This window comes from Schistocerca gregaria, unplaced genomic scaffold (genome assembly GCF_023897955.1).
Source record: "Schistocerca gregaria isolate iqSchGreg1 unplaced genomic scaffold, iqSchGreg1.2 ptg000491l, whole genome shotgun sequence".
NCBI classification, from domain to species: Eukaryota; Metazoa; Arthropoda; class Insecta; order Orthoptera; family Acrididae; genus Schistocerca; species Schistocerca gregaria.
This window is the reverse complement of record NW_026061898.1, coordinates 1,301,019-1,373,107: the sequence shown is the minus strand read 5'-3', so window position 1 is coordinate 1,373,107 and position 72,089 is coordinate 1,301,019.

The following is a 72,089-nucleotide window of genomic DNA, read 5'->3' as shown; positions in this document are numbered from 1 at the left end:
CTCTACATGTACCCTTTTTAGGATGTGGTCGTTATTGCGATGGTATATTTTAATCTGCCGCTGTTCCAGAATGCTCGCTCACGGTGCAGCTCCGTACTGCCAGCGATATCCAATAAAATGCTGGAAATTCTAAAATAAAATGGGTAATGTCCGGTGCGAACTTTGCAGTAATTGTGACAAACAGATTTTACTAGATAAATATATTTTAACAGAAACAATTAAAATCTTTACACACCGTTTACAATCCCAGCTACAAATGGCGTCGATCATCGACTTATGACAAATGAAGACTACGTAAGAGCCTAATGCAACGTTACGGGTTCCTCTCCCATTCAGTCTGTGCAGAAGGCAAGCGATTCTACTACAATATATTGCCAATTTATATCTTACCTAATTTTTGTACAGTCTTTGTCGTTTTTGATAACATATCCTTTCTTCTGTAGCGGTTTTCACATCCTCCGCCACAGATAGTATTTAACAGTCTTTGAATAATCATTTATAATAGCAAAATTCATAATTATCTTTTAAATGTCCTTTTGAAATACAATTAACAGAAATACATATAAATTATTTGTTGCAATGAACATTATACATCGAAATGTTCTTTTAACTTTCACTTTGGATGCATGCTGCCAGAGAACGTTACACCACGAAAGCAGAGACTGCTCATGAGGGGACCGTGAGCAGAATAGGAATGCCTTGGTGGGACCACCACAGTTGGAGAAAATCGAACCCGCTGATCCACAACATAATCCACTTAACGACAATGAGTGGCGGGAACTCTCGCGACAGAATGGTGCGGAACAGGACGGATCTCTGAGCAAGGTAAGTGCGAATGTTCTACACGTGGAAAAATCCAGCACACGGGACGATTTGTTACAGGAGGCTGCAGGCAGTAAGGTTTCAGCTTTTATGCCAGATATCACCACCTCTATTAGAGTATCAGTACCCAGAACGCACTTGATCTGCATCTGCCTGTGTTCTATTACATGTGAGGCAGTGTTTCGTAACTATGTGTGGCTACAGAGGCAGCGTGCAATATTTCTGCAAGGGACTTCTATCGACTTTTTGAGTACACGCCACACGGAGATGATGCTCTGTACTGGGTGAAACGAGGTCCTACACGATGCTACGACGTGCTCCGTGACTTTTGCTACTTCAGTGTATAAATGTACCGGATGTCTCTCTTAAAAGTCTTCAGGCACATTTCTTCTGGTTTTTCAGTAGATATTTTAAATGTGTAGATGCAGTCAGTCCAAACGTGTACTGGTTATCACGTCGACGAAAGCTTAGGTTTGTTTCGGTTACACGCGAAATGCTGTTTGAAGCGGAATTTTATATTCTCATTCGTTAGAGCGGCCCGAGATTAGTCCAGCTTGGTATTCGTTTTAGCGATACGTATTAGCAGGAAAACTGGAAAACGGAGAGTGGCGGTAGCTATCAATTTGGGCCAGGGCCTTGTTGTCGCTGTTAGAGTATCGGTTATTCTTAGAGTTTTCCCGCTCCTGTTAATACAAATGGATGAAGCGAATGACGTTGTAGACTAGTTTGTGGCCCGTCCATCCGAATGGGTACGTGAAATTCCGCTTTGAAAATAAATTATTTTTTTTTTTTTTTAACGGGGAACAAACCGACGCTTTGCGGCGACAGTGGCACATCATGACAGGCGTAATGAACAGTATTAATTTCGACTGACTCCACCTACACATTCCAAACACGAAATCGAAAATATCTGTCGGAACACCAGAGCAAATGCGCCTCAAGACTCTTGGGTGGAATACCTACACAGGATATTGGAGAAATAGTGGCAAATATTTTGATAGGTGATACCAACCACAAGAACAAGAAAAAAAAACCTTGAACGTGGGTCTGGAAATGCATACTTTGTGAGATCTCTACACTTGTCCATAGTGGCTGAAGACGTTCGGGTGTGAATATGTCCGCCTGACACACAAGGTAGATATTAAATAAACAAGTGATGTATGGCCACAGGTGCTGCCCCCATGATCCGTGAACCGAGCGAGGTGACGCAGTGGCTTGCACACTGCACTCGCATTCGGGAGGACGACGGTTCAATCCCGCGTCCGTCCATCCTGATTTAGGTTTTCCGTGGTTTCCCTAAATCACTCCAGGCAAATGCCGGGATGGTTCCTTTGAAAGGGCACGGCCGACTTTCTTCCCCGATCTTCCCTAATCCGATGAGACCGATGACCTCACTGTCAGCTCTCCTTCCCCAAACAACCGAACCCCAACCCATGATCCGTCAATAGCGTTCACTACTGTACGTGTCTTTCCGTATTGACGTACTCCAGTGTACACAAGTCTGAGCACTGGGTAATCTACAGGCAGTTGTGTTGCATGTACTATAGTTTTAGCGTTGTTAGTGTGTGTTATTTTGTAGTAAATTGCTTTTAACAATAAGTATGTATCGCATTTATTTATTCAGAGTATGGCATTTAAGTACATTTCAGAATTGCATCACGTTATTCTATATTACATGCTTTCACAGACAAACATCTAGTCCCTGTAAGTCATATCGCAATGTTTACTGTCACTGTGATATTTGTACTGCACTGTGCACGAATGGGTTGGTAAATTTTCCATTTCTCTTCTGCTTGTTAACAATGGAAGCGTACTACTCATAAAGTGACATGACGGATATAATTATCTCCTATGGGTTAGCAATTGGAAATAGCCCGTAAGCACGTTCCCACTACGCAGAAAAATACCCACGTTGCAGAGTACCATGCGATAAGTTGTTGACCCAAAGTTTTCTGCTTCTTAAGGACACGGATTTTCTAGCTTCCAAAAGACGAATAGTGGACCGAATGAGTCAGTTCACACACCTCAGATGCAGGAAGACATACCAGATTTGCTGGACGAAAGACGTGCAACAGCAGTGTGGGGATTTGGCGATTGACACCAACAGAAGGCATAAGTCATCCTGTTGTCCGGCTGGTACTGCTTGAGCTATTGCTGTATCCGTAACACCTTCAACACATCGAGGCACTAATGCCAGAGGACCACGATAGCCTATCATAGTTGTGTCACTGGCCCATACAGAAGCGTGCTGCAGGTCCACTGTTTTCGACGAAGAATTTATTTCTCTGATCGTGTGCGGTTCACAAAGGGTCGTGCTGTGAACTTCCATACACAGCACGTGTGGCCTTACGAAAACCCCTATGCTGCTGTACAAAGAGTACATCAACCTCATTTCTCCGTCAACTAATGGATAGACATTCTTGGTGATAAGTTACTAGGGCCATATATCCTACTCCAAACATTTAATGGAGCTCATTATCGTCAACTTCTTGTTAACATTTTGCTTACCTTGTCTGAGGAGGTACCACATCAGTAAAGACTACCGATGTGGTTTATGCATTATGTCACATTTCATCTGCAATGTGTGTGAATATCGGATGCTGACGCTTCATGTCTTTTGGAATGGTTGGGGCGGAGGGGGCACACCTTGGTCCCCTGTTCCCTCGACTTCAGTCCTCTGTAGTTTTGGTTATGGGAACAGTTCAAGGCGTTAGTCTTGCAGTACCACATGTATGTGAAATTAGAAATCGTTACCAGAGTCGGAGACTATTTAGACTCTGACAAATCCCTTTAGATACAGTTTTGATATACATAATACAATGGAAATATGCTACTTGAAATTTGGCCTTTACATGAGGTCCTAAGGTGAACAATTTGTATAAAATTACTTAATAACTGTATTTTAAAAACAATTAATAATGCAAATCAAATGAAAGGAACACTAAATTCTTTAAATGAAATTCAAGTAAAAAATGAACTGGTGATTTATTGCAAAAAGTCTTCTTCGTACACAAGAAAACCAATAGACTAACTGTCTATCATGTTAGACTAATACTGACAATCAGCAAAAGCATAATGTCCAGGGAAGGATAATGTGTTCACGCTGCACATTCCCTCCACGATGTTGAGGCGGAATAAATAAAAAAATTAAATTTCTTGGTTTTTTGTAAAGAGGAAAAATTGTGGACATGGAATTGTAACTTCAGAATTTTTGAAAGGCCTTTCTCTTTTTACGGGCCGCATTGACCAGCTTGAATGCGGACAAATTCAGTGCTGCGTGAAATATGCCTGTAATATAATTTACCATTCCGATTAATTACATTTTTGAATTCTACGTCACTGTTGATTTAATCAGAGTTCTCACCTTAGACGTAGAATTAGTCCTTCTGCCACAATATTAATTCATTAGTCGCCCTCGATGTTCTTCTCTTTGTTGACCGTGTGTACCTTCCTAAGTCGGCATCGGTTCACTTCACGAAGACGGTGGAAACCAAGGAAATACAATGCTACGTCACTTTAAAAAATAGTGAGAAGTATCGAAGTGTTACGAAAATTATTTATTCACAAGACAACAAGACTTGCTCTGCTCGTCGCACAAATCATGATTACTAACAACATGGCTGCCTTTCCGCACAGTCCGAAATTACGTCCGTCCTCCACAAGGCAACAATCGAAAGTGTCTCTCAGCTCCTTCTTGGAGTATGAAACAAAAGAGAATCCAATTTGAACATTACAGAGATTATATTCTACATCCCTCTCAATTTGATCTTTGGCGCAGCCTTTGAGGTGTTGTATGTCTCTGCGTCGGAATGTGTCATTACAATGTGAATAAACCCTACGAATCTGAATTTTACTATGTAGTGGTTCCTTGTCGGGACTAAAATGAAAAGAACCTCTCTTCGTATCCGGAATCTTACGGTACTGCTGTGGTGTACAACTATAAAATGGTAATCTCCCAGGCAAATTGGTGCCGCTACAATGTTCTCACCAATCACTAGCCATCTCGATCTACATCCACATCTACATCGATACTCTGCTAATTACGTTGAAGTGCCTGGCAGAGGGTTCTTCGAACCACCTTCAAAATTCTCTATTCTCCAAATGTCGTATAGCGCGCGGAAATAACAAACACCTACATCTTTTTCGTACGAGCTCTTCAAATGGTTCAAATGGCTCTAAGCTCTATGGGACTTGACATCTGAGGTCATCAGTCCCCTAGACTTAGAATTACTTAAACATTAACGAACCTAACCACACACACACATCCATGCCCGCGGCAGGATTCGAACCTGCGACCGTAGCAGAAGCGCCGTTCCAGACCGAAGCGCCTAGAACCGGTTGGCCACAGCGACCGGCTGTACGAGCTCTGACTTTCCTTATTTTATCATAGTGATCGTTTCTTCCTATCTAGATCGGCGTCAACAAAATTTTTTCGCATTCACAGGAGAAAGCTGGTGACCGGAATTTCGTGAGAAGATTGCTCCGCAACGAAAAATGCCTTTGTTTTAATAATCTCCATCACAAATCCTCCATCATTTCAGTGACACTCTCCCCCCTATTTCGCGTTGATGCAAAACATGCTACCATCTTTGCACTTTTTCGATGTACCTGCTAATAAAACGCAGTGTTGGGTCAGCCTTCCCCACATGATTTTCTGTGTGTTCCTTACAATTTAAGTTGTTCATAATTGTAATTACTAGGTATTTAGTTGAATGTATGGCCTTTAGATTTGACTGATTTATCGTGTGACGGAAGTTTAACGGATTACTCTTAGCACTCATGTGGATGACCTCACACTTTTCGTTATTTATGGTCGTTGCAATTTGTTTGCCGGCCGGTTTGGCCGTGCAGTTCTAGGCGCTACAGTCTGGAACCACGTGACAGCTACGATCGCAGGTTCGAATCCTGCCTCGGGCATGGATATGTGTGATGTCCGTAAGATAGTTAGGTTTAAGTAGTTCTAAGTTCTAGGGGACTGATGACCACAGATGTTAAGTCCCATAGTGCTTTCTTTGCAATGTGTTTTGATCTTCTGATGACTTTATTAGTCATCTGCAAACAACCTAAGCGACTGCTCAGATTGTCTCGCAAATCGTTTATACGGATAAGGAACAGCAAAGGGCCTGTAACACTAAGATGTGTGCGTCAACACGAGATCTGCGCCCCCATGGAACTTGTGGACCGAGTTAAGTTGTCAGGACGACTTCCCAGTGCGGAACACCAGAATGATCGCCCCCCCACCCCCCACCCCCTTCAGCGATCGAGCACGAGAAGTCTCCTCTACCCAAGAGTGTTCGATCATCCACATCCAACTCCTCAGTTTGGGCCGTCATGGCAACAAGCATGTCAGGTAAAACGTTATGTACTTCTGTCCAATGACAGCAGTCGAATCAGAGCCTTGTATAAACAACTCAGAATTTCCAACAAGCCAAGCAAACGCCGCTGGAACCCCACCAGGTCAGGTTCACACAGCAGCAGGCCGCTCCTCGTCAAGAACTGGTCAGTTCTCTCCAGATGTTACGGGGTAAGACACTGAGCGTCAAATTCTGAGCTTCCTGGTGTCGTGACTCGTGACGTCACTATGTGTGCCACTGGATGTCAGACTCGGAAAAACTTTCTTCTTCAAGGCGTGAAAATGACTGTAATGCGTGAGTTATTGCCGGATTTGTTATGCGCTCTGTATGTGCTTTCACCCTGCTCAGACAGCAGCTGGTATAGATTTTACGCTTGTGAGGGTATATATACGTTGTTATGTGGCTAGCGGAGCTTGTGGACTGGCCCTGTTCGATTTCCTTTACGTACATTTATGTAATTCGAAAATCTGTGCCCAGACATCAGTTTACTAAAACAACATGACAATTTTAAAAAACGCAAAAATGTTAATTCTAAAAAAAGGGAGATATTTTTCCGGCTCAGTTAAATACAAATCTATTCGTAAGTATTTGAGTTTCATATTGAAACAGTGTCGAGGTTAGAACCTCATATTCAGCATTTTTTTTAATTGTATGAATATTGTATTTTTTTGTCAACTGGAAATACTGAATTATAATATTCTAATGAAAATACGATTTTATTTGAGTCAAATCAAATAAATTAAAATTTGATTCAGACATGTGAAATGACTTGTCTATACTAATAAAACTCCCAGAAAGAATATCACTCTGCAGCAGAGAGTGCGCTGCGATGAAACGTCCTCTCAGAACTAGAATAATCTGCCAGAAGGTTCCATCAGTAATACTGGTGCGCTTTATATGTTCGCTTCTCCATGTAATGGAGAAAAAAGAATTACTCGACATTCACAGTGACTAGAGTATGTACAAAAAGGGCAATCAATACACATTTGCAGTTGACCAGCAGATCGTTCTGCACATACAGTCTATCCTTTTGAATTTTTAAGTACTAGAATCTATTTCTGTGAAGGATGCTTATCACGATATTTATTTGCTCTTTCACTTTATTCACATGAACTCTGAGAGTTTTATGTGGCTATATTATTTTGTTTCTGCAAACATAATTCGTTCCACCAAAATAGCTGGAAATCCCACAGCAGATCAGTTCCAGTCATTCCACGAGTAAGGAGGTACACGGCTCGTCTTGTCTGTAATTCAACCATGCCTAGACGGTCAATACCGTATTCTATCGCGTCCGCATTGTTACTTCGTGCCAAGAAGGTCTCTCAAGAAGGGAGGGGTCAGGCGTCTCGGAGTGAACCAAAGCTATGTTGTTCGGGTATGGAGGAGATACACAGAGAGAGAGGAAATGCCTCGTTCAGACCGTCCAAGGACTACTACGGCAGTGGATGACCGTATCCTACGGATTATGGCTCGGAGGAACTCTGACAGCAACCCCACCATGTTGAATAATGCTCTTTGTGCAGCACAGGACGTCTTGTTACGAATAAAACTTTGCGCTACAGGCTGCATGATGCGCAACTTCACTTCCGACGTCCATGGCGAAGTCGATCTTTGCAACCACGACATTTTGCAGCTCGGTACAGGTGGGCCCAACAACACGCAGAATGGACCGCTGAGGATTGGCATCACGTTCTGTCCACCGATGAGTGTCGCATGTGCCTTCAACCAGACAATCGTCGGAGGAAGATGAATGCCTCAAGATACACTGTCCAGCGAGTGCAGCAAGGTGGAGGTTCCCTTCTCTTTTGGGATGGCATTATGGAGGGCGGACGTACGCCGCTGGTTGTCATGGAATGCGCCGTAACGGCTGTACGATACGTGAATACCACCTTCCGACCGATAGTACAACCATGTCGGCAGCATATTGGCGAGGCATTCGTCTTCATGGACGACAGTTCGCGCCCCCATCGTGCACATCCTGTGAATGACTTCCTTCAGGATAACGACATCGCTCGACTAGGGTGGCCAGCACCTTCTCCAGACATGAACGCTATAGAACATGTCTGGGATAGATTGAAAAGTGCTGTTTGTGGAAGACGTGACGCACCAACCACTCTCAGTGATCTACGCCCAATCGCCGTTGAGAAGTGGGACAATCTTGACCAACAGTGCCTTGATGAACTTATGGCTAAAATGCCACTACGAATACAGGCACGAATCAATGCAATAGGACGTGCTACTGGCTATTAGAGGGAGAGGTGTGTACAGCAATGTTGACCACCACCTCCGAAGGTGTCCCTGTATGGTGGTACAAGATGCAATGCCTGACTTTCATTAGCAATAAAAAGGGTGCAAAGGATATTCATGTTGATCTCAATTCCAATTTTGTGTACAGGTTCCGGAGCTCTTGGAGCCGAGGTGATGCGAAACTTTTTTGATGTATGTACATTTTTACTTTGTCTGTACAGAACTGTATACACTGTTAGCGTAAATAGCGCTAGGGAGGTGCATTATAGATTCAGTAAGCGTACAATACTTCAAAACTCGTTTACTACCTCATTTTCCGCAATTTGATCTTACGTTCTTGCCTCAGTGTCAGAGGTACAACAACAGAGTTTGCGCTTGGCTGTCATCCATTCGTATGTTCCGCTACATTTTTGGAGAGAAACCCGGTTGCCGCACAGTCGCGGCGTTGGCCTCCCCCCCCCCCTCTCTCTCTCTCTCTCTCTCTCTCTCTCTCTCTCTCTCTCTCTCTCTCTCTCTCTCTCTCTCTCCGTCTCTGGTGCCGACTCGCTGAGTGTGACACCTAGCGGCAGCACTGGGTACCTTTGGCGCGACGTCGCGAGTCACAATCCCAGAAAGCTAAGGAATTAACGCCGGGTCTTGAGACTCAGACCTGCTAGCCGCCAGTAGCGCACGCAACACCAAAGATCCCACCCTCCTCCAAACGGCGCGTGACCCCTGCGGGCCCCTATGTAGCTGCCCTGCCGGACTTATAACCGGGGACTCAATGCTCTGAGCGGTGAGCAGGCTGTCCCTCCCTTATTCCCATTGTTGTGTGCCTCGGATGTTCTACAACTCTTGGGGAAACGAACTCCGAGGTTCCCACGAATTCTCTCAGCTGAAGTGATGTATGTTAAGACACACAACCTCTGGAATTTTTATCAGGCACAATAGTGAAAATCAAGTATATTAATGAGAGTTTAATAAAGTGATGAGAATCGTGTTCCAGCATTTCTCCGTCATAAGGAGCGGATGGTGTTAGTTTATCAATGGATGGAGCAACCCAGATTGCTTGTAACATTTCAGCCGACGCCACGCCGGTCAATGATACCCAGACACTACAGGATCGCGTCTTCGACGCAACAACGAGCAAGCGTATTTCGGTTAGTGCGTGATCTCTTAAGCTGAGGATCAGAGCGATACATTGCCATTGGAGGAACGTCACGTTGAGCACCTCATATGAGAAATGTCATTAACGGATATCAGGATGGACGGCTCCTATGGACAAGTGTGCAGATCACAGAAAGTATGCGTTTCCCGATCCACGTTATAACATCCCAGCTTCCTCAACCAAATTATAACGTCCCAGGACTTTCTGCACCAAATTATAACTTTTCAGCTCCTCAACACCAAGTTAAAACGTTGCATTAGGAGGCGTCTGCTTCGTGAAAAAGGTCTTGAGTTCATATTGACGACAACAAGTAATTCTTCATTACAGACGTTTATTTACAAGCAGAACTGACAGACTTCACAGACTCAACAACTGACTCTCCGAGCTAACCGCACTGCATATCCGAACTGGCAACTGACAACTCCTAGGTGTATTAATATCTTTCCAAACAATGAGAGTCTTTGATAATGTTTTGTTTACAATACGATAGCAATTCACGACTTAAAACTAAATTAGACATCACAGAATTTTAGTACAGATTAAAGTAAGTAAAAGGATCAGTACATATAAATTCTTACAAGAATAATTTCCAAATAGATTTTATAACATTTTTCTACCAGCTTCTGGATAACCTTCACCAGATTTGTACCGGTGTTTCCAGAAATATCTTGACATTTGATTCTGGATATTTCTTGAGTGATTTAGAACAACTATTTATATGTAAAATGATTTAAATCGTGTTTCAGAACGTAAATAAATCTTTTTAGCAATATTTCTTGATACAAATCGTCTTTCGAAATCAGGTTATGAAACGGTTTTCACAAGTTTTCGTATTTTTGCTATCATAATATAGAATTTCTCCATTGAAAGTTCTAGAAGTGTGCATTATACGTTCATTTACAGACTTTCTCTTTAGCTGGTGAGTTTTTAAAAGTATCTTGTCCATATTATACGAAATAATTTAGCTCAAAACTGATAATTTATACTATTAATCAGAACTACAGCAAACAGTGAGTCTTTCTTTTACAAAATGAAATATAATTACAAAATTGAATGAAAATAGGTTACTACCACTAATATATATTTACATTAATTCTATTTTTGTTCTTTCTGTTCAAAATGTCCTAATATTGACACAGTACAATATTTAAACATCACCAAAGTTTCCCTTTACATTTTGCATATCTGTATCGACATCCCCTAAAAGTCTACAGTATCGAATACTTCAATATGTCCCAATATGTCCTGTAATGTTACACAACCCCCCCATCAGCACTTCCACGTGAAACACGGAAGGGTTGATGTCCTTACATTACAAAACAGAAAAGTTTTACACATATCTTTGGTGTCTTCTTTCTTGAAGACCGGTGATCTTCTTTCTTGAAGGTCGGTGATCTTCTTCCTTAAATGTCGGTGTACCTCAATGCCGCACACTGTATTTCAGTCTCATCTTCACAGTCCGTATGGTTTCCATATACACTGCATGCTATCACAGGCTGCAATAGCACAGTCCGCTATGAATATACAGCACACAGTGGTCAAACCCAGTTAAACATTAGCAAAAGCATTTAATAGTTTGTGCACCGGTTTTTAAGGACACAGAAATTTGAATTCTCTAAAGTCTAATTACTCAAGAAAATTTACTCTAAATAATTTCTTAAAGCTAAGAGAGGATAGACTGACAGGTGGAGAAAATTGATTATACAGGATCACAGAATAAGTGTGAGATGCAATGCCAGAATACGAACATGAAATATGACAATTGCATAGCTAGGGGACCTAGTGCTCGCCAAACACTTAGCACACAAAGAATGTATGCTCCCCTGAGGAATCAGATAAATACAACATAACAAAGTATACAAAAATATCCTGGTAAGATTACATATAAAAGTCTATAGACATCTATTATCTAAAATACTTTTTACATTTTTTTAGACAATTTCAGTTCGATCACGTTTCGTAGGCCAAACAGTCTGCCAGAATTTGGATAGACTAGACGGTAAGCATTCGGATGAGGATTGTCCTGAATCTTGAAAGGTCCAATGTATATGTCAAAAAACTTTTTTAATTCACCACTGATGGCTTTAGACTTCTCTTGTGTTTCAACAAGGACCAAGTCTTCAATTTTAAATTGAGTAGGCTTCAATCTTTTGTCATGTCTACATTTCCTCTTATCACCTTGAGATTTCATGGTCTTTCTCACTATTTCCTCTCTCTCTTGAGTACTTCATGGTTTGCAGACTGGAAAATCAATGAAATCACTAATTGGATGTGGTGGTTTGCTATTATACTGTATTTCATACGGCGAAAACACTAATGCTGTAGGCTGTTCACAACATCTTCGAATTTCTCAACATAGTCAATCCAACTAGCATGATCAGTATTGCAGTAGGTTCTAAAGAATCGCCCAATTTCCCTCATGTATCTCTCCGGATGGTTTCCTGACAGATGATAAGCTGAAATAAGAATGTGACTTATATTTTCATCTTCAACAAAATCTTTCCATACTCCAGAAGTAAATTGAGTCCCATTGTCTGATAAGATTTTCTGAGGTTTTCCAACCCTGCCAAAATAGTCTCCTCTGATTTTTGAAATAATGCTCTTACTGTTTGCCTTGCGAAGAGGGTATGACTTAATGAATTTTGAAAAAAACATCAACCATAACAAAAATGTAGCAATAGCCTCCTCTGGTCTTTGGTAATGGTCCATATAAGTCGACAGCGACAAACTCGTGTTGTTCTTTCGGTAAGATGTTTTGAATCAATCCTCGACAAGTTTGGTTGGATACTTTTACTCTTTGGCACCTGTCACAACCCGTTAAAATTTTTCTAACCCTCCTGGCTATGTTGTTAAAGTAAACATTTTCTTGGATTTTCTGGATACACTTTTGAATCCCACAATGACCAAAACTTTCATGAATGTACTTGATGAGTACATTGATGTACTATTCAGGCCAACATAATTTCCATACATCGCTATCTACACTGTTTCTCTTGAATAGAATCCCTTTGTAGATTTTGTAATAATCTCCCACTTTTTCATGTCCCTTTTTCCCTAATTAACTTTTGACCAGTTTACAGTTCTCATCGTGTTTCTGATTCTGTTGGATGTCATTACAAATGTCTCTGATTTCTTGTTCATTGTCCACCCCTCTTAAATACATAATTTTGAATTCTTTTTCACATTCCCCACTGTCATCTTCAAAGTCAGCCCCCACAGGTAGGCTAGATAAAGCATCAGCAACTACATTATCGGGTCCTCTAAGATATTTGATTGAGTAATTAAATTGTTGTAACAAGAGTGCCCACCTGGTAATCCTTCCATGATGCAACCTACATTCTTCAATATAAATTAATGCCTTATGGTCTGTGTAGACAACTACCTGGTTTCCCAATAAACAATTTCTGAATTTAGAAAATGCCCAGTAAATGGCCAAAAGCTCTTTCTCGGTAACAGTGTATTGCCTCTCATGTTTTTTCAAGGTTCGACTAGCAAAAGCAGTAGACCTGTGTTCTATTTTCCCATTTATATTTACTTCTTGGAAAAGGTGAGCACCTAGGCCATAATCACTACTATCTGCCATAATGCAAAAAGGTAAACTTAAATCAGGACGGTACAAAATTTTACTGTTACATAACTGTGTTTTTATTTCTTCAAAAGCAGCTTCACATTCCTGATCCCAAACCCACATTGCGTTTTTCTTCAGCAATCTGTTAAGACTTGGAGCATTTAGAGCTTGGGTACTAATGAACTTTCTGTAGTAACCGCACATCCCGAAAATTGACTTGAGTTGTTTCTTGGTTTTTGGAATTGGGAATTTTGCAATTGCCTTGAGTTTTTCAGGATCTGGCAAAATACCTTCCTCAGAAATACTGTGCCCCAGAAACTTCAATTTTTTCATACCAAACTTACATTTAGATAATTTAAGTGACATTCCCCCTTTCCTTAATCTATTGCAAACCTCCCTCAAAGTATTAACATGTTCTTCCCAAGTTTCTCCAGTGATCAAAATGTCATCTACATACACAGTTAATTTTGATAAAAGATCTTTTCCCAAAACAAAGTCAATTGCTCTAATGAATTCGGCTACTGAGACATTCAGCCCAAATGGTACCACACAATACTGGTAACATCTTCCCCCATACAAAAAGGCAGTATACTTTTTGGAATCATTTTCTAATTCTACTTGGTGAAATCCTGGTGTGAGATCTAAACTGGTCATGTATTTCATTCTTTCAAATTTATGAAGTAGTTCGTCTATATTCTCGAGATGATCGGTCTCTCTTTCCACATACTTATTTAGGTGTCTTGAATCTAGTACAAGCCTGACACTGCCATCACGTTTTGCAACCACTACCAAAGGATTATTGTATTGGCTCTTACTTCTCTCAATGATGCCCCACTCTTCCATCTTTTGAAGTTCCTTTTCTACATCTTTTCTCTTTGCAATGGGTACACTATAAGGTTTTATAAAGAATGGCTCATGTGGTTTTAACCTGAGTTTACATTGGTAATTCTTTACTCTGCCAGGTCTATCATCAAAAACATCACAGTAATTCCACAATAATCTCTCTAACTCTACCTTCTGTTCTTGGTTCAAATTATCTGATTCCCGTAATTTTTCTTGAAGTATATCCCCATATTCTCCATCATCATAATCCTCAGTAATTTCCTCTACACAATAACCACTGTCTTTAGAAAATGTAACGTCCCTAATTTCAATTCCCTTATGAGCACAGTTTTGAACCGACATGTCAGTACTGGAACATACTCTCGTCTTAGGATCAACAAAGGTAAACAAACTCTTTTCCCAATCAAATGCTGCATTAGCTTTTAATATCCAGTCCATACCCAACAGTACATTCTCATTTAGGTCACTTATTACAGGACATCCTTGAGTAAACTGTACATCATTTATACTGAAGGACAACAACATCTTTCTATTAACAATTTTGCTCAGTTTGCCAGTAATGCCTCTAATTTTTATTCCAACAACTGGTAATTCTACAAAGTCAGGATCATGGTTAATTATATCTCTTAATTTGCTTGAAATGGCACTAATTGGACTCCATGTGTCAATCAAACAATATCCTTCCCAACCTGCAGCTTTAATTTTTATGTATGGACAACCCATAGTGGTGTTTTCCCTTTCTTCCTGTTCTTCATACAAAAGATCTTCTGCTATCTCATCATACCTCTGTTCCATATTTAGGTTTTCTTTATTAGGCAATACTTTCTTCAAACTTCTAGGTCTACTGTAATTTACTGGAATGTCTGGATTACTATTTAACTCACTCACATCCTGACTAGTACCCCGTTTGATGATTTCATTAGGCTTAAAAGCAGAAACTGGTTCACAAATTTCCCTTAATTTGATCTTAACATCATTGTCATCACTGTAATCTTTAAATTTGTCCCAAACAAATTTCAAAATAATCACAGATGCATCAGCACAATCAACCCCCCTGTCTCCCGATGTATTACTAAGCTGAACTGGCACAATCTGATTCTCATGTGGAATGTAGTTAGAGTTCCTGGCACAACTATTCTCAACACTATTGCTTATAACATCCTCCTTAAACTCAACATAAACTATTCCATCCAATTCACCATCAAAATCTTCTAGTACATAATCACCATTAGCCTTAACATCAACATTATCATCATCATTGCCTGAGCTTACACTACAAACACTACTAGTATCACCAACATTACTCACAACACCATCTTCACCAACCACATCCACATGAATATCAGACTTTCCAGAAACTTCAGTATGAACATCATTATGACAACTTACATCTAAAACATCACCACACATAAGTTTGTACAATCCAAAATTATCAAAGTTATCCTTACCTCTCATTTCAGCATTAGGTGCTTCTTCTTGATTATATAAATTTGCAATTATATCATCTTCTAGGCCTACTTCATCAACGGTAGCCTGGTTCCTATTACAGTTGTTTCTAGTATTTTCTCTGATGACATTCCAAAATTTCCTGTCAAATTTAATTTTTTCATTACCTCTATCTACAGATCGATCATAGCATACTGTCTATACCGGTTAGGTCTCTGATTATAGTGCTGTCTGTTCCGGGTGAAATTAGCCTGATTTTGAAAATTCCTTGCCCCAAACTGACAGACTCGCAGTGGAGCATTTAGTCGTTTAAAGGCCTATGTCTGTCGTTTACCTGCCTCGGGTTACCTTCTCTCATGTCATTACCCCAGGACCTGTTTCGATTTTCCCATTCTCTGTTTGAATTAAAGTGCTGATCATTCCTACCAAAATTTCTTCTGTCATTGCTATTATAATTATCCCTGTTGTTGTTAAAGTTTCTTCGTTCACTATTACTGTTATTATTTGCACGGTTCGGTTCCCACCCTCTGTGTGATGAACCTACAAAGTCGTTGAATGTGTTGTTTTGTTCAAAGGCTCTATCAAGTTTGTCCACATATTTCAAGAATTGTTCTATGGACTCATCTGGACCATATACTAAACCCCATTGTACTCTTTTCGGAAGTCTCCGGTTTAGAGCATCAATCTGAGTTAGCTCATCAAATGGCTTATCCAGATGCACTAATTTTTGCAACTGTTTCTCACAATAGGCTTTCATTGACCCATCAGATTCTCTGTAACTAGGACCATTCAAGAATTCACTTTTGATTCGAGCTTGCTCAGTTTCAGACCAAAATTTGGTTAGAAAACATTTTTCGAAATCTTCAAAGGACATTTCCGCATAACAATTCTGATTGGCCCACGAAAGCGCCTCACCATCAAGTAATTTCTTTACAAATTTTATCTTAACACTATCTGTCATTATGGACGTGAACTGCTCCTTGCAGAATTGCATGAAGTCTTTTGGGTGTATATTCTTGTCACCGGGATAAGTTTTAATTGGAAAATTTCCCCATATCCCATTACAACTATTACTAAAACCTTTTTGAAACATAGTTTCTTATATTTCTACAAATTTTCTGTCTGCAGTTTTTTCGACATTACCTACTCTACTACAAATTTCTGTGACCTTTTTGTCCGTATCAGATTCCGTATCAGATTTGAAAGATTCAATTTCGTTTTCAAAAAATCGTTTTGTCTGGTCAAATTCATTTCTCAATTGAGAATTTTCCTCATTTACAAAATCAACAACTTTTTTAAGTTTTGACTGGTTATTTGAAATTTCGTTACTTAAATCAGTTTCAAGGACAGAAATTTTGAACTCAACCGTGTCCACACGACAACTAACTTCTTTTTGGTTTGACTCAAAAGTAATTCGCCATTCTTCGAGAACCTGATTAGTGTGAGCAATCTGTTCTGTATTTGAGTTTATTTCTGATTTTAAATCACACACAGTCTTCGAAATCGACCTGTCCATCTGTTGTTGTGTCTGTTCAATTTGTTGACGTAATTCGGCACGAGAATCGTCCATCTTCGAGTTTAACTCTGAAAACATTTGTTTTAACATTTCCAACATTCCTACACTGTCAGAAGCTCTTTCCCTAATAGGTGTACTCGCTACACCGCTGTCAATACTGAAATCTGCGTCTTTTTCCATTATTTTAGGAAGCAGTTACTTATCTTAGTGTCCGTCGGCGGTCGTTGGTGTCCGTGTTTTGCGAAATTTCTTCAATTCCAGGATGGTTTCACTCGGTTGATTCACTTCTCTTCTTGTGACCCCAGAATCGACGTATTTACTTCTTGTGATCCCAGAAGAGACGTATTTTATTTTGAAGAATCACTGGGTGGCCGTCAAATCGTCTGCTTCCTCCACCAAATTAAAATATCCCAGCTCCAGCGCCTCCACCAAATTATGACATCCCAGCTTCCTCAACAAATTATAACGTCCCAGGACTTTCTGCACCAAATTATAACATTTCAGCTCCTCAACACCAAGTTAAAACGTTGCATTAGGAGGTGTCTGCTTCGTGCAAAAGGTCTTGAGTTCATACTGACGACAACAAGTAATTCTTCGTTACAGACGTTTATATACAAACAGAACTGACAGACTTCACAGACTCAACAACTGACTCTCCGAGCTAACCGCACTGCATATCCGAACTGGCAACTGATAACTCCTAGGTGTATTAATATCTTTCCAAACAATGAGAGTCTTTGCAATGTTTTGTTTAGAACACGATAGCAATTCACGACTTAAAACTAAATTAGACATCACAGAATTTTAGTACAGATTAAAGTAAGTAAGAGGATCAGTACATATAAATTCTTACAAGCATAATTTCCAAATAGATTTTATAACATTTTTCTACCAGCTTCTGGATAACCTTCACCAGATTTGTACCGGTGTTTCCAGAAATATCTTGACATTTGATTCTGGATATTTCTTGAGTGATTTAGAACAACTATTTATATGTAAAATGATTTAAATCGTGTTTCAAAACGTAAATAAATCTTTTTAGCAATATTTCTTGATACAAATCGTCTTTCGAAATCAGGTTATGAAACGGTTTTCACAAGTTTTCGTATTTTTGCTATCATAATATAGAATTTCTCCATTGAAAGTTCTAGACGTGTGCATTATACGTTCATTTACAGACTTTCTCTTTAGCTGGTGAGTTTTTAAAAGTATCTTGTCCATATTATACGAAATAATTTAGCTCAAAACTGATAATTTATACTATTAATCAGAACTACAGCAAACAGTGAGTCTTTCTTTTACAAAATGAAATATAATTACAAAATTGAATGAAAATAGGTTACTACCACTAATATATATTTACATTAATTCTATTTTTGTTCTTTCTGTTCAAAATGTCCTAATATTGACACAGTACAATATTTAAACATCACCAAAGTTTCCCTTTACATTTTGTATATCTGTATCGACATCCCCTAAAAGTCTACAGTATCGAATACTTCAATATGTCCCAATATGTCCTGTAATGTTACAACGTGTAATGGATTTTTTTTTTCTTGTTTTGGTGGACAGTCCCACCTCTCGAAATATTCGACACTTTACACTACAGGTTGAAAGAAGAGTGACGAACATAAGATGCCTTCAATATTTATTAACGTTGTGGGTGGTTCTCTTGATTTATGCTAACTTTTTTCCACCCTACGCCTAGATCTGGTTTTGTTCCCTGCATATAAAATTATATGCAAGCGTTTCTATCGCACCAGAAAGGATGGAGGAGGTTTGATGTAAGATCTATTCGTGGTTTCTCCCTTATCGAAATGGTTTCCCATAAGAATCCAAGCTACATCGTTAGCCTCGTGGCTATTGAGGTTGATCCTCAAAAAAACGTAGTACTAATAGTTCAATCCAGAACGGTTTAGGTAGCCTAATGGTAGTTGGGTATAGCTGTGTGGTTGGTATCCGAACAGACATCCGAAGTAGTGTGGCGGTAATGCTTCAATCTGTCCGAAAAACAGTTCCAGCTTTATAAATGTAGCCAGAAGTGTATCGTGGATAATGGAGTTGATCATGAAGACCGATTAAAGTATTTTCCTAATATATTTTGTTGCCCTTATTTTATAAAACCATTCGGTGGCTTTCTAAGAGGTACTTTGTGTTAGGAGTACGAAACGTAAATAAAATTACATTTTCACACGTTTTACTTCAGGCAGAATGAGGTAATAAAGCCAGTCGATACCTATCGTATAGTGCAACGACATAGTTGCTTACTGGCTGAGTATTTTTCAAGAGATCCTCTCACACAGACTGGTAATTTACACTGTTTTTAAGAGACACTCCGAGTGCGCCGTATCAGTCACTCTTTAACCTGTTACGTAAGGCGATTCGTTCCTGCTGTTATCTTTTGCGTGTATTCAGTCCCACAACCAATAACCGTGCATTCGGGCGGTAATCAGTTATCGGTGCGTTATTGTAGTCTAAAAACTGAATCCGTTATAGTAACTCTTTTGTTTACTCACTCGGGGTCCCACCGTTTTGTACACAACTGAGGTGAGAAGTAGTTGTGACGTTCTCTACGGCGACATCAAAAACCCATTCTGAGGTGGTGCCGTCGAAAGCGTAAACCGAAGCAATCGGTCTGGATTCGAATACATCTTTCGAAAGCGAGTACAAAAGAATATTATCACAGGACTTTACAAACAGGTTTTTCAGAAATACCTACCAGTTCACTTACTTAAATTATTTAATATTGCAACGCGTTTCGAGCTATCACCTCTTTATCAGGCAAAATATGACAAAACAAAAAACATTCAAACAGAATGGACATAGACCTTAATGCAAGTATTTTTTCAGTCTTGTCGTTTGTTGTGGCTTTCCTGCAGAGAAAGTCAAATAGAAGCCGTATGAGAGCGCGTTTACTTCGTTTTCTTGTCTGTAGATGAATACTGGAGCACTCCGTTCATCAGAAAAGGCTGCCGTCTTGTGGCCACTGTGGCTTTAAATTGTAAGCACACCACGTAGCTCACTAGGAAAACATGAATAACTGATCTGGCTACTTCAGTATTATGGGCTTAATTTGTATTATTAGTTCACTTTTCTCGGACATGAGCAGACATCCACAAGTAGCAAATAATGTGACCGTGGCTTCCAAGTTAAGGTTCTTCGGTTAATCACAAGGCGTCTATTTCGGTAATAATCTTGCTGGCATTTCGATGATCTTTCTTGGGATTTCTTCATGATTCATTACATTCTTGCACGTGCTACCTTTTTATAGTTTTATGCACAGTGAGATATAATATCTAGCGATTTTAAAAAGCGAGTGAATCAAGCTGCGTCGGATAGAGGTGGAGGGGATAGCTTCAGTTACGTTTGACGCGAAATAGCATTTAGTCATAATGGAGCGTACACTGTCAAAGCATTTTTATCAAAACGGTAGTTCGTACCAGCTAGCACGTCGTGCAATCCGCAACCACTTCAGCGTTAATCGAAATTGGCCGCTGCACCTGCCTGGGCGATTAAAATGTGGCTGGGGAACATTGAGGAGACGGCGCCAACTGGGAGACCAAAAACTGTGCGCTCGCCTGAAAAACATCGAACGTGTACGCCAAATGAAACGCGTATAGCACGTGTGATTTGACACGACACTACAGCGCGACACGCACGTGCCGCACGAGTCGAGCGGCTGCAGTGCATATTGCGACACGTACACCGTACTTAGCACGCGCCGACTGGCGACGCTCTGCGCTGACAGAACCGTAGGGCGCGCACCTTTTTATCTTTCTCTAATAATTTACAGAAACTATTCACTGAAAATATTTGATTTTTTTCCGTACTTGTGGCTTTACGTGTGAACTTCTTGGCCAAGTGCCTATCATCTGGCTAATAGTCATGCTTACTGTGATCTACACATTTTAGTAAGTCACTACGCAAAACTCAAAAAGTTTGCAATGAAAAATAGAGGGCGCTATGATTTTGCGTTTGGTGCGTATTACACCATATGTTTATGAGTATGAAATTCAGCTAACATATAAAATTTTTGTTTAGACTTAGGAGGAGGTCTCCATCTGTCTTCGATTTCGAGAAAATGGATCCCATGTAGAGCATTCACTCCCAATCTTACGCCACGGGAATGAAATATTCCTACATCACTGGTATTTCCTAAACCGCTCGAGACATCGAAACAAGATTTTGGTGAATGATGACACAAGGAAGAGAGTACTTTGCCACGCCGGCCGGTGTGGCCAAGTGGTTCTAGGCGCTTCAGTCTGGAACCGCGCGACCGCTACGATCGCAGGTTCGAATCCTGCCTCGGGCATGGATGTGTGTCATGCCCCTAGGTTAGTTAGGTTTAAGTAGTTCTAAGTTCTATGGGACTGATGACCTCAGATTTTAAGTCCCATAGTGTTCAGAGCCATTTGAACCATACTTTGCCACGTCGTAAACACACTGAGCTTTCTTATCTATCACGGTATATCAGTAGTTACACTTCCCTATTTATTTTTTTTTTCATTCCACTGTCTATTTTTTTTAGAGTTATCGACAGCTAGTGAGACAAGAGTGTCCTAATATGAAAGTAAACATGAAATTTCTTCTCTTATGTTGCCACAAACCGTCACAATGAGTTTTTTGGTAAGATATTCGGCTCTCTGGTCGCCAATTACTTGTTTAATAAGACAGATTTCTAAAACAGTGTGTCACAATAACTGGTGCAAAAATGAGTTTATCCAAATCATATTGTGTTTTGGCAAAAGAAGTGCTCTCAAACCCTTCAACAAGAGAAGTGTGGCCGTTACTCGCAAATGGTATTGCATCTTCGAATGAGAAGAGGTTAACAGCTCACACGAAAATAAATCGCTAATTCTGTTGGAATTTTTGTTGAATCCCACAACCCATTTTATTTTTAACACCAGCGACTGAAATGGAAACTTACCAAAGGAGTTTTATTCCTTTTCTTTATCTGAGCAATAGCAAAGTAATGAAGAGCGTGGTCTTCAGGCGGGATACCACGCACACTACTGATGACGGTTCCTCACCAACGCCTTGCCAAACTGACAGTCCGTGGTTCGCGAATAAAATAGTTGTTACTGAGAAAAGTAAACAACTGATACGTGGCACAACACAATGGCCAGTGTATCGTCAGCAGCTGGGAATAAATCGCGCGACAGGATTGCGGAAGCCAGCAAGTGTGCTTTGTGAGAGGAAGAGTTCACATCGTTCCGAAAACATTGTCACCATTACATTTCTACATATCACCACACTCTTTCAGGGTATTCCTACTTTTATAATAGTACCGACCACTAATTCCTTTGTGTAGCCTGTTGTGTAATTAGTTTATTAATGCTGATAGCGTGTATGCAACCACTGAAATACTTTTCCTCGTCACGACGAGCCGATTAAAACATCGTTATTTACGAGGGCTTCTCGACTATTTCGGGCTTGCAATGGAAATGTCACGTCCACATGTACGAATTATAACGTCTCTTATTAGACCCATATCCACATGATGATATGAAGTACGTAAGTTTTACTATCTCGGACGCTTTTTACCAGGAGCGCAAAGGGGTCATACCTGTGGAAATTATGCCTTTCCGACTTTTTGTAATGGATCGCAGAGATACTTCAGCATAAGAGGCAGCAAGTAGGTAACCTTGTTTTACTTTCCTGTCTTGCTTCTAGATGACACGATTTTATAATATTCCTTACTTCCTTATTCACTACCCTCACGGTAAATCGTCTGTCCCTTCTTACGTTCTGAAAAAATTGTGGAGGCAGACGATATACTTTCAGTGGCTAATGGCTCACCGGTTATTGAACTGTGCATTGGGTTTTTTGACAAAGAATAAACAAAACAAAAGAACTGTACATATGTATGTAAATGAAAACTATTACGTGCTAACGAAAATGGACGGAGCGCTTAAACAGCGAAAAAAAGAACACTGCTCAGTGATAGAAATCTTCAGTTTACATTACAGGCCGTACTCTTCGGATGGACAATACTTCCACTGCCCGTATGCGCCATGCCGAAGTGAGTATATGGCAGAACTGCCCTCCCGCTCCCCGCCTCACACATCCGTCAGTACCCGCGTGACGCGCGGCGCGAGAAACTGCGCCGCTACCACAAAGCCGCGCGACCTGGCGCAGGCGCGTGTCGCGTCCCAGTCGCGTCGCGTCGCAGTTTGCGCGGTCACATTTGAACCTGTGAAGTTGCAAAAGCGCGCGCTGCGCTGCGCCTAGCCTTTAGAGTTGCCATTGAGAGACACACTCGTCGCTCAGTTCGCCGGCACAGCGCTACACTTGGGATTTCAAAGAGAACGGTAGGAAGGATTTTACCCCAGGATTTGCACTTTCACCCCTACAAAATCTAAACGGTACAGGTCCTTAAGGGAATAGATTATGTGATCCGCAGCCGCTTCTGATTAAAAGTTTTGGTCATGATTATTCGGGACCAGGACATTGTAAACCGTTTGTGGATGAGGGATGAAGCTCACTTCCGTCTCTCCAGTTATGTGAACAAGCAGAACTTTCGATTTTTCAGTGACGTTAATACTAGAGAACTGCATCAGCAACCACTGCACTGGGCAAAAGTTACTGTGTGGTTCGTAATGTCTTAAATTAGGGATCATAAGGCCAAACGATTTTTAAGTTGTAACAGTGACTTCGCAGAGATACGCTAGTAAGCATGAATATTGTCAGTCGTTTGTTTCCAAAGATATGGCCTCCCGAAATGGGTACATTGCATGGCCCTCTCGTTCACTGGACGTCACATGTTTGTGACTTTTTCTTTGGGGTTATCTGAAGCGGAAAGTTTAGCAAGATAACCCACCTCGAACAACTGAAGCCCTGAAAGAGTGGATGCGACAGGAAGTGTGATGAGCCAGTACAAGGTCTGGCTGGAGGAATGCGTGCTTCTAAGCGGACGCCATAATAAGACAGTTATCTTGAAAAAGTAACTGAGGAGGAGGAGGACATTAGTGTTTAACGTCCCGTCGACAACGAGGTCATTAGAGACGGAGCGCCAGCTCGGGTGAGGGAAGTATGGAGAAGGAAATCGGCCGTGCCCTTCAAAGGAACCATCCCGACATTTGCCTGAAGCGATTTAGGGAAATCACGGAAAACCTAAATCAGGACGGCCGGAGACAGGATTGAACCGTCGTCCTCCCGAATGCGAGTCCAGTGTGCTAACCACTGCGCCACCTCGCTCGGTGAAAAAGTAACTGACGTTTTTCTGTTACAGAAAACACTTTTTCGTATATTTTAAGATTATGAAATAGAAAAAGTGTCTTTATTTAACAGCTTTTCAAAAATCGCTCTTTATTATGCCTCACCCTGTAGTTGAAACTTTCTTCTTCATTTAGCTCAGGAGGCCCTCAGCTTTAAAAGAATTTATTGTGTCGTAAACACAGTACTATTTCAATATGCTATACGAGCTTATTTTAGGAAAGACACACGGGAAATATATAGTGGTAAATGCGAAAAACAAATACAGAACTAGTTCTCTCACAAATGTTATGACTACTCTTATTTTTTATTTGGGGGACTTACGAAATCTGAATATTTTCGTAGTCTCCATGAAATAGCTGTGTTAATCTTAGATAACGGTGGGTGTGATTAACGTCTCTGACTGGTGGTGTGGAACTGTCTCAAGTGAAGGACAGAAGGAATTGGGTTATTCAGATACACACAGTAGACGATTGTAACTGCACTGTTTACGTGGAAAGAACCCACACATATTACAAAAAATTGATGTATGTACGTATGTGGCACATCTCCCCCTAGACCACTGGACTGATATGGACCAAAGTTTGTGCACATACCCCTTACTGACAGGTAACAATCATAATTCAGGAGGTGCGGCATCATAAACGATGAGATGCATGAAAATCAGCCGCACCATGCCTGATGTTGAAATTTGCTTCTGTACTACTAACTCTATTCGTAACAAATTTCACAGACATTCGCAGCGAAAGGCACATACAAAACTATATCATGATGCTACACATGATTCGGGAGATCCGACGTCATGAACACCAAGATGTGTGAAGAACTGCCGGAGTGTGCCTAATGTTTATATTTATCCTTGCTGCTCACTCTGTTAGCAACATATTTTGCTGACGGTATCGACATACGCCGCTGAATGCGCCTACATGAATGCATCGTTTTAGGACACTTTACTGCCGAGCCACTCGTGCAGTCGAGTAAAGTGACTCCAGGCAGCGCTTTTGGCAGCTTTCAACTATGAGGCGCAAACGGTTGTAGGCCTCGCCACAGAGGCGTGCAGATACTCGAAGCAGCTGTGCCAAGCGCATCATCCCACGCCGAGCCTACTGGCAGGTGTGCGTGCAAGGTTCCTCGTTGTGGAAAACTAGCAAAGTGAACACCCCGACCGACAGTGCCGGCTGTCAGCTAGTGTACAATAAAAACATTATGACAGGTGACAGACTTACGTCATTCAACAGTCTCTGGTCAATGAATTAGTTCTTTCTTATGATCTTAATGAATTATTGTCAATGTAAACAACAAGACACCAACAGAGATAGTGATAAATGGTTCAAATGGCTCTGAGTACTATGGGACTTAACATCTGAGGTCATCAGTCCCCTAGACCTAGGGTAGTTATGTTTAAGTAGTTCTAAGGACAGCACACACATCCATGCCCGAGGCAGGATTCGAACCTGCGACCGTAGCAGCAGCGCGGTTCCGGACTGAAGCGCCTAGAAACGATCGGCCACAACGGCCGGCAAAAGCGATAAATGAGGTATTAGTGAAAGATACTGGCTTATTAACATGGCTTGCTTCAAAGTTTCAGAAAATGTAACTGATTCGAATATTTGACTAACGTAAAGCCTACCAAAATCGGCTGTATAGTTACGTTCATAGTCTGCATATAACTTTGCGGTGCACGGCCGTTGACCCTGATAACAAAGTGCGAGTGCACCGCCCTCGTGGATAACATTGCGCCCCCTAGAGTGTGCAGCTGGAACACTGATAGAGGCAGAACATTCCCATTCGTCTGGTGCGCTCTCAAGTGTCATTGATACCTTCTCTGACAATGATCTCTTACCTTCGCCATCAAAATGGCCTACCTCACTGGGAACGCATTTCTGGCCATATATCCGCATGACCTTTTTTGCTCCTTTTGCTGTGGAAGCTGTGATCTCTGTATCTTGAAACAATACAAACCAAGGTAAAATCGAAATCACTATCTCTCGCCAATAAATAAACGATCTCTATAATCATACAACACGAGCGAATTGTGTTAAGTAACTGATCGTTCATTTTGGCCGCTGTGCACAACGCAAATACCGTCTCCTTGCGATGAACAGCTTACGAATACAAGAGGCTATATTTATTATTTGCGGGTCGCCTTCCCCTCAAAAACAGGAGGACAGTAAGTGACCTTGAAATTCGGCGACGTTCCTGGGTGCATTACGTGCTTCCACTTCTGGCCATATCAGGGTACGACGAGAATTCTCCATATAATCGTTCCGATGCGCTCACGTGTTATGTTTTGGAGAGGCATACCGTTGGTTGGGCAAATTGATCATGGTACACTCGCAGGTCAGCGGCATTGTGACACTGCATTCGTTTCCCATGCGTATCTTTTCAGGCTGTATGCGACCCTCACTGTACTTTTAAGGACGACAATGCGTGATCGCATCGAAAGCACTGGTGTAGGAGGTCTTTGAATGAGTGCATGTTCGGCAAACTTAAACCCCGTGGGCCACGTCGTTATGCATTGGGGATGCATACCGCATCTCGCCTACATAGTCCAGCGACCATCCAGAGTTTTCAGTCAAACTTGTTGAGGAATGGAACGCTCTACCACATTTCCTTACCAACCTCGTGCCCAGCTTGGGAGCTGGTTACAGAGCACGCACAGCTGTGTTTGGTGATCACATGCTTTATGGAGAACACGTTCCGCCTTTTGCAATGTGACTACTGTCTTTGAACAAAAACGTCAGTTATGTTCGTATCATTGCATGTTTCTTTGTTACCATCTGTACCATGCAGCAGCAATTATTTCTATTTTGCTTGACAGTGACACAACATGTGAAAGTTACTTTGGCCCGGAGTTTCGCAAAGCACTATAATCGAAAACGAAAAAGGTCTGTCGGGGTCTATTGGGGTGAAGTGAGACCACGGGGGCTGATTCCATACCACTGTGGCGGCTGCTTTATTGTATGAAGGACAGAATTTAGTTGAAAGTACTTGATCTTCATTTCTCGAGTATATGCTGAAGATTAAAGTTAATCGCATGTGAACCGGTACTTTCAGAGACTAAAATAAAGAGCTCCTGCAAACGCTATTTACTATTCTAAAGAAATGTGACTGGGATCCTAGAATACGAAACTGACTACAACTGTATGTAAGCAATATCTGTTTCTGGTGCTCCATTTATGACAATATGAGAATAGGGGGGGGGGGGGGGGGGCATAGGATAGTGTACCTACAAACACATCTTCTTTCTTGGTCGGTGTTTCAGTTAGTCACCGATTTTAGAACTATATGAAGCAACGCGTACTAGAGGACGCGGTAAGTAGTTCCTGGCATTTTCGACTGCTGCTGTTGTGGGGCCTGAGGTTTTGTTTTCTGCAGGGTTTGCAAATATAACGAGTTCTACATATTTAGTGTTGTGTAATATATTAAAGATATTTGGAGGATACTGTCTGTTCTATGGTTAAAGAATTTTGTGGTGAATAAAATATTGTTTAATTTTGACTAGTTACATAACGTGTGGATGAATAAGTTATAGTTCGTGGGTCACAAACCATCTCGTACCTTCAAACGGAAGACCTTGCACCATGGAGTATATGAGATTTGCAAAAGAAGTATGTTTATGTAATGTATTAACGAAGTTACCAGTCTCGAAAAGGGAAATTTGTGATAGCTGCAACAGCTTCTATTTCAGATCGTTGTTAACTTCTAACTGGTTTTTGATAAAACGATTGATTTCGCTTGCTGATTATTCTTGTGTAGTAGAGTAATAACGTAAGACATTTCTCATAGAGAAATACACTACTGACAAAATTTTTTCTCGATTGCAGCGATTTGAACTGATATTTGTACATAGGAACATGACCATGTTGTATCTTGGAACAGTCTCTCATTTGTCAAAAATCTTACTTTTCCGGAGTAGTTGTAATTTCAGAAAGAAAGTGCACCACTCCTAAAGTGAATGCTGTCATTTCAAAATAGAATAACAAAATGGAGTAAAGGTCTATTAAAGTGTGAAAGTCTGAAGTGTGTTCCACGGTAAAACACTTTTCGCTAATAATTGTCAAAACTAAGAACAGACACAAAACGCTGTCCAAGCATATAAACGATCGATAGTCGAACAAAAAATCTGAATGCCAGGTGTTCGGACAAACTTCTAGGACTTGTAGAAGGGAGACAGGAAAGAATATTTTGAGTACAAACCCATGCCCAGGAATGTACCGTTTCAGTTCTACAATGGTTTCAACTTCGATTTTTAACTCATCCACTTCTGTTTGAGGGATTAAATTACGCATAAGGCAATACAAAACAATTCGAAATGAAACATAACGGAACACCTGTTTATCACTTAAGCACATTTGTTTGTGTTAAGACTCCTCGCCCTGTCCATCTGTCACCATATCGTTTGTTCAGATGTCTGCGAACTGCACGATACAAGCGAGTTGGTGCATCATCATGCTTAAACCACATTTCCTGATGGGCAATCAGTGGCACAACTTTCAAGAACGGCCCCAATATCTTTTGTAGAAACATAAGATATGCAAGACCAGTTAGAGTGGAAGGAGGTACGGCCCAGTTACACGACAGTCTGGAATGCCTGCCAACAAACAAATATCCAACAGGCACCGAAGCCTCGGAATGTGCTTAGCATGAGGGTTTTTGGCTGCCAGACATGGCTGTTTAGCGAATTCAGAACACAGTCCCTCCCCAGTGAACTCACATTTGTCTGTGAACAGGAGTAGTTGGGTAAGGAAAGGATCAGCACATTTTGTTAGCGCAGGTTGCCTACATCAGGAGCAAGCATACATTCAGTGGAAAACCTATTGGTCTCTTTTGATTGACAAGTCCTTAACTTACTATTTTGCTAAGTGGATTATGACCATCTGAGGATAATCCGTCATTCCAAGAAACCCTCCACACTCCTCCCTTCCCTCTCTTTCTCCCCACTTCTCCTCCTTCTCCACCACCCCTCTGGAAATTGTCTCGCAATGCAAGCACACTTATGATATGGACCCATTTGACTAATTAATTAAAACGACCAATTAATTAGCCCCTCCCTATTTGAGACACCCCCAGCAGTTCCCCTCCCCTCCCCTCCCCCTCCAGGAATTTGTCTAGAAAGAGACCCAATTGATTGGCTAGCAGGTGGAAAATTGATTGCAGTGTATGGAATATTGTTTAACCCTTTATTTGGCAGTGTTGCTTTCAAGCAACATCACATTTACCTTGGCCTTATGGGACAACAAACTCTTCCCAGTGCATTTTACTGGCATTACTGCCTCCAGGCAACATTCCTTTACACACTACCAACGCCAGTTTTTGTAATAGCTTAAGGTTTTCCACACGAGATAGCAGTTTGTGCAGTGGTGTTACAGAGATCTCCTCGTGTGAGCAACAGAGGTGTCTTATTTTGGTTCTAAAAGAGTGGATTTAAATAGATTGAAGAAAAACTGCTAAGATTACTGGCAAGATATACCCAGAGGTAAGTTTACAGCAGAAATATTTCAATCTTTGTTTGGAAATACGTAAGTAGTATAAAACTTTTATGTTGCCTGTGAGCAACATTGCCTATAGTTGGGACATGTGCCATTAGTATATTACACATGTTTACGGTGTGACAGAGAAGATATTTTTATTTTTACTGGCTTTTTAGCAATGGATTCCAGAATATTTTATGGAATCGAAAAAGCGAGAGGAATAGTAGTTCCACTAGAAAACCCGGCTTTGTCTGATCTAAGTGAATCTGAAGACACTGAACTCGAAGCTTTGGCAGGCTGTAGTGATTCCAGAGCGTCAATATCAGTTCCATAACCAAGTTATACCAGACACTGATTCTGATTTAGGAAGTGAAATGTCAGAAGCTGAACATGTGCAAGGACCTTCTGCAGTGAATCCTTCTAGTGCAAGTGGCAGTCAAGTGAAAAAGTAAATTACAAAAGCAGTCACTTACATGTGGGTAAAGGAAGATACAACTGCTAGGGCAGAAAGTCTCTCTCCTGTGTTTTCTGATGAAGGCAATACACCACTGGGTTATTTCAGAAGATTCTTTGATTCAGAACTAATTGACATAATTGTGCAGGAAACGAACTTAAACTCTGACCAATGAACTACACGTCAGTAAACAGCAATATAAATTAAATAGAACAATTTTTCGGTGTTCTCATATACATGGGTCTTGTTTCTATGTCTTAGTAGACTGACTATTGGTCTCAGTCAATGAACTGTGAAAAATTCACCAGCATTTTCAGTTTGAAGCGCTTTCAGAAACTCCGCCGATACCTGCATTTTACGAGCAATGAGAATGCTGTGAACTGTTCTGAAAGACTTTTGAAAATAAGACCTGTTCTTGAGTCAATTGTATAGAACTGCCGTGAGCAGAAACAAGAGTCGGCATTTTCTATAGATGAGAAGATGGTTGCATATAAAGGTACAAGAGCAGGTAATTTGCGCCAATATATTCAAATAAGCCACACAAGTGGCGTTTTAAGATTTTTGTTCGTGCTGGTGTGTCTAGAGTTGTCTATGATTTTCTTCCCTATACTGGCAAGGGGATGATAACTGATCTTGCTGATGACGTGAAAATAATGGAATTGGAATACTTTTATTTTGACAATTTATTTTGCAGCCTTGAACTTAAAACATACTTAAAAAACATCAAAACATTGAGTCCATGGGCACCATAAGGAAGAACTGAATAAAGAACTGTCCTCTACATGACGAGAAGCGGTTACTGAATGACGAGTCAGCTATGACTACAGGAAGGACAGTCACTCAGACCTCATTTTAGTAAGGTGGGCAGGCTATAAAATCGTGACACTTGCAAGCTCGTTTTTTGGTGTCCAACCACTCTCAACAAGAAAACGATGGGACAGCAATCAAAAAAGAATTGATGTGCCCTGTCCCAGTAATGTACGTCAGTACAACAAGCACATGGGAGGAGTTGATCTTGCTGGTATGCTGATAGAGCTCTACAGAGTACCAATGAAAACTAGGCGATGGTACATGAGATGGTTTAGATTTATTCTAGATCTGAGTGTTTTAAATGCTTGCCTGCATTTTTCGAAGAGAATCTCTGGACAAAAAGACCTCATCAAAGTCATTTAGGGCAGATACTGCCAATGGTTTGATATTTTCAGGTAAAAGTAAAGTAGGAAGACCTTCAACAGACAAACCACCACCATAAAAGAAGAGGAGGAAGGCAACAGCTCCGACTGTTACACAAGATGTCCGATTTGATAATACGGAGCATTGGCCTGTATACGGTCCCAAAGGTCGTTGTCGTTATTGTCCGTCTGAATATTCTACAGTCATGTGTTCCAATTGCAATCTAGTATTGTACTTCGATCCAAAGAGGAACTGTTTCCAAAAATTCCATTGCAAGAGGAACAAGAAGGGAAAATGAAACAGTTCTATTACACAGCAGGAATGCATAAATGTGTTTATAAATTAAATTATTCACGTACGGCAAACATTTTGCTTCAGGTTATCGGCAAACTCCTTTTTCCTATAATATGTATAAGTGTGATCTACTGCTGGCAATGTTGCTTGTAAGCAACGTTTCATAATTTTCATAATTTTTGTCAAAAATTTCTAAGACTGACTGAATTGTATTTCTTTAAGTATAATAAATAGATATAAGCACTTAATTTTTTTTTTATTTTCACCATTTGCCAAATAAAGGGTTAAAAAGTTTCTCATACACAAGACAATGTGTGAAAGATTCTTTATTTAAACAATTTAAGGGATACAAGGCAGTGTATATCATATAGTTCATTTATTTACTTTAAATATTTAAATACACAAAATTCCATTCCCTACAAATTCTTTGAGGGTGAGAAGATACTTGGTATATTAAACAACTTCGAAATTTTTTTTTAGCCCACACTCCCAAACACTTCAGTGGGCTTGTCATTCCACGTATTACTATATGTGGAGGCCACGCTACCCCTGCTCAGGTCCGTGACTGGCCACTATGAGAGCAGACGTTGCAGTAATCCCCAAACAAAAGAGCTTCTGATGGTGGCTGTCCTTTATTATTTGATTGCTGAGAAATTCCTGTTCAAGCACATGCGCACTCTCTCTTTCCCCTATCCCCCACTCTCTCCCTCCACCGCCCCCTCCTCACAACCGGTCATGTCCTGTAGTGTAACACTGCTAGGACTGCATTCACCATTGGCCATGGTCGGATCGAATCACACACAAAGCAGCATTTACCTAGTAAACCCCCTGTGGATTTCTTAGAGTGACGTAATATCTCCATCAGATTGATTGTCTAATTAATTAAATCGATGCCCTTCGTGTGGGACAGTTTTCCGTTGCTTTCTATTGGTGGATTACTAGGATTAGAATATTTGATGGGATTCGATCCTACAGCTTCCCAATTTCCGAACCCTACTGTTATTTTTTCCCGCTGCCTCCTATTGGTGTATACTGATACAGTTAAGTCATTTATAGAAAGTCCATTAAGCTGGAGGTAGCTGAAAATTTCAAATTTCAGCTCAGCTGCATGCTGTGTCCATAGAAAATCTGTGGAGATTTTGGACTGGTATGTGTGCTCGCAATAAAGCAACAACAATAAATTGATTAAACGGGGATTGGATATTGCGATTGGATTTTTAAACCTTTGTAGAATTCCTAAATTGGTTCTCTTCACTACATTCGGAAGGAGGAGGAGGAGGAGGAGGAGAAAGGGTGTGTTAGGGGATAGGACAAAGACACAGAAAATACCACAATCCAGGCCGTAGCAGTAGTTGTCATGGCCAGATGTTGGATATCGCTGAAATACATCCTGAATGCACATGCCCAGTGTCCACACGTCACTCGCCAATCTCCTCATGAGCAACCAGCGCCAACGCTCAGAGGTCGGACGGCCGTAGCCAGTTTGGTGGACGCGTGTGTCCGCCAGAGTGCACCACCCTGACGTGGAGGGCGTCTGGAAGTGATTGGAGTGGTAGGAATTAGGATGTTATCAACACGTTCATTGCCAACACTTGGCAGTTATCGATATTGAATGACTCAATTTTCCAAGGGGAATACATGCAACACATGCGATCACAGAGACAGCCCAATGCACACTGTGTATTAGTTTGCTGTTTAGCTATCGAAAGGGCACTGTGGCTGGGACTTACACCTGTAGCTGTGTGCAATAACCGACTAGCTGGCCTACTGGAACTTTTCGTTGTAACCACCGATTGCCAGAAAAGCCCATTTGTTCTGGCCACATGCCTCCTCTGGCACACGACTCACATTCGAAACCACGTCGTCCTAGGAAACCAGCAAAATTTATTTATCGCTGTAATTAGAATTAAATATTACACTTGCAGCCCTAATCTCATAACATTGGACACCGACTCTGGAAATATCCCCCTTATAATTGGGTACAGTTTAACACATAAAATGCTTCATCCTCCTTGGGGGTATTGGTGCATTAGTACAATGGACATCCAGCTCACAAAATAGTTTGATTGGGGTGATCATGTGCCATCACTGTGGATTTTTAGAGTATAAAAGGAGGTGTGATAGGAGCAATCGTACACCTTGCATGTTTATTATTACTGGAGAATCTAGACAATATTGGTTGTTGTTTTGGTCTTCAGTCCTGAGACTGGTCTGATGCAGCTCTCCATGCTACTCTATCCTGTGCAAGCTTCATCATCTGCCAGTACCTACTGCAACCTACATCCTTCTGAATCTGCTTAGTGTATTCATCTCTTGGTCTCCCTCGCCGTTTTTTACCCTCAAAGCTGCCCTCCGATACTAAATTGGTGATCCCTCGGTGTCTCAGAACATGTCCTACCAACCGATCCCTTCTTCTAGTCAAGTTGTGCCACAAGCTCCTCTTCTCCCCAATTCTATTCAATACCTCCTCATTAAGTATGTGATCTACCCATCTAATCTTCAGCACTCTTCTGTAGAACCACATTTCGAAAGCTTCTATTCTCTTCTTGTCTAAGCTATTTATCGTCCATGTTTCACTTCCATACATGGCTACACTCCAATACAAATATTTTCAGAAACCACTTCCTGACATTTAAATCTATACTCGATGTTAACAAAATTTTCTTTTTCACAAACGCTTTCCTTGCCATTGCCATTCTATATTTTATATCCTCTCTACTTCGGCCATCATCAGTTATTTTGCTCCCCAAATAGCAAAACTCCTTTACAACTATAAGTGTCTCATTTCCTAAACAAAAATCCCTCAGCATCAGCCTCGTTTTGCTTTTGTTGATGTTCATCTTATACCCTCCTTTCAAGACACTGTCCATTTTGTTCAACTGCTGTTCCAAGTCCTTTGCTGTCTCTGACGTTCGCCGATGACATTGTAATTCTGTCAGAGTTTTTATTTCTTCTCCATGGATTTTAATACCTACTCCGAACTTTTCTTTTGTTTCCTTCATTGCTTGCTCAATATACAGATTGAATAACAACGGGGACAGGCTACAACCTTGTCTCACTCCCTTCCCAACCACTGCATGCCTTTCATACCCCCCGACTCTTATAACTGCCATCTGCTTTCTGTACAGATTGTAAATAGCCTTTCGCTCCCTGTATTTTACCCCTGCCACCTTCAGAATTTGAAAGATAGTATTACAACCAACATTGTCAAAAGCTTTCTCTAAGTCTACAAATGCTAGAATCGTAGATTTGCCTTTCCTTAATCTTTCTTCTAAGATACGTCTTGGGGTAGGTATTGCCTCACGTGTTCCAACATTACTATGGAATCCAAGGTGATCTTCCCCGAGGTCGGCTTCTATAAGTTTTTCCATTCGTCTGTAAAGAATGCACGTTAGTATTTTACAGCTGTGACTTATTAAACTGATAGGTAATTTTCACATCTGTCCACGCCTGCTTTCTTTGTGATTGGAATTATTATATTCTTCTTGAAGTATGAGGGTATTTCACCTGTCTCATACCAAATGGTAGAATTTTGTCAGAACTGACTCTCCCAAGGCTGTCAGTAGTTCTAATGGAATCTTGTCTACTCCCGGGGCCTTGTTTCGACTCAGGTCTTTCAGTGCTCTGTCAATCTCTACACGCAGTATCATATCTCCTATTTCATCTTCACCTACATCCTCTTCGATTTCGATAATATTATCCTCAAGTACATTGCCCTTGTATAGACCCTCTATATACTCCTTCCACCTTTCTGCTTTCCCTTCTATGCTTAGAACTGGGTTTCCGTCTGAGCTCTTGATATCCATGCAATTGGTTCTCCTTTCTCCAAAGGTCTCTTTAATCTACCTGTAGGCAGTATCTATCATACCCCTTGTGTGATAAGCCTCTATATCCTTACATTTATAGTCTAGCCATCCCTGCTTAGTCATTTTCCACTTGCTGTCGATCTCATTTTTGAGACGTCTGTATTCCTTTTTGCCTGTTTCATTTATTGCATTTTTATATTTTCTCCTTTCATCAGTTAAATTGAGTATTTCTTCTGTTACCCAAGGATTTCTACTAGCCCTCGTGTTTTAACCTACTTGATCCTCTGCTGCCTTGACTATTTCATCCCTCAAAGCTACCCATTCTTCTTCGACTGTATTTCATTCCCCCATTCCTGTCAATTGTTCTGTTATGCTCTCCCTGAAACTCTGTACAACCTCTGGTTCTTTCAGTTTATCCAGGTCTCATGTCCTTAAATTCCCTCCTTTTTGCAATTTCTTCAGCTTTAATCTTCATTTCATAACCAATAGATTGTGGCCAGAGTCCAAATCTGCCCCTGGAAATGTCTTGCACAAATATTGGTAATATAAGTTATATCGAAATAGGTATGATCTTTAGCAGCACGAATTTAAATGTTGTGGTGTCCTAACAGAGGATGGAGGGAAGACAGGGGTTTAAGGTCAGTCTACAAGTTCTGAATGGTGAGAAGTAAATGCCGGCAGACAAATATCCAGTGAAGGGAGGTTGATGATTTGGATCAGCGTCAAACGGTGTCACAGGGCATATACAAGAGATGCAGATGTTGAGACTCGATACTTGCAGCAGGGGTCTGATTAGCACATTTGATTTGTGTTCAGACTATCTATTACACTGAATGCTAATTCTAAACATTAGAAAAAGCAAAGGAGGCGATTTGTTGCACAACACAAGTCAATATCTAAAGCCACGGGAGCTGCACTACATGAGTCTGCAGACAGCCTCTCTCATGGATCATATCAGCACATGGAATTGTTTTTCAACGGCTGGCGCGGATGATGGATGTAGTGGAGTCTCATACAGGTACTAATCGACTGCTACTATATTTTTAATGATCGGCCTATCCAAAATTCATGCATGTGGACCATAAGGGAAAGGGCAAGTCTTGGGATTTTTAATAGTTTGGTGTACAATAAACGCAAATATTCTTGTAGAATATCAGACAGTACATGGGATGTCAGCACTACGACCACACCTATGGGAAACTTTGACGAAAAATTGAATAACGCATTATACGAGGTTTTTCTCGAATTTTACCGATTTCATCACGAAATACTGATGTGAAATACGTTGAAATTGAGGGAAATGCGATAAAATATGTAAAATCACGAAAAACTAGTTAAATATACAAAATTAGAGAAGAATGCCATGAGATATGAAGCTAGCGAAATCAATAGGACTGCATATTCTGGATGAGGGTGGTAGAATGGCGCCACATAAAGACACCTTAATAGCGGAGATGGCAATATTATCGTGCACATGAGCAATACAACCTAAAATCGAACCATGACATCTGTGTGCAAGAGGAAGGTTACAAGGGGCAATGGTAAACTGTAGGACTGTTACACATTCTCTGGCACTGCCTGTAGTGCTTATTTCCTTGTAAGATGTCGCTGTTCCTTCGTATGCATTTTTGCCTGCTGACGACCATTTTATGGGACTGTTGTGAAAAGATCACAGTTTCAGAACTGTAATTGGCCTTCATACTTTTACAGAGGTGTATGACACCAGGTGTTTACAAAGTTGGAGTGTTTGTTTTACAAAGAATTAATGCCTTCTTTGGCGTGATAAGTAGTAGTTTTATCACCTTACAGTGCGTCACCATAGTTCACCATAAAGAAACTCACAGGAAGAATGTATATCATGCGCTTTATTGCACTGGAATATTAACAGCGTTGTATTCCAGACGACTCAGAAGTCACAAGCAGCACAGCTCTAGCAATATAGCGTGTTTAATGCAGGACCATGTAGCCCTTGGAATGTGTTTATGTTCCACGATCATTTCTCTCTTTCTGATACCTTACTTGTATGGGCGCCAAACACAGGACCAATAATTTGGAATATTTTATATGAATCTACTGTGCTACCAGTTCTAAACTACATTCGTCTGGAGCTCAATCATGCACAAATTTCTTCTTTACGATCATCTGTTATATCATCACAACACTTTCATATCTATCATACACCGATAAGGGGTGCTAACCTCTTCGACATGTCTGCATCTGGAGATGCGCTGTGAGTACGATTGGTGTAGAATAGTCTCCCTGAACACCTGTTACGGATTCAGCTCTCTCTGTTCCTTCACGAGACCTGGGGTTTAATGGGTATAATAACCTCCTACTTCTAGTCAGTTGAAAATGAAATAGGAGACAGTTTTTAGGGAGGATTGGTCAAAGACAGTGCAAGGAGACCTTTCAATATCCAACTTTATCTAATCAATGCAAGAATAGTCTGTGACCCACATCCACGCAGGGAAAGATGGGCAATCGTAATACTAAATTACGCAGTATGATCAAACTGCTAGAAATATGTAGATAACCTAACTTCGTAAGTAGAGATGCTGTCTGGTCTACTTTGTGCAGTACATCCATTCATCGATAATTCTTGTACATATGCACCAGTCATCTATCTACATTCGCAATGGTACTCGAAAAGTAGAGGGGGGGCAGTTTAGTGATGATGCAGAACCTGGGAAACATGCTACCATGTCACTGGTCAGCGTTGACATTATGGAAAAACTGATAATATTGCTGAAATTGATAGCACCATCAACTGTGGTGCTTATTACAGTGCATCGGTGGCATCTTTTCCATCTACTGGTACATGGTTGGTTACCACATAATGATTGACCGACTCCACCTGTTTGAGAGGGAGAGACTCTTTATGAGAGCAACACGTTCCAGGGATGACCAGCACTGATTCCTTATATTGCAGCTATGTACGTGATATCTGTTTCAATCATAATGGAACACCAAGACGTCTGCTACCCCCATCACTATTGAAGATGAGATTAAATGTACAGGTCATCACCTCTGTATAGCTGTTTGGAAACGCTCCACAATGCCGCAAACTCTTCCAGTTTCCACATGTTGCGATGTTTTCCACATTTTTGTCAGTAAGAAACACCGCCTCTCTCTTATTTCAACCATCCTGTGTGCTGTGAGAACAGCATCATAGTTTACACCATGCAATGTCCAGCTTTCTGTGAGAGCCAATGGATCGAAATGTGTTTATGTCGGTTTAACACCTGACACAGACCTTGAAGTCATGGTGGATAAAAAAAAAAGGTATGGCGGTGTACAAAGCTGCAGACATATACTACTTCGATGTGTTACAGCGGAAAGCAACATATCAAACAAAGGCCCAATGACACTCTATTTTAATTGATAATCTGTGGGATATGGTGGTCCTACAGTGCAGGTCCTGAAGCGACTTCGATCACTGGTTACCTGCTCCAGTCGAGCAGTACCTGTATATTTTCAGTAGGATCTCCACATAGCACACAGACGGTACTTGTTTTTGACATATCGGATAGAGGAACACAGTAACACCTTATCAAATTCTCTATTGGGTGAGAGTGAAGTTTTTATAGCTCATAGTTTCTTTCTATTGGATGGTACAAAATAACGAAGATAGAGATAATGTTTTCGTGACAGATAGAAATGCACCCTGAGGGATGCTGTGCGCTAAGTCCGCCGCTGGCGGCCGGAGTGGCCGTGCGTTCTAGGCACTACAGTCTGGAGCCGAGAGACCGCTACCGTCGCAAGTTAGAATCCTGTCACGGGCATGGATGTGTGTGTGATGTCCTTAGAACTAATTAAACCTAACTAACCTAAGTTCTAGGCGACTGATGAGCTCAGAAGTTAAGTCGCATAGTGCTCAGAGCCATTTGAACCATTTGTAGTTTGAAAACATCCCTCAAAGCTGTAGCAAAATCATTGTCCATCTTCTAGTTGACATATTATGTGGAGTCTACCTAACTTTCCTCATAAACACTACTGTAACTGCTGGTACTGTCTTTCCTACTAGCTTGTGTCGCAGGAGAAAGCTTTGTTTGGCACTGGCTTTACACATTGCACACGGTTAGCACAGCTACGACAAAATGTTCCCATTTCCACCAGACGGTAAAAAGATGGTCCCGTTGCATTAACTCAGCTCTCCGTGTTTGTCTCTCCAACTTCGGCTCAGTTACGACTCAAACTGTGATGACCACATGGACAAGGCTGCAGTGAGATCGTGGCAGAGACCGAGGGAGAGTTACAAGGTGCAGAGGGACTGATTAAAATCACGATGGAGTTTTGCCGTACAGGGTCCTTAGCAGACAGGATCGAAAGAGGTAACTAGTTTTGAGACAGGAGAGTGCCGTGAATATAATCTACCAGTGGCTGTAATCATGAAAATGTGAATCTCGTGTCACTGTGGCCTCCCGTCGGGTAGAGTGTTCGCCGGGTGCAAGTCTTTCTACATCTACATTCATACTCCGCAAGCCACCTGACGGTGTGTGGAGGAGGGTACCCTGAGTACCTCTATCGGTTCTCCCTTCTACTCCAGTCTTGTATTGTTCGTAGAAAGAAGGATTGTCGGTATGCTTCTGTGGGGGTTCTAATCTCTCTGATTTTATCCTCATGGTCTCTTCGCGAGATATACGTAGGAGGGAGCAATATACTGCTTGACACTTCGGTGAAGGTATGTTCTCGAAACTTTAACAAAAGCTCGTACCGAGCTACTGAGCGTCTCTCCTGCAGAGTCTTCCACTGGAGTTTATCTTTCACCCCGTAACGCTTTCGCGATTACTAAATGATCCTGTAACGAAGCGCGCTGCTCTCCGTTGGATCTTCTCTGTCTCTTCTATCAAACCTATCTGGTGCGGACCCCACACTACTGAGCAGTATTCAAGCAGTGGGCGAACAAGAGTACTGCAGCCTACTTCCTTTTTTTTCGGATTGCATTTCCTTGGGATTCTTCCAACGTATCTCAGTCTGGCATCTGCTTTACCGACGATCAACTTTATATGATCATTCCATTTTAAATCACTCCTAATGCGTACTCCCAGATAATTTATGCAATTAACTGCTTCCAGTCGCTGACCTATTTTGTAGATAAATAAGGGATCTATCTTTCTATGTATTCGCAGCACATTACACTTGTCTACATTGAGATTCAATTGCCATTCCTTGCACCATGCGTCAATTCGCTGCAGATCCTCCTGCATTTCAGTACAATTTTCCATTGTTGCAACCTGTCGATACACCACAGTATCACCTGCAAAAAGCCTCAGTGAACTTCCGATGTCATCCACCAGGTCATTTATTGTGAAAAGCAACGGTCCTATGACACTCCCCAGCGGCACACCTGAAATCACTCTTACTTCGGAACACTTCTCTCCCTTGAGAATGACATGTTGCGTTCTGTTATCTAGGAACTCCTCAATCCAATCACACAATTGGTCTGATAGTCCGTATGCTCTTACTTTGTTCGTTAAACGACTGTGGGGAACTGTGTCAAACGCCTTGCGGAAGTCAAGAAACAGGGCATCTGCCTGTGAACCAGTGTCTGTGGCCCTCTGAGTCTCGTGGACGAATAGCGCGAGCTGGGTTTCAAACGACCGTCTTTTTCGAAACCATTGCTGATTCCCACAGAGTAGATTTCTAGTCTCCAGAAAATACATTGTACTCGAACATAATACGTGTTCCAATATTCTACAACTGATCGACGTTAGAGATATAGGTCTATAGTTCTGCACATCTGTTCGATGTCCCTTCTTGAAAACGGGGAGGACCTGTGCCCTTTTCCAATCCTTTGGAACGCTTCGCTCTTCTAGAGACCTACGGTACACTGCTCCAAGAAGGGGGGCAAGTTCCTTAGCGTACTCTGTGTAAAATCAAACTGGTATCCCATCAGGTCCAGCGGTCTTTCCCCTTTTGAGCAATTTTAATTGTTTCTCTATCCCTCTGTCGTCTATTTCGATATCTACCATTTTGTCAACTGTGCGACAATCTAGAGAAGGAAGTACAGTGCAGTCTTCCTCTGTGAAACAGCTTTGGAAGAAGACATTTAGTATTTCGGCCTTTAGTCTGTCATCCTCTGTTTCAGTACCATTTTGGTCACAGAGTGTCTGGACATTTTGTTTTGATCCACCTACCGCTTTGACATAGGACCAACATTTCTTAGGATTTCTGCCAAGTCAGTACATAGAACTTTACTTTCGAATTCATTGAACGCCTCTCGCATAGCCCTCCTCACACTACCTTTCGCTTCTCGTAATTTTTGTTTGTCTGGAAGGCTTTGGCTATGTTTATGTTTGCTGTGAAGTTCCCTTTGCTTCCGCAGCAGTTTTCTAACTCGGTTGTTGTACCACGGTGGCTCTTTTCCATCGCTTACGATCTTGCTTGGTACATACTCATCTAACGCATAGTGTACGATGGTTTTGAACTTTGTCCACTGATTCTCAACACTATCTGTATTTGAGACAAAACTTTTATGTTGAGCCATCAGGTACTTTGTAATCTGCTTTTCGTCACTTTTGCTAAACAGAAAAATCTTCCTACATTTTTTTAATATTTCTATTTACGGCTGAAATAATCGATGCAGTAACCGCTTTATGATCGCTGATTCCCTGTTCTGCATTAACTGATTCAAATAGTTCGGGTCTGTTTGTCACCAGAAGGTCTAATATGTTATCGCCACGAGTCGGTTCTCTGTTTAACTGCTCAAAGTAGTTTTCAGATAAAGCACTTAAAAAAATTTCACTGGATTCTTTGTCCCTGCCACCCGTTATGAACGTTTGAGTCACCCAGTCTGTATCCGGCAAATTAAAATCTCCACCCAGAACTCTAACATGGTGGGGAAATGTACTCGAAATGTTTTCCAAATTATTCTTCATGTACTGAGCCCGGGGTCCTATAGAGACGTCCAATTACGATGTCTGAGCCTGCTTTATCCTTGACCCTCACCCAAATCATTTGACAATTCGGATCTCCGTCAATTTCCTTCGATACTATTGCACTTCTTATCGCTATAAACACGCCTCCCCGTTCACTGTCCAGCCTGTCTCTGCGGTATACATTCCAATCTGAGTTTAGGATTTCATTACTGTTTACGTCTGGTTTCAGCCAACTTTCTGTCCCTAGTACTATATGGGCGCTGTGACCGTTTATTAATGAGAGCAGTTCTGGGACCTTTCTATAGACGCTCTTGCACTTTACTATTAGCACATTAATATTGTTATTCCCTGTTGCATTTTGCCTACTCCTACCTTGCCGCGTCTCAGGAGGCGTCTTGTTGGGCCTAGGGAGGGAATTCTCTAACCTAAAAACCCCCATGTGCACTCCACACGTACTCCGCTACCATTGTAGCCGCTTCCGGCCTGTAGTGCACGCCTGACCTATTCAGGGGGACCCTACATTTCTGCATCCGATAGCGGAGGTCAAGAAATTTGCACCCCAGCTCTCCGCAGAATCGTCTGAGCCTCTGGTTTAAGCCTTCCACTCGGCTCCAAACCAGAGGCCGCGATCGGTTCTGGGAACGATACTACAAATAGTTAGCTCAGATTCCGCCAACCGCCTGTACGAACTGAGGATGACCTCTCAACCCAGACGGCAGGAGTCATTCGTGCCGACATGAGCAACAATTTGCAGTCAGGTGCACCCAGTGCTCTCTATCGCCGCCGGTAGGGCCTCCTTCACATCTCGGATGAGACCCCCCGGCAAGCAGAGTGAACACTGGCCTTCTTCCCCGACCTTTCCGCTATTTTCCTAAGGGGCTCCATCACCCTCCTAACGTTGGAGCTCCCAATAACTAATAAACCCCTCCCCCCGTGTGCCTGCTCGGACCTTGCTGAAGGAGCAGCCACATGTCCACTCACAGACAGAGCGGGTGATGCCACACGGCCAGCCTCCACATTGACCCTCCGCCTCGTGCACCGCGAACGCCACTGAACCCGCCACTCCCCTTGCGGAGAGGGTGGCCCAACCGCGCCCGGTACCCGAGAAGATATCTTGACAGCAGGGACAGTGGGTGAAGCATGTAACACCTGGGGTGTACCTTGAGACGCTCCAGACTCCCCACTGCCGCTACACTGCGAGGTAGCAGCCTGAAAACGGATGACCGCGGCCATCAACACTCTCAGCTGTTCGCGAAGAGTGGCCAGCTCCTCGTGCGTCCGTACACAGCAGTCACACATCCTATCCATCCTAAAGAATTAATTTACTGAAGAGACTTAATAAACTTTTAACTAGACTGCTAATTCACTAAAGGCGGCTGATTATTGACTAAACTGTGATTGCTAGCCACTTCTTGTAGAAAACAATGAAAATAGCACTACCCGTCTCTGGACTGTATTGAAAACAAACACTAGCACTACTGGCACTATGGCTCACTAAAGGGACTCTCTCTGACTGTATTCAAAACTAACACGAAATCTATGGAACACTATTAATAGCAGTCGACAATTAAAGCTTCCTAAAAGAAAAAACACACGGTAAAAGAAGTGACAAGTAAGAAAAATACAGTTAATACTTAAATAACGTAGCTCGCTGCACAGCAGACGTGAAGCAGACGGCGGTTAGGACGACATTTTCGGTTTGACGCCACTTCGACGAGTTGCGCGTCGATGGGGGATGAAATGATGATGGTTAGAACAACACAACATCCAGTCCCTGAGCGGAAAAAATCTCCAGTCCAGCCGGGAATCGAACCCGGTCGCTTAGGATTGACATTCTGTCGAGCTGACCACTCAGCTACCGGGACTGGACGCTGTAATCATTAAGACTACGCGATAGGATGCACCCAAAATATGTGGCTGAATGGTACTAAATTCCAGACAGCATTTCTGGCTGAAAGCTTGACACTAAAGACCTGAGAAGTCATGGGATTTTATACATATTTTATGAGGTCCATCTAGTGATGCATTTTTAAGTGATTGCTCATATAACATACCATCCACTGTATGTGATCATTCTCAATCAACCATCAACCTCCCCTATAACCACGTGGATATATCGCAGAACCTCTGTTACACTGTATACATACTATCGATATAGAAGACGCTACAAATACTGTTTGTTAGTGTGACAAATACGTAGCAGCTGCAAGAAGCAGTTACAAATATTGGACTAGTACCATGTTTCTTAGCTGCATCACTTTCTAAATTCGGTGATAGTGTTGATTTTATTACGGGCTTACATTGCTAGCAATGTGCACCTACACTTTCGGTCTGTTAATACAGAAACCGCAATCACTATCCACGTTCAATATCTTGGTATTTGTGCGGAAGACTACTTTATTCAGAAGCACTAGCATACCTCGATTTATAAGGAAGGTATACTTTTCAGCATGGATATCGTTGTTGATACTTGGGTGTCTGTAGAACGAAGACCGATTTTTATGCGGGGTTACAATAACACGGTCTTTGCGATCGTGTTTTTAATATCTGGTAGCTCATAGGACGATTATGCCTCTCTTCCTAAGACACACATGCAAGGTAAACAAATGAGGCATGTCGATCCATTGCGGTTTTCCACTGAATATTGCTTGGAGCCACCAGCATTCAGTTACTGGCAAAGTATTGTACTTAGTAGGCGGTGTGAATGGCAGGATTATAAAGCTAGTTTTGGGGGTGTGAAGTGACTGTGGTTATTGTTTCAACATGTACAAAGAAAACGGCTGTGTCCAGTCATAAGGGAGATATGGGTTTGACATGGGGGATTGCAGTTTCAAGGCATCGATAGCCATAAGGAGGTGCCCAGTCATAAGAGGGTTATTGATATTTCCAGAGCCACAGTCTTCAGGAGGAGGTGTTTCTGTTACTTCGATCTCTTTTTAATGTTATCAGGTTGGGGCTGCAATCGAACTATGTGATTGTAATTACAGTGATAAATACGTCGCTGGTTTCCTAGGACGACAAAGTTCGTCATGAGAAGCACGTGGCAGAGGTAGACTGTGGCCAGAACAAATGGGTTTGCTGGCTAAAAGCTCTTGCGAGTGGTAGAGACAAAGAAAAGTTCAGGCCAGCGGACTAGTCGTTTTTTGCGCACAGCTGCAGGACAACTCCCGGCGATTATGCCCTCTGGATAGCTGAATAGCGAACTGATACTCAGTACGAGTATAGCTGTCTTTTCGATCGCGTGTGTTGCATGTATTCTCCATGGCCAATTGAGCAATTCAGTATTGATCACTGCCAAGTGTTGGTCCTGAACGCATTGATGAAATACGAAGTCCTACAACTCAATTATCCCTGGACTCCGCGCATGGCTTGGATGGTGCATTCTGGTATACACGCACATCCATGGCTGCTACAGTTTTCTCTGGCCTCTGAGCGTTGGCAATGGCGGTGTACGAGGGGACAGGTGCGCTGTGTGTGGACGATCAGGAGGTGGTTTAAGTGTGTCAGGTTTAGTGCTTCTCAATACATCACAGTGATCTCTGTCTTTCAGTGGTATTTGCTGTTGTCTCTATCATATCAGGCAGTAGACCCTTCCTTCTCGTTCTCCTCCATCTCCATCTCATTGTAGCACCAGTACAAACCCTCCACAGATTGTTTATAGACATAGCGTGCAACTGAACTGAAGTTCGAAATTTTCAGTTACCTTCAACTTAATGGACTTTCTACCAAATGACGTAACTGTACTAGTATCGACCGATAGGAGGCAAGTGAAAAAAATAACAGTAGGGTTTGCATACTGGGAAGTTGTAAAAATGGCTGTGAGCACTATGGGACTTAACAGCTCAGGACATCAGTCCCCTAGAACTTAGAACTACTTAAACCTAACTAACCTAAGGACATCACACACATCCATGCTCGAGGCAGGATTCGAACCTGCGGCCGTAGCAGTCGCGCGGTTCCAGACTGAAACGCCTAGAAACGCTCGGTCACTCCGGCCGGCTGGGAGGTTGTAGGATAACATCCCATCAAATATTCCAGTTCTATTATCCACCAATAGGAAGCAAGGAAAAACTGTCCAGAAAAAGGGTATCGATGTAATTAATTACTCAATCAGTCTGATAGAGTGCGGGAATATTTCCAAGACATCCACACCTGGGGTTTACCAGGTAAATGCTGCTTTGTTTGTGGTTTAAACCAACAATGACCAACGGTGCGTACAGTCCTGGCAGTGGCACACTACATGACGTGACTGCTTGAGAGAGAGAGAGAGAGAGAGAGAGAGAGAGAGAGAGAGAGAGAGAGAGAGAGAGAGAGCATGTGCTTCAACAGGAATTTCTCAGGTATCAAATATCGAAACTTTGCCACCAGCTGAAGCTTTTGTTTAGGGATTAGTGCAACTTCCGCTCTGCCAGTAGCCAGTCATGGACCTGAGTGGGAGTAGTGCAGCCTCCGCATGAAGAAATAGGCGAAATGGCCAGCCTCGCGAACTGGTTGGAGGTGTGGTCGCACAGTGCTATGAGGCTGATGAAAAGGATTTTCAACAGTGTAATAACGCTTGGTGAGTTATGTTGATGGAATTCCTTGCACAATTGGGATAATAAAGCGCCACAATTGTTTAAATATTCCGAACTACATTGTCACCATCAAAATTTTCCAAGCTCTCGTAAACGACGGCGAGAAATATTTACAGAAATTCTAAATAATTCTAATCATTCTAATATTTCAAATATTTCCCCCTATGAGTGAATATAAATTGGTTCAAGAATCATGAAAGAAGGTTGTACACATGGAAGAAGCTTAGAGATACTAGAAGGTATCAGATAGATTATATAATGGTAAGACAGAGATTTAGGAACCAGGTTTTAAATTTTAATGACAAAAAAAAAAGTTCAAATGGCTCTGAGCACAATGGGACTTAAAATCTGAGGTCATCAGTCCCCTAGAAATGCGAAATAAATAAACCTAACTAACCTAAGGACATCACACACATCCATGCCCGAGCCAAAATTCGAAACTGCGACAGTAGTGGTCGCGCGGTTCCAGACTGTAGCACCTAGAACCGCTCGGCCACTCAGGCCGACAAATTGTAAGGCATTTTCAGGGGTAGATGTGGACTCTGACCACAATCTATTGGTTATGAATTGCAGATTAAAACTGAAGAAACTGCGAAAAGGGGAGAATTTAAGGAGATGGGACCGTGGATAAACTGACTAAACCAGAGATTGTACAGAGTTTTAGGGAGAGCATAGGGGCACAATTGACAAGAATGGGGGAAAAGAAATACAGCAGAAGAAGAATGGGTAGCTCTGAGGGATGAAGTAGTCAAGGCAGCAGAGGATCAGGTAGGTAAAAAGACGAGAGATGTTAGAAATCTTTGGGTAACAGAAGAAATATTGAATTTAATTGATGAAAGGAGAAAATATAAAAATGCAGTAAATGAAGCGGGCAAAAAGGAACAGATACGTCTCAAAAATGAGATCGGCAGGAAGTGCAAAATGGCTAAGCAGGGATGGCTAGACGACAAATGTAAGAATGTAGAGGGCTCATCTCACTAGGGGTAAGATAGATACTGCCTACAGGAAGAAAGGAGAAAGGAGAACCACTTGCATGGATATCAAGAGCTCAGATGGAAACCCAGTTCTAAGCAAAGAAGGGAAAGCAGAAAGGTGGAAGGAGTATATAGAGGGTCTATACAAGGGCAATGTAATTGAGGACAATGTTATGGAAATGAAAGAGGATGTAGATGAAGGTGAAATGGGAGATATGATACTGCATGAAGAGTTTGAAAGAGCACTGAAAGACCTGAGTCGAAACAAAGACCCGAGAGTGGACAACATTCCATTAGAACTACTGACAGCCTTGGGAGAGCCAGTCCTGACAAAACTCTACCATCTGGTCAGTAAGATATATGAGACAGGCGAAATACCCTCATACTTCAAGAAGAATATAATAATTCCAATTCCAAAGGAAGCAAGTGTTGACAGATGTGAAAATTACCGAACTATCAGTTTAATAAGTCACGGCTGTAAAATACTAGCACGAATTCTTAACAGAAGAATGGAAAAACTGGTAGAAGCCGAACTCAAGAAACATCAGTTTGGATTCCGTAGAAATGCTGTAACACGTGAGGCAATACTGACCCTACGGCTTATCTTAGAAGAAAGATTAAGGAAAGGCAAACCTACATTCCTAGCATTTGTAGACTTACAGAAAGCTTTTGACAGTGTTGACTGGAATACTCTCTTTCAAATTCTGAAGGTGGCAGGGGTAAAATAAGGGGAGCGAAAGTCTATTTTCAATTTTAACAGAAACCAGATGGCAGTTATAAGAGTCAAGGGGCACGAAAGGGAAGCAGTGGTTGGAAAGGGATTGAGACGAGATTGTAGCCTCTCCCCGATGCTGTTGAATCTGTATGTTGAGCAAGTAGTAAAGAAAACCAAATATAATTTCGGAGTAGGTATTAAAATTCATGGAGAAGAAATAAAAACTTTGACAGAGTTACAATGTCATTCGCGAACCTCAGAGACAGCAAAGGACTTGGAAGAGCAGTTGAACGGAATGGACAGTGTCTTGAAAGGAGGATATAAGATGAACATCAACAAAAGCAAAACGAGGATAATGGAATGTAGTCGAATTAAGGCCTGTGATGCTGAGGGAATTGGATTAAGAAATGAGACGTTTAATGTAGTAAAGGAGTTTTGCTATTTGGGGAAAAAAATAACTGATGATGTTCTAATTAGAGAGGATATAAAATGTAGACCGAGAATGGCAAGGAATGCGTTTCTGAAGAAGAGAAATTTGTTAAAACCGAGTATAGATTTAGAAGTATTTGTATGGAGTACGTGGACGATAAATAGTTTGGACAAGAAGAGAATAGAAGCTTTCGCAATGTGGTGCTATACAAAGATGCTGAAGATTAGTTGGGTGGATCACATAACTAATGAGAAGGTATTGAATAGAATTGGGGAGAAGAGGAGTTTGTGACACAACTTGACTAGAAGTAGGAATCGGTTGTTAGGACATGTTCTGAGGCATCAAGGAATCACCAATTTAGTACTAGAGGGCAGTGTGGAGGGTAAAAATCGTAGAGGGAGACCAAGAGATGACTACACTAAGCAGATTCAGAAGGATGTAGGTTGGGGTAGGTGCTGGGAGATGAAGCAGCTTGCACAGGATAGAGTAGCATGGAGAGCTGCATCAAACCAGTCTCAGGACTGAAGACCAAAACAACAACAACAAAACGTGAGTGATTACAATGACTACTGTTAACCAGCTGCCCCACACTTTGTATAGACCCTCTACATACTCCTTCGACCTCCCACCTTTCCCATCTTTGCTGAAGACTGGTTCTCCATCTGAGATCTTTATATTCGTACAGCTGCTTCTCTTTGTTTCCCGAATACCTCCTTAACTTTCCTGTAGCCTAATTCACAGAACAATTTCGGTCGAGTGGTAAAAAGTGAAACAAATGCCTGAAATGGCATCGGCTTTTATTGAAATACTCCAATACTAAATACTCCAATACTAAATTGGTGATCCCTTGATCCTACCAACCGATCCCTTCTTCTAGCCATGTTGTGCCACAAACTTCTCCCCAATTCTATTCAATACCTCCTAATTAGTTACGTGATCTACCCATCTAATCTTCAGCAATCTTCTATAGCACCATATTTCGAAAGCTTCTATTCTCTTCTTGCCCAAACTATTTATCGTCCATGTCTCACTTCCATACATGGCTACACTCCGTACAAATACTTTCAGAAAAGACTTCCTGACACTTAAATCTATATTTGATGTTAACAAATTTCTCTTCTTCAAAAACGCTTTCCTTGCAATTGCCAGTCTACATCTTATATCCTCTCTACTTGGACCATCATCAGTTATTTTGCTCCCCAAATAGCAAAACTCCTTTACTACTTTAAGTGTCTCATTTCCTATTTTAATTCCCTCAGCGTTACCCGACGTAATTCGACTACATTCCATTATCATCGTTTTGCTTTTGTTGGTGTTCATCTTATATCTTCCTTTCAAGACACTATCCATTCCTTTCAATTGCTCTTCCAAGTCCTTTGCCCTCTCAGACAGAATTACAATGTCATCGCCGAACCTCAAAAGAAAAATTCGGAGTAGGTATTAAAATCCATGGAGAAGAAATAAAAACTTTGTTTACTTCATTGCTTACTCAATATACAGATTGAATAACATCGGGGAGAGGCTACAAACCTGTCTCACTCCCTTCCCAACCACTGATTCCCTTTCATGCCCCTCGACTCTTATAAATGCCATCTTGTTTCTGTACAAATTGTAAATAGCCTTTCGCTCCCTGTATATTACCCATGCCACCTTCAGAAAGTCAAAGAGAGAAAACTTTTGACAGTGTTGACTGGAATACTCTAAGGAAAGGCAAACCTACGTTTCTAGCTTTTGTAGACATAATCTATTTTCTAAGATAAGTCGTGGGGTCAGTATTGCCTCACGTATTCCAATATTTCCTAACTGATCTTCCCTGAGGTCGACTTCTACCAGTTTTTCCATTCGTCTGTAAAGAATTCGCGTTAGTATTTTGCAGCCATGACTTACTAAACTGATAGTTCGGTAATTTTCACATCTGCCAACACCTGCTTTGTTTGGGATTGGAATTATTATATTCTTCTTGAAGTCTGAGGGTAATTTCTCTGTCTCATGCATTTTGGTCACCAGATGGTAGTTTTGTTAGGCGTGGCTCTTCCAAGGCTGTCAGTAGTTCTAATTGAATGGTGTCTACTCCCGGGGCCTTATTTCGACTTAGGTCTTTCAGTGCTTTGTCAAACTCTTGATGCAGTATCATATCTCCTATATCAACTTCATCTACATTTTCCTCCGGTTGTATGATATTGTCCTCAAGAACACTGCCCTTGTATAGACCCTCTATATACTCCTTCCACCTTTCTGGTTTCCCTTCTTTGCTTAGAACTGCGTTTCCATCTCAAATCTTGAAATCCATGCAAGTGGTTCTCTTTTCTCTAAAGGTCTCCTTAATTTTCCTGTAGGCAGTGTCTATCTTTCCCCTAGTGACTATCACGACAGCTGTCCCGCAGAAATATGTGGACGGCAATCAGCGCAAAGCGTGTGGCACGTGGTGTCCACTCACAAGCAAATATTCTGTTAGGCCAAATTATGGCAATGGTATGATGCACACAGGAGTAAAAAACAAACCAGTTTGAGATGGGCTATAGTACCGTGTATACACGTATTCTGGGTCTGGTGCACGAGCCATGGACTACTTGGGTTGAGCTTAACGTGAGCTACTGATGTGTTTGGCTTTATTTAGGGCTGTCCACATGTTTCGCTTTCGTTCATAAGTACAGTGTGCCTGGTGGTTCATAAAGAAAGTTAGCTTCACTCCAGACTTACGTCCATTGTTATTCCGTGGTCACGTGATAGGACGACATGCTCATATCACTGAGGACTGTATGCCCTCAAAATGCACTCCTGTGAGAACATCATTTACCGCATTCACCAGCTAGTAGACATTGTAAATAGATTTCATTTGCCGGTTACTTGTTTACTCTTTTGTGCAGAGTCAATGTATTTATGGCAAACAAACCTCATCAAGTTCCATCGCCATGACATCACTTTATCCTTGTCCCTCAACACAGTACAGGTGTACAGCAATAAAGCTAGTTCACTGCGCAACTGGCATGTGAGCAACAATATTAGCCTGTTCCGTCTTCACTGGTGATCCAGATGTGATCTGTGCATAACATTTGGTGAAGAACTTTCGCTGATGTCTGTGACATGGAACCATGAGGTGACAAACCATCGAGTTTTTTGTAATAAGCCTCTACATCCTTACATTTGTCCTATAGCCATCCCTGCTTAGCCATTTTGCACTTCCTGTCGATCTCATTTTTGAGACGGTTATATTCCTTTTTGCCCGCTTCATTTACTGCATTTTTATATTTTCTCCTTTCATCAATTAAATTCAATATATCTTCTGTTACCCAACGACTTTTACTAGCCCTCGTCTTTTTACTTACTTGATCCACTGCTGCCTTCACTACTTCATTCCTCAAACCTACTCATTCTTCTTCTACTGTATTTGTTTGCCCTATTCCTCTCAATTGTTCTCTTATGCTCTCCTTGAAACTCCTTACAACCTCTGGTTCTTTCAGTTCATCCAGATCCCATCTCCTTAAATTCCCACCTTTTTGCAGTTTATTGAGTTTTAATCTACAGTTCATAACAAATAGATTGTGGTCACAGTCCACATCTGCCCCTGGAAATGTCGTACAATTTAAAACCTGGTTCCCAAATCTCTGTCTTATAATTATATAATCTATCTGAAACCTGTCAGTATCTCCAGGCCTCTTCCATGTATACAACCTTCTTTTATGGTTCTTGAACCATGTGTTAGCTATGATTAAGTTGTGCTCTGTACTAAATTCTACCAGGCGGCTTCCTCTTTCATTTATTACCCCCAATCCATCTTTACCTACTACGTTACATTCTCTCCCTTTTCCTACTGTCGAATTCCTGTCACCCATGACTATTAAATTTTAGTCTCTCTTCACTATCTGAATAATTTCTTTTATTTCATCAATTTCTTCGTCATCTGCAGAGCTGGTTGGCATATAAACTTGTACTACTGTAATAGGCGTGGGCTTCGAATCTATCTTGGCCACAATAATGCGTTCACTATGCTGTTTGTAGTAGCTTACCCGAACTCCTATTTTTTTATTCATTATTAAGCGCACTCTTGCTTTATCCCTATTTGATTTTGTGTTTATAACCCTGTATTCACCTGACCGGAAATCTTGTTCCTCCTGCCACCGAACTTCACTAATTCCCACTATCTCTAACTTTAACCTATCCATTTCCCTTTTTAAATTTTCTAACCTACCTGCGCGATTAATGGGTCTGACATTCCACGCTCCGATTCGTAGAATGCCAGTTTTCTTTCTCCTGATAACGACGTCTCCTTGAGTAGTCCCCGCCCAGAGACCCGAATGGGGGACTATTTTACCACAGGAATATTTTACCCAAGATGACGCCATCATCATTTAACCATACAGTAAAGCTGCATGCCCTCGGGAAAAATTACGACTGTAGTTTCCCCTTGCTTTCAGCCGTTCGCAGTACCAGCACAGCAAGGCCGTTTGGGTTAGTGTTACAAGGCCAGATCAGTCAATCATCCAGACAGTTACCCCTGCAACTACTGAAAAGGCTGCTGCCCCTCTTCAGGAACACACGTTTGTCTGGCCTCTCAACAGATACCCCTCCGTTCTTGTTGCACCTACGGTACGGCTATCTGTATCGCTGAGGCACGCAAGGCTCCCCACGAATGGCAAGTTCCAAGGTTCATGGGGGGGGGGGGGGGGGCATGTACCATATAGCCATGGAATGAGAGCAGATACACGGGACATTGATCTATGAAGTGACTACAGAAAACGGCGTCCGTCACGCCACGCAGAGAGACATAAGCAATGCATACTTTACCCCTTATTCTCACCTGTACACGAGGACGAGATCTGATCAAGAGATCATTAGTGTTGTCGCTGGCTTGACACACGCAGCGGTTACTCCGGAACTCCAACAGGAACTGCTAGAACCGGTGACTGAAGAAGAAATGTTGGATGCCATAGGGAAAGGGCCACCCAATGAGCTACTAGGACCGGATGGGTTACCTCTGGAGATTTATAGGACGTTCCAGAGACTACTGGTGCCCTATTGGACTACTATATGTCAAGAGCTCATGACAATAGAGGCGCAACATCCCGCTGCATTTGTGGAAGGTACCACCATCCCAATCCGTAAACCTCACGGAGGTTCACGTACTACAGTCTACCGACCATTGACTTGGTTGAACCGTGATACGAAAAACTTCACGCGTCGAGTGGCAGCTCGAATTCTGCGTACGACATCCCGTGTCCTATCAATGGATGAGTCATCGATAAGTGGGACGCATAATATCCGCTCCGCCCTGTGCCGCTGATTGCCCTCGCTAAGGTGCGTCGCGTATCGGGAGCTCTGGCTGCGATGTTCGTCAAGCATTTGATTGCGTCAGTCATACGTACTAAACTGCTGTTCTTCAGAATAAGCATTACCCCGACGCTTCCTCCGAGGTGTTACTCGTCTCCTACGTGGCGCAACAGGGAAAGCGCTTGTCAACGTTAGACTGTCGAACACCTTGTAAATTCGTCGCTGTGTTACACAGGTACGCCTATTATGGACAATACTGTACGCCTTAGCATTAGAACCTTTGTTGTGCGGGCTGCGACACGGCCTCACGGGTTTTTCTCTTGGTGGCTTCTTTTTTAGGTGCACTGCGTATGCAGATGATCTGATGTTACCTCTTCGTGACGAACGTGATGTTCGCAAAGCATTGGATTGGTTAGCCACTTCGAAGCTTCGAGATGCCGTGTAAATGTACATAAATCAATGGCTTTGAACACTGGCGTGGGATGACACCTGCGAGGGTGGCACTGCTCGATAAAATCCGTTGTCTCGGTATCGACTTCACGGACTACATCTCACGCACGACCACCATCAATTATCGGAGTCTCTTGCAAGTGCTGGGCTTGTGGATCTTCGTCTTCGTGTGTAGGACCTACATCAATGGACCGAATATGTTAACGTCTATCGGGCATCACGAATTCCGCACGTAGCGCAAACACTACCGATGCCTAAACACATAGCTTGGAGCATCGTGGCCGCATTCGGTTCCTTTGTCAGCGTTGGAATGATATTAAAGGTTCGATATTACTCCGTCACCCTTCCAAAAGAACGGGCCGGTCTTGGCCTTGTCAGTGTTCACTATCGAGAAGTATTTCTCTTTGTTAGTTTGCACCGCAGGCTTTTTCGACGATGACCGACCAGCCTCACCGGCCTACTGACGGATGGCCTGGCACCGTGTTCCCTTGACCCTCAGGTCAGACACGGGTGCCCTTTTCCTGCTTTGGCAGGCTTTACCTGGAGTACGGCAACCTCCCCGTCTCTCGCTTACCAACAGCCAGTCACCTGCCGCACACTACTTCGCCGCCGGTCGTTTAATGTCGTCGAATTGACGTGTCCTACCGTGCACTGGAACGTAGTATGGTGCTCTGTCAACGCGGTGACGCTCGATCCTGGTGTACGTTCGACCTGGTATTCGAGGGACTCTCCATAGAACCCATCTTGCAGATTCGCCTTATGTGTGAACTGTAACGTCTAGAATACAGACCAACACCGGCTCCGTTGTGGGCCAGTGGAAGAGATATGGTGTTTTGAGCGTCAAAGTCTGGCTCTCGTTTTACGTATGTCGCCCTCTTATGCCGATTCCCGCACTGTACTCTACCCGGACGATGTTTATTATCCGAGGACGAAACACAACGCTGTCACGTCGATACAGTGCATGTACTACAGCTATTAAAACATCGATATCTAAGCCTCTTGTGGCGGTAATACAACACTAATGCTGTAGGTAGATAATAAATTTAAACAAATTTAAAGAAATTAATACAAATTTATAGAGATTATATTCGAAGTGAATTGGAAACACGATACTAACTCCCATCGGGTGCTAGAGCAAATTTCGTGAACAGAGTGGATGGTTGTAGTGCTATAATCGTTTAAATAAAGATTTATGTCTAGTTCATGTAATACAGTTATTCATATCTCAGCCTGTTATGGCGGTAGCATGAAACTAATGCTGTAGATAGGCAATAAATTTATAAAAATTTGAACAAATTATATTCGAATTTAAAGGAAACACCATACTAACTCTCATCAGCTGCAAGAATAAACTGTTAGAGCAAATTTCGTGAACATTCTCAAAGACGGTGGCGAACACACTTGATGGTTGTAGAGGTTCTAATTGTTTAAATAAGGACTTATGTCCAGTGCAAGTAATAGAGCTATCGATATCTTAGCCTCTTATGGCGGTAACACGACACTAATGCTGTAGGTACATAATAAATTTAAACAAATTATATCCGAATTGAATGAGCAGGCTCTAGTGGAGGCAACACAACACTAACTCCCATGATTTCTGGGAATAAGCTCTTAGAGGCAGTACCACAATCCTCTTGGAAAATGCACGTTAATTTCACTCTAACTGCTTAATAAGGACTTATGTGTAGAGTTGAATGATTTCATGTAACATACCGACAACCTATATCTTAGCCTCGTGGTGGTAACACACTAATGCCGTAGGTAGATAATAAATTTAAAGAAATCTAATCAAATTTAAACTTATTTAAACAAATTTATAAAAATTATATTCGAATTGAGTGACAATATCATAATAACTTGCATCAGCTGCAGGAGTAAGCTCTTAGAGGAAAATTCGTGAACATTTGACAAGAGCATGGCGAAAACACTTGATAGTGGTACTACCTCTAATGGTTTAAATAAAGACTTATGCCTACTTCCTAGGAAGAGTTGACTTAGGTTAGTGGAAATAGCCAATTCTTTCCCGCCATTTTTTTAGGTTAGTAGAGGTAGCGCAATTGAGCTATCTTCCCTCCAAAAGCCACCATCTTGGATAACGGTAATCGTGTCATCAGCTAACATCAATCGCGTCATCAGTTGCCCCACTACTTGAAGTTACTCATTCTGAAACACTAAATTTTGAAAGTAACGTTAAATGTTATGCAAAAAAAGACGTTCAGTAACCTCAGTGTAACTTAATGCAAAATTTAGAAAACGGGAAGCATTTATTTTTTACTATTGAAAGATTGAACTGAATTACCTTTAAGCATATGAGAAATCGGTTTCACTTTTAAAATAACAACAATCAAATAAATACCAAGGTAGCAGAAGTCACTCTCTAAGGTTGATACAGAGTAAATGAAATAGCGCTCTCTTAATTTATATTGTTGTAGCCTACAGTCCTGAGACTGGTTTGATGCAGCTCTCCATGCTACTCTATCCTGTGCAAGCTTCTTCATCTCCCAGTACCTACTGCAACCTACATTCTTCTGAATCTGCTTGGTGTATTCATCTATTGGTCTCCCTCTACGATTTTTACCCTCCACGCTCCCCTCCAACACTACACTGGTGATCTATTGATGTCTCAGAACATGTTCTAGAAATCGATCCCTTCTTCCAGTCAAGTTGTGCCACAAACTTCTCTTCTCCCCAATCCTATTAAGTACCTCCTCATTAGTTATGTCATCTACCCATCTAATCTTCAGCATTCTTCTGTAGCACCACATTTCGAAAACTTCTATTCTCTTCTTGTCTAAACTATTTATCGCCCATGTTACACTTCCATACATGGCTACACTCCATACAAATACTTTCAGAAACGACTTCCTGACACCTACATCTATACTCAATGTTAACAGATTTCTCTTCTTCAGATAAGCTTTCCTTGCCGTTGCCAGTCTACATTTTATATCCTCTCTACTTCGACCAACATCAGTTATTTTTCTCCCCAAATAGCAAAACTCCTTTACAACTTTAAGTGTCACATTTCCTAATCTAATACCTTCAGCATCACCCGACTTAATTCGACAACATTCTATTATCCTCGTTTGGCTTTTGTTGATATCATCTTTTATCCTCCTTTCAAGACACTATCCATTCCGCATAACTGCTGTTCGTAGTCCTTTGCTGTCTGTGAGGTTTGCCGATGACATTGAGATGAAATAAAAACTTTGATAGTATTACAATAGATTGTAATACCTACTCCGAATTTTTCTTTTGTTTCCTTCACTGCTTCCTCAATACACAGATTGAATAACATCGGGGCGAAGCTACAAACCTGTCTCACTCCCTTCCCAACCACTGATTCCCTTTCATGCCCCTCGACTCTTATAACTGCCATCTGGTTTCTGTACAAATTGTAAATAGCCTTTCGCTCCCTGTATATTACCCCTGCCACCTTCAGAAATTGAAAGAGAGAAAGCTTTTGACAGTGTTGACTGAAATACTCTAAGGAAAGGCAAACATACGTTTCTAGCACTTGTAGACTTAATCTATTTTCTAAGATAAGTCGTAGGGTTAGTATTGCCTCACGTATTCCAATATTTCTACGGAATCGAAACTGATCTGCCCTGACGTCGGCTTCTACTTTGTTTTTCCAATCTTCTGTAAAGATTTCGCGTTAGTATTTGGCAGCCGTGACTTATTAAACTGACAGATCGGTAATTTTCGCATCTGTCAATTCCTGCTTTCTTTGGGATTGAAATTATTATATTCTTCTTGAAGTCTGTGGGTATTTCGTCTGCAGATGGTAGAGTTTTGTCACGACTGGCTTTCCCAAGGCTGTCAGTAGTTCTAATGGAATGTTATATACTCCCGGGGCCCTGTTTCGACTCAGGTCTTTCAGTGCTCTCTCAAACTCTTTACGCAGTATCGTATCTCCCATTTCATCGTCATCTACATACTCTTCCATTTCCATAAAATTGTCCTCAAGTACATCGCCCTTGCATAGACCCTCTATATACTCCTTCCACCTTTCTGCTTTCCCTTCTTTGCTTAGAACTGGGTTTCCATCGGAGCTCTTGATATTCATGCAGTTGGTTCTCTTTTCTCAAACGGTCTCTTTAATTTTCCTGTAGGCAGTATCTATCTTCCCCCAAGTGAGATAAGCCTCCTCATCCTTACATTTGTCCTGTAGCCAACCCTGCTTAGCCATTTAGCACTTCCTGTGGTTCTCATTTTGAGACGTCTGTATTCCTTTTTGCCTGCTTCATTTTCTGCATTTTTATATTTTCTCCGTTCATCAATTAAATTCAATATTTCTTCTGTTACCCAAGGATTTCTGCTAGCACTTGTCTTTTTACCTAATTGTCCTCTGCTGCATTCACTATTTCATCCCTCAAAGCTACCCACTCTTCATCTACTGTATTCCTTTCCCCCATTCTTTCAATTGTTCCCTTATGCTCCCCTGAAATTCTGTACAACCTCTGGTTCAGTCAGTTTATCCAGGTCCCATGTACTTAAATTTCCACCTTTTTGCAGTTTCTTCAGTTTTAATCTACTGTTCATAACCAATAGATTGTGGTAAGAGTCCACATCTGCCCCTGGAAATCTCTTAGACTATACAACGGTAAGATACAACTTAAAACCTGGTTCCTAAATCTCTATCGGATACCTGCTAGTATCACCAGGATTCTTCCATGTATACAACCTTCTCTTACGATTCTTGAACCAAGTGTTGGCTTTGATTAAGTTGTGCTCTGTGCGAAATTCTACCAGGCTGCTTCCTCTTTCATATCTTACCCCCCATCTACATCTACATGACTACTCTGCAATTCACATTTAAGTGCTTGGCAGAGGGTTCATCGAACCACATTCATTCTATCTCTCTACCATTCCACTCCCGATCAGCGCGCGGGAAAAACGAACACCTAAATCTTTCTGTTCGAGCTCGAATTTCTCTTAATTTATTTTGATGATCATTCCTTCCTATGTAGGTTTGGCTCAACAAAATATTTTCGCATTAGGAAGAGAAAGTTTGTGACCGAAATTTCGTAAATAGATCTCGCCGCGACGGAACATGTCTTTGCTTTAATGACTTCCATCCCAACTCGCGTATCATATCTGCCACACTCTCTCCCCTATTACGCGATGATACAAAAGGAGCTGCCATTTTTTGCACCCTTTCAATGTCCTCCGCCTATCCCACCTGGTAAGGATCCCACACCGCGAAGCAATATTCTAACAGAGGACGAACGAGTGTAGTGTAAGCTGTCTCTTCAGTGGACTTGTTGCATCTTCTAAGTGTCCCGCCAATGAAACGCAACCTTTGGCTCGCCTTACCCACAATATTATCTATGTGGTCTTTCCAACTGAAGTTGTTCGTAATTTTAACACCCAGGTACTTAGTTGAATTGACAGCCTTGAGAATTGTACTATTTATCGAGTAATCGAACTCCAGCGGATTTCTTTTGGAACTCATGTGGATCACCTCAGACTTTTCGTTATTTACCAACTGCCACCTGCCGCACCATACAGCAATATTTTCTAAATTGCTTTGCAACTGATACTGGTCTTCGGATGACCTTACTAGACGGTAAATTACAGCATCATCTGCGAACGACCTAAGAGAACCCAGGTCATTTATATAGATCAGGAACAGCAGAGGTCCCAGGGCGCTTCCCTGGGGATCACCTGATATCACTTCAGTTTTACTCAATGATTTGCCGTCTATTACTACGAACTGCGACCTTCCTGACAGGAAATCACGAATCCAGTCACACAACTGAGACGATACCCCATAGGCGCGCAGCTTGATTAGAAGGCGCTTTTGAGGAACGGTATCAAAAGCTTTCCGGAAATCTAGAAATACTGAATCAACTTGAGATCCCCTGTCGATAGCGGCCATTGCTTCGTGCGAATAAATAGCTAGTTGCGTTGCACAAGAACGATGTTTTCTGAAACCATACTGATTACGTATCAATAGATCATTCCCTTCGAGGTGATTCATAATGTTTGAATACAGTATATGCTCCAAAACCCTACTGCAAACCGACGTCAATGATATAGGTCTGTAGTTAAATGGATTACTCCTACTACCCTTCTTGAACACTGGTGCGACCTGCGCAATTTTCCAATCTGTAGGTACAGATCTATCGGTGAGCGAGTGGTTGTATATGGTTGCTACGTAGGGAGCTATTGTACCAACGTAATCTGAAAGGAACCTAATCGGTATACAATCTAGACCTGAAGACTTGCCCATATCAAGCGATTAGAGTTGCTTCGCAACCCCGAAGGTATCTACTTCTAAGAAACTCATGCTAGCAGCTGTTAGTGTTTCAAATTCTGGAATGTTCTGTTCGTCTTCCCTGGTAAAGTAATTTCGGAAAACTGGGTTCAGTAAGTTCGCTTTACCTTCACAGTCGTCGGTAACAGTACCATCGGCACTGCGCGACGAAAGTATTGACTGCGTCTTGCCGCTTGTGTACTTTAGATACGACCAGAATTTCTTCGGATTTTCTACCAAATTTCGAGACAATGTTTTGTTGTGGAACCTATTAAAAGCATCTCGCATCGAAGTACGTGCCAAATTTCGCATGTCTGTAAATTTTAGCCAATCTTCGGGATTTCGCATTCTTCTGAACTTCGCATGCTTTTTCAGTTGCCTCTGCAATAGCGTTCGGCCCTGTTTTGTGTACCATGGGGGATCCGTTCCATCTCTTACCAATTCATGATGTATGAACCTCTCAATTGCTGTTGCTACTATATCTTTGAATTTGAGCCAAATCTCGTCTACATTTCCGTAGTCAGTTCGGAAGGAATGGAGACTGTCTCTTAGGAAGGCTTCTAGTGACACTTCATCCGCTTTTATTTGGCGTTTGTTTCTGGTGGATTTGGAAGAAATGGCATTGAGCCTAGCTACAACGACCTTGTGATCACTAATCCCTGTATCAGCCACAAACAGTCCAGAGCTAATAGCATCATGACTAAGAGGTCAAGTGTGTTTTCGCAACCATTTACAATTCATGTGGGTTCGTGGACTAACTGCTTGAAACAATTTTCGGAGAAAGCATTTAGGACAATCTCGGAATATGTTTTCGCCAACCACCGGTTTTGAACAAGTATTTTTGCCAACATAACGAGGGAAGGTTGAAGTCCCCACCAACTATAACCGTTAGAGTGAGGGTATTTATTTGTTACGAGACTCAAATTTTCTCTGAACTGTTCAGCAGCTATATCATCGGAGTCTGGGGGTCTGTAGGAGGAGCCAATTCAGTTGTTAAGTATAACCACCACACATACGAATTCGCACTGAGTACCTACTTCGGCTTCACTACAAGATAAACCACTACTGACAGACACAAACACTCCACCACCAATTCTGCCTAATCTATCTTTCCTGAACACCGTCTGAGACTTTGTAAAGGTTTCTGCAGAACTTATTTCAGGCTTTAGCCAGCTTTCTGTACTTATAACGATTTCAGCTTCTGTGCTTTCTATTAGCGCTTGAAGCTCAGGGACTTTCCCAGCACAACTACAACAATTTACAACTGCAATTCCGACTGTTCCTTGATCCAAGCACGTCCTGTATGTGCTATGAAACCTTTGACATTGCAGCCCTCCCCGTACTTTCCCGAGGCCTTCTAACCTAAAAAACTGCCCAGTCCATGCCACACAGCCTCCGCTACCCGTGTAGCCGCCAGCTTAGTGTAGTGAACTCCTGACCTATTCAGCGGAACCCGAAACCCCACCATCCTCTGACGCAAGTCAAGGAATCTGCAGCCAACACGGTCGCAAAACCGTCTGAGCCTCTGACCCTCAGACCCTCCACCCGGCTCTGCATCAAAGGTCCGCAGTCGGTTCTGTCAACGATGCTGCAGATAGAGAGCTCTGCCTTCATCTCGTAAGCAAGACCGGCAACCTTCACCAAATCAGATAGCCGCTGGAATCCAGAGAGAATTTCATCAGATCAAAAGCGACACGCGTCATTAGTGGCGACATGTGCCACCACCTGCAGCTGTCTGCACCCTGTGTTCTTCATGGCATCCGGAAGTACCATTTCCACATCAGGAATGACTCCACCCGGAATGCACATGGAGTGCACACTGGATTTCTTCCCCTTCTTATCCGCCATATCCCTAAGGGGCCCCATTACGCGCTACTACAAACAACATAGTGAACGCATTTTGTGGCCAAGATAGACACGAAGCCCACGTCTACTACAGTAGTATAAGTTTATATGCCAATTAGCTCTGCAGATGAAGAAATTGAAGCAACTGAAGGCCTATCCATATTCAGCTACTATGTTTCTTCTCCCCCTTTTCTTACTACCGAATTCCAGTCACCCATGACTATTAAATTTTCGTCTCCCTTCACCATCTGAAGAAATTTATGATGAAATAAAAGAAATTATTCAATTTCTTCGTCATCTGCAGAGCTAGTTGGCATATAAACTTGTACTACTGTAGTAGGCGTGGGCTTCGTGTCTATCTTGGCCACAATAATGCGTTCACTATGCTGTTTGTAGTAGCTTACCCGAACTCCTATTTTTTATTCATTATTAAACCTACTCCTGCATTACCCCTATTTGATTTTGTATTTATAACCCTGTATTCACCTGACCAGAAGTCTTGTTCCTCCTGCCACTGAACTTCTCTAATTCCCACTATATCTATTTGTAACCTATCAATTTCCCTTCTTCAATTTTCTAACCTACCTGCGCGATTAATGGGTCTGACATTCCACGCTCCGATTCGTAGAATGCCAGTTTTCTTTCTCCTGATAACGATATCCCCTTGAGTAGCCCCGCCCGGAGATCCAAACGGGGGACTATTTTCCACCGGAATATTTTACCCAAGAGGACGCCATCATCATTAAGCATACAGTAAAGGTGTATGCCCTCGGGAAAAATTACGGCTGTAGTTTCCCCCTTGCTTTCAACCGTTCGCAGTACCAGCACAGCAACGCCGTTTTGATTAGTGTTACAGGGTTAGATCAGTCAATCATCCAGACTGTTGCCCCTGCAACTACTGAAGAGGCTGCTGCATCTCTTCACGGACCACACATTTGCCTGGTCTCTCTACTGATACCCCTCCATTGTGGTTGCACAAACGGAACGGCTATCTGTATCGCTGAGGCACGCAAGCCTCCCTACCAACGGCAAGGTCCATGGTTCATGTGGGAGATTTATATTGTATCTGTAGTTATTTGTTTTGCCAGCGAAACTTACTTTGCTGTAAGTAGCTTCTGTTAAGCAATACAACAATGTAGTTACTAAGGCAGAAAATTTAGACTGAAACTGGTCAGTATGAAGTATACGAAACTAGCAGTAAATATTTAATCAGTTTTGATATTCCTATGACACTCGACGATTGCATGGAAAGGAAAGGGACCCTGCATGGTAATAATGTATGAGGACAATGCAACACAGATGTCCTAGAAATTTTAACTTTTGCAAGTTATTATTCAAGTTATTCACACTCTGTGAATGAAATGTTGCTGGTTGAAGCCTCTCTACACTACAATGTTTGTCAATTAACAGTCCTTCGATATTGTAGCTGTGCGGATGACAAGTATGTAGCCGACGACAATGCGGAGCTGCTGTTGCTGCTGCTGCTTGATGAGAGGAACCCCGAGTCGTCTCCAGAGCCACGGATACTTACGGGACAGGCAACAGTTGAAACTGCAGCTTCCCCCGCCGGTCCACTCCTACCGTGCTCTCAGTAATCGCAGGTTAACGAGTGAGGGATGTCTACACTGGCACGAGTATAGGTACACACCGGGTCGGCCGGAGCGTTCAACAAGCACTTCCGCACTCTTTCATGACACAAACTGCTCTGCCTCCCATCTGCACGCCACGCGACAGAGGCTCTCCATGCGCAAAGATAAACATCGGTACAGCTATTATCATTTCGTCTTTGCTATTGATACATCTCAATAAAGTTCCCTTGGCTATTACCCGGCAATTTATAATACTTCTATTATAATTACAATCAATTATATACAGTCAAATTTTTATTTAATACGTAATCGAAGTATTGATGTATTTAGTTTCTGTAGTACAGCATATAGCATCAGAATCAAGAGTATAGTGCAAGATATCAACGAAAATTAAACGGCGAAAATTTTGGATGTTGCAGACGGTACTTTGTCTGCATTTTTGGTGTTATACCCTCTATGAGACATGTGTATATTGATGATTACCCGGTACACGCCTGATCACGTGGTACCGTAGACATGCCAGAAAATGGAGAGACACCGAAATCCATTGCAAATAAATACATAAAAAACCACATTTAGACGTCAACTGCTAGGAGTCTCACGCGTACATCTGAAGGACTATCTCATGTATATATGTTTGAGGGAATCCCATCATTCCCAGAGTGACAGGTAGGTATGGCAACTCGCCGGACAATGATGTGACCGCCCAACATTCACCAAGCTTTTGTATGCACAGAAAGGACCTCCACTTGCTTTGCCTGTAAGTTAGGACGATAATTGCCCGTGGATGATACTGAGGCCAAGAAGATTTACTAATCATCAGGATACAGTGGTTGCGAATGCTGAGAGATATCGTAAACCAACCATTAACCTGGAAAGGAATCGTTTTACATTGACAATCTTTTTGTGAAATACGTCTTTTTTATGTGTGTGGCAAAGGCATTGCCCAACCGTAAGGGAAGCTGCTAAGAAGTAATTCAGCTGACTGCTTGTAGAATCCTATCTGGCTAATCAAACGTAAAGAAACGACCACGGTGTATAAAGTGCTCGGAATACTGCTGCATCCAGTAACTGACCTGTGCTGATATTTCGTCCGAGACTTCTTCGTAGCCGTAATATTCTTCACAGATGTCAGCATCTTCCGAATTGCTGTTTTATATTTTTTATTGATGTCAGAGTATGTGTTACTCGATACATATATCTCGCTTACTAAGTGGAATGGTGCTACGAAGGTAAGTTCACCCAAAGTTTCAAGAATTCTGAAGGAATTTCGTCTACTACAGCTGCCTTCTTTTGATTTATGTGTTTCAGTGCTCTTCGGCAGCTGCTGTTGTTATAACGTCAAAACTCAGAGATTGAAAAATATTCCCGTTACGAGCAATACTATCGCTGAAATGGGTAGTTTGAAGCCCGAGAAGTTGTCAGATACTACCCTACGCCTTGTACTGTTCATGAACGCCTGCAGTTCAGCGGGGCAACCTCATGGCTGGATGCACGTTCCCCTCACGCTGCGGCATCCCGTCACACCGGTAAGCTCTGCGGACTGCCGTGTCTCATGCAGAAAAGGTATTTGTCTGGTGCATAAGTTCTAACGTAACACAGACGTTTATCAATAATACATTCTCCTTCTCTATTTAAAACAATCTGTCAACGCTGGAGTACGTTTTATATTCCGCGACTGTGGAAATCACGTGGTTTTGAGGCGAAGAACTCGTCGAGCCATGTTCATAGAGCATCTTCATTGGAAAGGGAAGTTCCTTCAAGGTTGTATCTGTGTTTGAGGACACCAGATCAGCTGAATAACGTGGTTGCGGAAGGACTCCCCAACACAACTCCCGTATAGTGTCTTCCCTCAGCCTAGCAAAATGCGGGTGGTCATTATCGTGGAGTAGCATCACTTCACGCGGTCTTCCTCCTTGTCGTTCTTGGATTGCGTCTGCAAAACGTCTCGGTTGCTGAGAATAAACGTCAGTAGTGATGGTTACACTTCGGGGAAGCAATTCGTAGTGCACCAGATGCATAACATCATCTTTTGTAGATGATTACAGGTCGTTGTTCGGGGAGTTGCTGCTTTGCTGGGCTCAACCATTCCTTTCGTTTCCCTGTGTTAGCATTGTTGTTGTTTGCTGTCTTCAGTTCTGAGACTGGCTTGATGCAACTCTCCATGCTACTCTATCCTGTGCAAGCTTCTTCATCTCCCAGTACCTACTGCAACCTTCATCCTTTTGAATCTGCGTAGTGTATTCATCTCTTGGTCTCCGTCTAATCTCTTGGTCTCCGTCTACGATTTTTACCCTCCACGCTGTCCTCCAGTGCTAAATTTGTGATCCCTTGATGCCTCAGAACATGTCCTACCAACCGCTCCCTTCTTCTTGTCAAGTTGTGCCACAAATTCCTCTTCTCCCGAATTCTATTCAATACTTCATCATTAGTTATGTGATCTACCCATCTAATCTTTAGCATACTTCTGTAGCACCACATTTCGAAAGCTTCTATTCTCTTCTTGTTCAAACTATTTATCGTAATGTTTCACTTCCATACACGGCTGTCGTGCGGTGGCGTTCTCGCTTCCCACGCCCGGGTTCCCGGGTACGATTCCCGGCGGGGTCAGGGATTTTCTCTGCCTCGTGATGACTGCGTGTTGTGTGCTGTCCTTAGGCTAGTTCGGTTTAAGTAGTTCTAAGTTATAGGGGACTGATGACCATAGATGTTAAGTCCCATAGTGCTCAGAGCCCTTTGAACCATTTGAACCATACATGACTACACTCCATACAAATACTTTCAGAAACGACTTCCTCACACTGAAATCTATACTCGATGTTAACAAATTTTTCTTCTTCAGAAACGCTTTCCTTGCCATTGCCAGTGTATATTCTATATCCTTTGTACTTCGACCATCATCAGTTATTTTGCACCCCAATAGCGGTACGGAGTAGTCATCGCCGGTGTTGTTCACGAGCCAAGCAATGATGCACATGTGGTAACCTGCTGATTTTGTGATTTTGGCTTAGGGCATGCGGCACCCGTACTCTTGATGTTTGAGCCTTTCCCATTGCACTTAAATTCGTACGGTGGTGAAATAATTGCAGTTTACCACATTTACCAGCTCTCGAGTACACTCGCGTGGATCATTGTGGGTTCATGAGTGTGAACGACTTCCATTAAACAGCGAAATCATTAACGTCAAAACGATCCTCCTTAACAAGAGAAAACCACTTCCTTAGAGTTCTCTGTCCAATAGTATTATCCCCACACACGGTGCAAATGTTTCTGGGTGCCTCCGCTGCTGTAGCTCCTCGAATGAACTCAGACCGTGTAAAATGTCGGAAATGTTCCGATTTATCCTGTTTGTACTCCATTTTGGAGCGTCGACAGCTCCACTCACTATCTTCAGACACAAAATTTCAACATGTAAACTCAGATAGCAACAGTGAACTAACAATAAAAACTGACAATCGTTAAATAAACCCATAGCAACCTGAACACCAGCTGACAAAAAAAAAAAGCTGTGAACTTCTGCACCAGCCTAATAGATACATATTTTCAAGTGAACCTAGGATTTCAGACTTAATTTTTTTGTTTTAGAGCGATTGTATCAGGACGCTAATTATGGACAAAGTATGGTCACAAAATATCGACATAATATTTACACATGACTTTGACATAACACAAATCAATATTTTGCACATTTTGCGCCATTTTCTGGAGCATCTATGTTCCTCTACATCCGCATTATGTACAAACCAGCAGAATTTCTGAGATTTATAGTAGTGTTGCAAAACAATAACTATGATGTATAAGAAAACACAATTAGTTACTTCAGACATTTTTTGAGTACACCCTGTGGTCCATAGCATTCTACTTAAAGCTCCTAAAGCATCTCGCTAACACTAGGCAGATATGAGACATCGACGTGACAATTCTAAACACTGCGTATGACTTTAGTATGACAGCAACGAAAGATTTAAGTTTTTCTCAGTTACCCTGATTTATTTAAAGAAGTTAAATCGTTTTTCGCAAAACTAGTCCTCACGCTGGTCTATTTGCTTCCTCATTTGGTCATATCCTACTCTTTGCTTCGAACAATTTATAGAGAATCATATTTTCGTTACACTGAAAAATTTGACCAATGAAATACACAGACAGCATTCCGCTCTAGGCAAAAGCACGCCAAAAAAAGAAACTAAAGTGTAGCCTGTATAGAAACAATAACTGTTGTACGTTCTCGCTTCCCACGCCCGGGTTCCCGGGTTCGATTCCCGGCGGGGTCAGGGACTTTCTCTGCCTCGTGATGGCTGGGTGTTGTATGCTGTCCTTAGGTTAGTTAGGTTGAAGTAGTTCTAAGTTCTAGAGGACTGATGACCATAGATGTTAAGTCTCATAGGGCCCAGAGCCATTTTTTGAATAAGTGTTGTAGAATTAAGGAACATGTTTTATGTGGAAGAACTGCGATGTTTTTGGAAAATGAATATCTCTTCTATAAAAGTCAACATTGACTTATCAGGATGGCAACGTGAGAAGGCAGTATTGAATACCGAAAAGAATTGTCAGCACCATTGCTCTTTGCAACGTATGTGAGCCGTGGCTGGCTGGATGAGTGCCTTGTTTTTTAATCATTTGTTGTAGCCCAGTGGTTACCGCAATAACGTTGCTGTCTTCTCTCCGTGAGCCGCAGTAGCAGTGTGTATCGATACTAGTACTGCTGTACTATGTCTGGTGTGGCGGATATGTTTTCCGGGTGTGCTGTGTGTGACAGTCGGTCCGTTGGGTCAGAGCAACGAGGAAGTCTCTGTGGCGCGTGGTCAGACCGGAGCCGCTGGCGGCGTGCACGTGCGGTTGGAGTTGTGAGGCACTTCTTGCGAGGGTTACGAAGTTCGTCAGCCACCGAAACTGGACACTAAAGTTGAGTGCTCACTTAACCTACTATCAAGCCTCAACTGCTATCACATCTCTTGGTTTGATCCTGGTTGTCACTTTCTGAGAGATCCACGCGAGCAACAACGTGTGTGCGTTCAAGTCGATTAGAATTGCAGCCGTCTTCCTGTGTGGTGTTAAACTTCATTAATGAAGGAATGACTTAAATTAAGTGTACCAGAGGTATCTCCTGTGTTGTGGCCGTTGACGTTCCAGTGACCTAAAGTGGTTGTTGACGTAGTTTCTGGCAGTGTATTTTCCACATCGTGTTGGTATTGTACAGCACAGCGTGTAGTGTGACAGCTGAGGTGTTGGTAGTTTTGGGCGTTTATTCTCATTTGGCTTGATTGGCCACCAGTATCCGGAACGTTGTGCGATTGACATCTTGTTGTCGTTTTGCTGTTCAGGTGCAGTAGAACTGATGTTGTTGGTTGGTTCCTCGGCTGGCTTTTTGTTGGGTTGCCTTTTGATTAAGAAGTTGTCGGTCTGGCTGCCTGTTTCACCTAAAAGTGCGTTAGTTACTTCCCCAGGTTGGAACCTTCTGAGCGCCGCTCCTTGTGTTTTACAGAGTGATTTCCTTTTTAGTCTTAAGTACTGTGTGTGGCCTTCAGCGGAGTTTTTGCTTATTGAAATTTCAAGGCTTTTCTTCTTAGGCCTTAAGGCGTAAAAAAGTTTCTTGACTGGTATGTGGCCTTCAGCCGAGTTTCAGCCTTTCAAAATTAAAATTGCAAATTCCTTGTGCCTAGACATTAAGCCGTAAATTGGTTTCAAGTAGGTATGTGGCCTTCAGCTGAGTTTTCAGCCTTTTCAAATCAAGAGTTGAAAATTTTGTCTAGGTTTTAAGCCGGAAGAAATATTTTGTAGTTTTTATGTGGCCTTCAGCCGATTTTTCAGTTAAAGCCCAGACAAAGAAATTTCCAATTTTTAATTTTAAGACGTGAGATTATTTGGGTTTCGTATGTGGCCTTCAGCCGAGAGTTATGTGAAGCATTTTAGGATAAAGACTTTATCCTATTTTAGTTGAAATTCAGAATCTCTTCCTTTAGGCCTTATGTCGTAAAATTGTTTTCTCCATGATGTGTGTTTTAATCACTATTAAATTAAAAATTCAAAATCCTTGTCTTGCCCTTAAGTCATAAGATTGTTATTTTTTAATATGAGGCCTGCAGCAGAGTTTTACACGAAGTATTTTGAGATCAGGCCTTCAGCCTTTTCAAATTGAAAGCTCTTCTTCCCAGGCAAAATCCGTAAAATTGTTTTGTTGAAATGCGGCCTTCAACCGAGTTTTCAGCCAATTTAAATTAAACTTTGAAAATCTTTGTCTCGGCCTTAAGCCGCGAGACTATTCTTGATTAACGTGAGGCCTTCAGCCGCGTTATATGGGATAACATTAAAGCTAAGGCTTTCAGCCTATTTATATTGAAGATAAAAAATTCTGAAGAAGTGAAACCGCCAGAAGAACTCCTGTACCTTGCTTAGGCCTTGTGCCTTGGATTTTCGATGTGGCCTTCAGCCGATCTAAATTAAATCAAAGGAGGTCTTTCGTTAAAACCTTGAGAGTTTTGATTCTTGCTTGTCTGATTGTGTGTTTTAAGAAATAAATTTTGTATGATGGTGTGCAACTGACAGTAACATATTTTGACCTCTTTCCACAAATATAACCGCATCCGCTCCGTCCTGCTAGCCCAGGGATTTCACTGGTAGCAGAGCGTGGTTACGTTTGTGTTCTTGCCATTTCAGTTACTGTTAGTTTCAATTATATTTCTGTTCTGTGACACCACATTGTTTTGGGTGTTGATTGTTTCAGGTGTATTGTAATGGCGGTCAGTCAGAGTCCGGGGATCGGCCTGCTCAGGAACATCTTGTTTACGAGTTGGAAATAAGGCGCCAAGCTACTGAGAGCAGTGATCCGGATTTAGTGGCCCGTTTAGGTGCTGCCGTTTTTCAGCCGGTTGACGTCACGCCGGCGGTGTTGGGTGAGACAGGAGCGGCCACTGAATTTTTGTTGAAGGCTGTTAGGGGCCTTGTGGACACTATTTGCGTTTTGGAAGGCACTCAACCTAGTGCCAGTCTATTGGATACGGTGTAGGCCCAGTTAATGTATTTAACAAATCGGAAAGCGGATTTGGGCATGTTAGCTTTGGAAGATCACCATAAAAAATTAGCCGCCGAATTGGGCTCTTTGGTTAGTGCATTGCAGTTTAATGTTACGTGTTTAGATTTGGTGAGAAGAGGATTGAGGAGCGGAACTTGCTGTGTTCGGGAGAGGGCGAGAGCCTGCCCGGGATGGTACTGTTACGTCCTCGGTGAAGTTAGACGCAATGTTTGCCAAGTTGCCTAATCCTCTCGTGATATTACTGAATTAGTCGTGGAGTGGCTTGAACAGGTCAAAAAATTATTACGGTTGTCGGTTCGTCTTGAACTTTATGCTTCTCCCTTTCGTGGTTCCACACCAAGTAATTTTGTCACTGCCGTACCTGTTAGCTAGAAGTGAGTTGCAGAACCTCCTCTTCCGAGCCATGACTGAAGTGTTCTCCTTACAGCAATTGAGGGAGCTCGTCATTAGGCAGAGATTGACCACCGGAGTTCGAAAACAGCTTGAATGTCGTTACATTTGGGAGATGCAGCGGGATAAAGAGCAGTTACATCAGTATGTGGACAGAGTTCAGACGGCGTCCTTGGCTTTGTTAATCGATTTGCCTGAACAACAGCCGGTGTCTATTGTTCTTAGGGGAATGCGCGTTGCGGATAAGTAGCACTATGTTTTCCGTAATCAGCCTTCAGCTTGGGAAGAACTCCGTGCCGCGGTTGTAGCGATATGGGCGTTGCCG